The following is a 72,089-nucleotide window of genomic DNA, read 5'->3' on the forward strand; positions in this document are numbered from 1 at the left end:
CCCTCCCCTCCCCCACCCCCATTCAGGTATCGCAGCACCCACAGCTGTTGCGGCCCCGGCGTGGGGCCGCGGGACGTATACACGCGTGGAAACCTCGGCCACAGTTCCCGCCGCCGCCGCCGCCGCGACCATCGGAGCCCGCTCCGCGTTCCGGAACGGATTTATGTTTCGCGCGTGGATAAAAAAACGAAACCGTGGGAGTGGGAACGGCGTCCCGGGATCGCTCGTGGGATCAAAGCACAAAAAGGCGCCGCCGCCCGCGCTGCACTTCACAATAAAACGGGAAAACCGCCGCCGAGGCTCCAAAACGCGCCCCGAAAACGGGGGGGGGAGGGGGGGAGGAGTGGGGGAGGGGGGGGTGGGGGGAGGTGGGGGGTTTGGGGGGGATGGGGGGGGAGATAGGGGGGGGATGTGGGGTGGGATGGGGGGGCGGTGGGGCTGTGGGGGATAATGGGAGGTGTGGGGGGGATAATGGGAGGTGTGGGGGGGATGGGGGAGTGGGGGGGTGGGGGGGTGGGAGGGGGCAGATATGGGGGGGTGTGGGGGGAGATATGGGGGGGATGTGGAGTGTGGGGGGATGGGGGTGTGGGGGGGGATGGGGGTGTGTGGGGGGGATGAGGGGGGTGTGGGGGGATGTGGGGGGGGCAGATATGGAGGGGTGTGGGGTGGGATGGGGGGGTGAGGGGGGGGATGGGGGGAGATATGGGGGGGATGTGGGTTGTGGGGGGGTATGGGGGGTTGTGGGGGGGATGTGGGGGGGGATGGGGGGCAGTATGGGGGGGATGGGGAGATGTGGGGGGGTGTGGGGTCAGATATAGGGGGGATGTGGGGGTGTGGGAGGGGATGGAAGCAGATATGGGGGGGATGTGGGGGTGTGGGGGGAGATATGGGGGGGTGTGGGGGTGTGGGGGGGGAGAGGGGGAGGGGGAGTAGGGGGGTATAGGTGGGGAAGGAGGGGGGGATGGGAGGGTGTGGGGGGGGATATGGGGGGGATGTGGAGTGTGGGGGGGGATATGGGGTCAGATATGGGGGGATGGGGGGAGATATGGGGGGGATGTGGGGTGTGGGGGGGGGGGGATGGGGGTGTGTGGGGCGGATGAGGGGGGTGTGGGGGGATGTGGGGGGCAGATATGGAGGGGTGTGGGGTGGGATGGGGGGGTGAGGGGGGGGATGGGGGGAGATATGGGGGGGATGTGGGGTGGGATAGGGGGGGTGGAGCTGTGGGGGAGGATGGGGGGTGTGGGGGGGATGTGGGGGTGTGGGGTGAGATATGGGGAGGGGATATCCCGTCGTCCCGCGCCAGCTCCCGCAGGCACCGCAGCAGCACCATGGCGTCGGGCCTGAGCGCCGGGGGCACCACGGCCGTGATGGCGCGGCTCAGCAGCTCCGGGGTGGGGGGGGGCCCGGGGGGGTCGGCCGATTCCCGCAGGATCCCGTACACGTTGATCAAGGACTCGGCCAACGCGGGGTGCACCACGGGGCTGTACCCCAACGCCTCCAGCCGCCTCATCAGCGCCACGTAGCGGCGGCGCTGGGTACTCTGGGGTGGGAGGGGTGAGAGGGGTAGAGGGGTGGGGGAGGGGTGAGAGGAAGGGGAGGAGGGGTTGGGGTCCCACGTTGGGTTTCGTTGCCCGGCCCCATGGCGACGCCCATCCCACAGCGGAGCGCTAATCCCAATCCCAATCCCAACTCCAACCCCATCCCAGTCCCAGTCCCACCCCAATCCCAATCCAACCCCAACCCCACCCCAATCCCAATCCCAATCCAACCCCACCCCCAACCCCAACTCCACCCCAACCCCAACTCCACCCCAACCCCAATCCCACCCCAATCCCAATCCAACCCCACCCCACCCCCAACCCCATTCCCACCCCAACCCCAATCCAACCCTAATCCCAATCCCAATTAAACCCCAACCTCAACCCCACCCCAATCCCAATCCCAATCCCAATCCAACCCCAACTCCACCCCAATCCCAATCCAACCCCACCCCAACCCCACCCCCAATCCCAACCCACCCCAATCCTAATCCACCCCCCCCCTCCGGTCTCCTTGCTCACCCCGAAGATCTTCTGGGGGATGTTGGTGACGGTGAAGCCGTAGAGGCGCTGCTGCTCCGGGAACACGCGGTGCAGGATGCGCTGCTCCAACTGGAACGCCACCTCCCCCACCAGGCGCTCCCAGCGCCGCCACTCTGTGGGGACGGCCCCATCACCACCGCCCCATAACCACTGCCCCATAACCACCGCCCCATAACCACCGCCCCATAATCACGAACCCATCACCCCAACCCCAAAACTATGTCCCTATCACCCCGACCCCATAACTCCGTCCCCATTACCTCAACCCTGACCCCATAACTGTGTCCCCATCAACTCAACTCCGACCCCGACCCCATCCCTCTGTCCCCCTGACCCCAACCCCATCCCTCTGTCCCTGTGACCCTGACCCCATCCCTCTGCCCCCCAACCCCAACCCCATCCCTCTGTCCCCCCGACCCCATCCCTCTGTCCCCTGACCCTGACCCCATCCCTCTGTGCCCATTCCATCCCTGTCCCTCTGGGACTGCCCCAAACCCACGGGGACACCGGGACCCGAACCCACGTACTGCTCTGCGTGAGTCCCGGCGCTGCCTCCGAGGTGAGGTCAAGGTTCGGATCCCGGTTCAGGTCCCAGGTCAGGTCCCAGGTCGGATCCCGGTTCGGGTCCCGGTTCGGATCCCGGTTCAGATCCCAGTTCGGGTCCCAGGTTGGCTCCCGGTTTGGGAACCAGTTCGGGTCCCGGTTCGGATCCTGTTTCGGGTCCCGGTGCCGCACCTCCGGCAGCCTCAGGTCCAACGGGCGCTGCTGCTCCGCGGGCGGTGTGGGATCGGCGGTGCGGGAGTCAGGGGGGTCCACGCGGAGCCACTCGGGGGGGCACGAGGACGGCCAGGGGGGGGTATCCGGGGGAGGGGGCACGGGGAGCGCGGCGGGGGCGGCTGTGGGGGGAGGGGGAGCACTGAGAGAGGGGGAAGGGGGGATTGGGATTGGGATTGGATAGGATTGGGATGAGATTGGGATAAAGATTGAGATTGGGATTGGGATGCAGATTGGGATGGGATTGAGAATGGGATGGGTCGGTATTGGGATTGGGATTGGGATGAGATGGAGTGGGATTGGGATTGAGATAGGATTGTGATTGGATTGGGATTGAAATTGGGATGGGATGGGATTGAGATTGGGATTGGGATGGGATAGAATGGGGATGGGATTGGGATTGGGATTGGGATAGAGATTGAGACTGAGATTGAGATTGAGATTGGGATGGGATGGAGTGGGATTGGGATGGGATGGAGTGGATTGGAATGGGATTGAGATTGGGATGGGATTGAGAATGGGATGGGATAGGATTGTGATTGGGATTTACATTGGGATGGGATGGGATTGAGATTAGAATTAAAATGGGATGGGGAATGGGATTGAGGGTTGGGATTGGGAATGGGATTAAGGATGGGTTGGGGATGAGATTGGGAGAGGATGTGATGTGATGTGGATGGGGATGAGGATGGATTGGGAATTGAGGATGAGGGATTGGGAATGGGATTGGGATTTTGATTGGGATTGGGTTTGGTATGGGGATGGGGATGAGATGGGATGGAATGGGATCAGTGGGATGGGATGGGATTGGGATGGGATTGGGATGGGATTGGGATGGGATCAGTGTGATGGGATGGGATTGGGATGGGATTGGGACGGGATGGGATGGGATCAGTGGGATGGGATTGGGATGGGATGGGATTGGGACGGGAAGGGATTGGGATGGGATGAGTGGGATGGGACGGGATGGGGACGGGACAGGAAGCGGCTCTCCGCCCCTCCCCCCGCCGGGAGCGCGGCGGGGGCGGCTGTGGGGGAGGAGGAGCAGTGAAAGAGGAGGAAGAGGGGGAATTGGGATTGGGACTGGGATTGGGACTGGATGGGATTGGGAGTGGGATTGGGATTGGGACTGGATGGGATTGGAACTGGGACTGGATGGGATTGGGAGTGGGATTGGATGGGATTGGGATTGGATGGGATTGGGATTGGGAATGGATGGGATTGGGATTGGGATTGAGATTGGATGGGATTGGGATTGGGACTGGATGGGATTGGGATGGGACTGGGATTGGGTTGGGATTGGGATTGAGATTGGATGGGATTGGGATTGGGATTGGATTTGGATTTGGATTGGGATTGGGATTGGAATTGAGATTGGATGGGATTGGGATGGGACTGGGATTGGGGTTGGGATTGGGATTGGGATTGGATAGAATTGGGATGAGATTGGGATAAAGATTGAGATTGGGATTGAGAATGGGATGGGTCGGTATTGGGATTGGGATTGGGATGAGATGGAGTGGGATTGGGATTGAGATTGGGATGGGATGGAGTGGGATTGGGGTGGGATGGGATTGAGATTGGGATTGGAATGGGATGGAGTGGGATTGGAATGGGATTGAGATTGGGATGGGATTGAGAATGGGATGGGATAGGATTGTGATTGGGATTTACATTGGGATGGGATGGGATTGAGATTAGGATTAAGATGGGATTGGGAATGGGATTGAGGGTTGGGATTGGGAATGGGATTGAGGGTTGGGATTGGGAATGGGATTAAGGATGGGTTGGGGATGAGATTGGGAGAGGATGGGATGTGATGTGGATGGGGATGAGGGGCGGCTCGTGGATCCCGTGCCGGTGCCGGTAGTCCCGCGCCGCGGCCACGGCTCGGGACAGCTGCTCGTTCTCGCTCAGCAGCGCCTGCATCTCCTCCCGCAGGAGGTCGAGGCAACGGAGCACCGGGTGGGGAACCGGGGACGCCCCCCCAGCCGCCTCCCCCCGGACCTCCCCGGTAGGGGTCGCCGTCTCCCAACCGCTGCTCCCCAACCCGCTCATCGCCGTCGGGTACCGGGACCGAAGTGGGGAGGGACGAGTTTGGAGAGGGGGTGTCATAGTGAGGGGTGGGGGAGGGGGGGGAATGGAATTTGGGGGGGGAAGGAAGAGAGGGGGGGAATGGAAGTGGGGGGAGGGGGGGTAATCGGGGTGAGGGGATGGGGAGGGGGATGGGGAGGGGGGTCGTGGATGAGGGGATTGGAGGGTAATGGGGTGGGGGGGTTCGGGGGGTGGGGATTGGGGCGGTTTGTGGGAGAGGTAAAGAGGGTAATGGGGGGGTAATGGTGGTGAGGGGATGGGGGGGGATAGGGCTGAGGGGATATGAGGGGTTGGGGGGGCTGAGGGGGAGGGGATTGGGGGGTAATGGGGTGGGGTATGGAGGGGTTTGTGGGGGTGGGGGGAGTAAGAGGATAGAATGGGGGGAGGGGCAATGGGGGTAATATGATGGGGAGAGTGGGGGTGAGGGGACTCGGGGTGTCCCCAGTGGGGTGTCCCCAACACAGTGTCCCCAGTGGGGTGTCCCCACTCCAGTGTCCCCAGTGGGATGTCCCCAATCTTGTGACCCCAATGCAATGTCCCCAGTGGGATGTCCCCAGTGGGATGTCCCCAGTGGGATGTACCCAGCCCTGTGACGCCAGTGGGACGACCCCAGTGGGATGTCCCCAATGCAATGTCCTGAGTGGGGTGCCCCCAGCACTGTGACCCCAGTGCAATGTCCCTAGTGGGATGTCCCCAATGCAGTGTGCCCAGTGGGATGTCCCCAGCCCTGTGACCCCACTGGGATGTCCACAGTGGCATGTCCCCAGTGGGATGTCCCCAGTAAGGTGTCCCAAGCCCTGTGACCCCACGGGGATGTCCCCAGTGGGATGTCCCCAGCCCTGTGACCCCAGTGCAGTGCTGTGCTGTGCAGTGCTGTTCTGTGCAGTGCTGTGCAGTGCTGTGCAGTGCTGTGCTGTGCTGTGCAGTGCTGAGCAGTGCTGTGCTGTGCTGTGCTGTGCAGTGCTGTGCTGTGCTGTGCAGTGCTGTGCTGTGCTGTGCAGTGTTGTGCAGTGCAGTGCTGTGCTGTGCTGTGCTGTGCTGTGCTGTGCAGTGCTGTGCTGTGCTGTGCAGTGCTGTGCTGTGCTGTGCAGTGTTGTGCAGTGCAGTGCTGTGCTGTGCTGTGCTGTGCTGTGCTGTGCTGTGCAGTGCTGTGCTGTGCTGTGCTGTGCAGTGCTGTGCTGTGCTGTGCAGTGCTGAGCAGTGCTGTGCTGTGCTGTGCTGTGCAGTGCTGTGCTGTGCTGTGCAGTGCAGTGCTGTGCAGTGCTGTGCAGTGCTGTGCTGTGCTGTGCAGTGCTGTGCTGTGCAGTGCTGTGCTGTGCTGTGTTGTGTTGTGCAGTGCTGTGCAGTGCTGTGCAGTGCTGTGCTGTGTTGTGTTGTGCAGTGCTGTGCTGTGCAGTGCTGTGCAGTGCTGTGCAGTGCAGTGTTGTGCAGTGCAGTGCTGTGCTGTGCTTTGCTGTGCAGTGCTGTGCTGTGCAGTGCTGTGCAGTGCTGTGCTGTGTTGTGCAGTGCTGTGCAGTGCAATGCTGTGCAGTGCTGTGCTGTGCTGTGCTGTGCTGTGCAGTGCTGTGCAGTGCTTTGCTGTGCAGTGCTGGGATGGGGGGGGTGGAGGGGTGTGGAGGGGGATGAGGGTGTGTGGGGGCAGATATGGGGGAAATGTTGGGGGTGAGGGGGGGAACGGAGGATGGCGAGGGTGGGGGGCTGTGGGGGAGATATGGGGTGTGATGTGGTGGTGTGGGGGGCGATGGCTGGGTGTGGGGGTGTGGTGAGAGATATGGGGGGGATGTGGGGGTGTGGGGTGAGATATGGGGAGGGGATATCCCGTCCTCCCGCGCCAGCTCCCGCAGGCACCGCAGCAGCACCATGGCGTCGGGCCTGAGCGCCGGGGGCACCACGGCCGTGATGGCGTGGCTCAGCAGCTCCGGGCCGGGGGGGGTCGGGGGGGCCGGGGGAGGCCCGGGGGTTCGGAGGATCCAGCGCAGCCCCCATGCCATCGCAACCTCAATCGCACTGCGGTCTCGTTCCTGCCGTCCCCGCCCCCCGCCCCCCATACCCCATCGCAGCTTCGTTTTATCACAGCTCCAGTGTCACTCCTGTCCCAATCCCAATCCCACCCCATCCCAATCCCGACCCCAATCCCACCCCGAACCTAACCCCACCCCAACCCCAATCCCACCCCGATCCCAATCCCACCCCGACCCCAATCCCACCCCGACCCCAATCCCTCCCCAATCCCAATCCCACCCTGATCCCAATCCCACCCCGATCCCAATCCCTACCTGACCCCAATCCCTACCTGACCCCAATCCCACCCAAACCCCAATCACTCCCCAATCCAAATCCCACCCCAATCCCAATCCCAATCCCACTTCAGCCCAACTCCCACCGCAATTCACTTCCAGTTCCAACCCCGACCTCAATCCCACTGTAATCCCAATCCCACCCCAACCCCATCCCACTCCCAATCCCGTTTCAGTCCCAATCCCATTCCCACCCCGACCCCAATCCAACCCGAATCCCAATCAGTGCCAATCCCACCCCATTCCCATCCCAATCCCAGCCAAATCCCAATCCCAATCTCACTCCAACCACGTCCCAATCCCAGTGCCACTCCAATCCTAATCCCAATCCACCTAGATCCCGACACCATTCCAATCCCAATCCCATCCCAATCCCAATGTCACACCTACCCCACCCGAATCCCAATCCCAAACCGCATACGTGGCAGCCCCGCACCCTTATAGAGCCCCGCACCCCTATAGAGCCCCACACCCCTACACAGCCCTGCACCCCATAGAGCCCCGCACCCCTACACAGCCCCACACCCCTACACAGCCCTGCACCCCATAGAGCCCCGCACCCCGTAGAGCCCCGAACGCCTATAGAGCCCCACACCCCTACACAGCCCTGCACTCCTACACAGCCCCGCACCCCATACAGCCCCTCACCCCATAGAGCCCCGCACCCCTACACAGCCCCACACCCCATAGAGCCCAACACCCCTATAGAGCCCCGCACCCCTTAGAGCCCCGAACTTCTATAGAACACCGCACCCCACAGAGCCCCAAACCCCTATAGAGCCCCGCACCCCATAGAGCCCCGCACCCCATAGAGACCCAAACGCCTATAGAGCCCCACACTCCTACACAGCCCCGCACCCCATACAGCCCCTCACACGATAGAGCCCCGCACCCCATAGAGCCCCAAACCCCTATAGAGCCCCGCACCCCATAGAGCCCCGCCCCCCTACACAGCCCCACAACCCTATAGAGCCCCGAACCCTTATAGAGGCCCGCACCCCATAGAACCCCGCAGCCCCCAGTCCCCGTTCCAATGCACGGCAGCCCCGCACTGCAGCTGCGCCCTTTAATGTCTCATGCCCAGAAGAGCGGTTTCCGTCCTCCCGCGCCAGCTCCCGCAGGCACCGCAGCATCACCATGGCGTCGGGCCTGAGCGCCGGGGGCACCACGGCCGTGATGGCGCGGCTCAGCAGCTCCAGGCCGGGGGGGGGGGGGGGGGTCGGCCAATTCCCGCAGGATCCCGTACACGTTGATCAAGGACTCGGCCAACGGGTGCTGTGCTGTGCAGTGCTGTGCTGTGCAGTTCTGTGCTGTGCAGTTCTGTGCTGTGCAGTGCTGTGCAGTGCTGTGCAGTGCTGTGCTGTGCTGTGCTGTGCTGTGCAGTGCTGTGCTGTGCTGTGCTGTGCTGTGCAGTGCTGTGCAGTGCTGTGCTGTGCAGTGCTGTGCTGTACTGTGCTGTGCAGTGCTGAGCTGTGCAGTGCTGTGCAGTGCTGTGCTGTGCAGTGCTGTGCTGTGCTGTGCAGTGCTGTGCTGTGCAGTGCTGTGCAGTGCTGTGCTGTGCAGTGCAGTGCTGTGCAGTGCTGTGCTGTGCTGTGCAGTGCTGTGCTGTGCTGTGTTGTGCTGTGCTGTGCAGTGCTGTGCAGTGCTGTGCTGTGCTGTGCTGTGCTGAGCAGTGCTGTGCTGTGCTGTGCTGTGCTGTGCTGTGCTGTGCAGTGCTGTGCTGTGCAGTGCTGTGCAGTGCTGTGCTGTGCTGTGCAGTGCTGTGCAGTGCTGTGCTGTACTGTGCTGTGCAGTGCTGAGCTGTGCAGTGCTGTGCAGTGCTGTGCTGTACTGTGCTGTGCAGTGCTGAGCTGTGCAGTGCTGTGCAGTGCTGTGCAGTGCTGTGCTGTGCTGTGCTGTGCAGTGCTGTGCAGTGCAGTGCTGTGCAGTGCTGTGCAGTGCTGTGCTGTACTGTGCTGTGCAGTGCTGTGCTGTGCAGTGCTGTGCTGTGCTGTGCTGTGCTGTGCTGTGCAGTGCTGTGCAGTGCTGAGCAGTGCTGTGCTGTGCTGTGCTGTGCTGTGCAGTGCTGTGCTGTGCTGTGCAGTGCTGTGCAGTGCTGAGCAGTGCTGAGCAGTGCTGTGCTGTGCTGTGCAGTGCTGTGCTGTGCTGTGCTGTGCAGTGCTGTGCTGTGTACTGCTGTGCAGTGCTGTGCTGTGCTGTGCAGTGCTGTGCTGTGCTGTGCTGTGCTGTGCTCTGCAGTGCTGTGCTGTGCTGTGCAGTGCTGTGCTGTGCTGTGCTGTGCAGTGCTGTGCAGTGCAGTGCTGTGCAGTGCTGTGCAGTGCTGTGCTGTACTGTGCTGTGCAGTGCTGTGCTGTGCAGTGCTGTGCAGTGCTGTGCTGTGCAGTGCTGTGCTGTGCAGTGCTGTGCTGTACTGTGCTGTGCTGTGCAGTGCTGTGCTGTGCTGTGCAGTGCTGTGCAGTGCTGTGCAGTGCTGTGCTGTGCTGTGCTGTGCTGTGCTGTGCTGTGCAGTGCTGTGCTGTGCTGTGCAGTGCTGTGCTGTGCTGTGCTGTGCTGTGCTCTGCAGTGCTGTGCTGTGCTGTGCAGTGCTGTGCTGTGCTGTGCAGTGCTGAGCAGTGCTGTGCAGTGCTGTGCTGTGCTGTGCTGTGCAGTGCTGAGCAGTGCTGCGCTGTGCTATGCTGTGCTGTGCTGTCTTGTGCAGTGCTGTGCAGTGCTGAGCAGTGCTGTGCAGTGCTGAGCAGTGCTGTGCTGTGCTGTGCTGTGCTGTGCTGTGCTGTGCAGTGCAGTGCAGTGCTGTGCTGTGCAGTGCTGTGCTGTGCAGTGCTGTGCTGTGCTGTACTGTGCTGTGCAGTGCTGTGCTGTGCAGTGCTGAGCAGTGCAGTGCTGTGCAGTGCTGTGCTGTGCTGTGCAGTGCTGTGCAGTGCTGAGCAGTGCTGTGCTGTGCTGTGCAGTGCTGTGCAGTGCTGTGCTGTGCTGTGCTGTGCTGTGCTGTGCAGTGCTGTGCTGTGTACCGCTGTGCAGTGCTGTGCTGTGCTGTGCAGTGCTGTGCTGTGCAGTGCTGTGCTGTGCTGTGCAGTGCTGAGCAGTGCTGTGCAGTGCTGTGCTGTGCTGTGCTGTGCAGTGCTGTGCAGTGCTGTGCTGTGCAGTGCTGTGCTGTGCAGTGCTGAGCAGTGCTGTGCAGTGCTGTGCAGTGCTGAGCAGTGCTGTGCTGTGCAGTGCTGTGCTGTTCTGTGCTGTGCTGTGCTGTGCAGTGCTGAGCAGTGCTGCGCTGTGCTGTGCTGTGCTGTGCTGTGTTGTGCAGTGCTGTGCTGTTCTGTGCTGTGCTGTGCTGTGCTGTGCTGTGCAGTGCTGTGCTGTGCTGTGCTGTGCTGTGCAGTGCTGTGCAGTGCTGTGTTGTGCTGTGCTGTGCAGTGCTGTTCTGTGCTGTGCTGTGCAGTGCTGTGCTGTGCAGTGCTGTGTTGTGCAGTGCTGTGCTGTGCTGTGCTGTGCTGTGCAGTGCTGTGCTGTGCTGTGCAGTGCTGTGCTGTGCAGTGCTGTGCTGTGCTGTGCTGTGCAGTGCTGTGCTGTGCTGTGCTGTGCTGTGCAGTGCTGTGCAGTGCTGTGCTGTACTGTGCTGTGCAGTGCTGTACTGTGCAGTGCTGTGCTGTGCAGTGCTGTGCTGTGCAGTGCAGTGCTGTGCTGTGCTGTGCAGTGCTGTGCTGTGCAGTGCTGTGCAGTGCTGTGCTGTGCTGTGCTGTGCAGTGCAGTGCTGTGCAGTGCTGTGCAGTGCTGTGCTGTGCAGTGCTGTGCTGTGCAGTGCAGTGCTGTGCTGTGCTGTGCAGTGCTGTGCAGTGCAGTGCTGTGCTGTGCTGTGCTGTGCTGTGCTGAGCTGTGCAGTGCTGTGCTGTTCTGTGCAGTGCTGTGCTGTGCAGTGCAGTGTTGTGCTGTGCTGTTCTGTGCAGTGCTGTGCTGTGCAGTGCTGTGCTGTGCTGTGCTGTGCTGTGCAGTGCTGTGCAGTGCTGTGTTGTGCTGTGCTGTGCAGTGCTGTTCTGTGCTGTGCTGTGCAGTGCTGTGCTGTGCAGCGCTGTGCTGTGCAGTGCTGTTCTGTGCAGTGCAGTGCTGTGCTGTGCTGTGCAGTGCTGAGCTGTGCAGTGCTGTGCAGTGCTGTGCAGTGCTGTGCAGTGCTGTGCTGTGCTGTGCAGTGCTGAGCTGTGCAGTGCTGTGCAGTGCTGTGCTGTGCAGTGCTGTACTGTGCTGTGCAGTGCTGTGCTGAGCAGTGCGGGGGTGGGGGGGGTAAGAGGATGGAATAGGGGGAGGGGCAATGGGGGTAATAGGATGGGGAGAGTGGTGGTGAGGGGACTCGGGTGTCCCCAGTGGTGTGTCCCCACCCCAGTGACCCCAGTGGGGTGTCCCCAATGCAATGTCCTGAGTGGGTTGTCCCCAGCCCTGTGACCCCAGTGGGGTGTCCCCAGTGTGATGTCACCAGAAAGATGTCCTTAGTGGGATGTCCCCAGCTTTGGGCCCCCACTTGGATGTTCCCATTGGGATGTCCCCAGCCCTGTGACCCCAGTGGGATATCCCCAGTGGGGTGTCCCCAGTGGGATGTCCTCAGCACTGTGACCCCAGTGTATGTCCCCAGTAAGAAGTCCCCAGTGGGATGTCCCCAGTGGGAGGTTCCCAGTGGGATGTCCTCAGCCCTGTGACCCCAGTGAGATGTCCCCAGTGGGATGTCCCCACTGGGATGTCCCCAGTGGTGTGTCCCTAGCCCTGTGACCCCACTGGGATGTCCCCAGTGGGATGTCCCCAGTGGAATGTCCCCAGTTCTGTGACGCCAGTGTGATGTCCGCAGTGGTATGTCCCCAGTGGGGTGCCCCCACTGGTATGTCCCCATCCCTGTGACCCCAGTGGGATGTCCCCAGTAGGATGTCCCCAGTGGGGTGTCCCTAGCCCTGTGACCCCACTGGGATGTCCCAGTGGGATGTCCCCAGTGGAATGTCCCCAGCCCCGTGACCCCAGTGGGATGTCCCCAGTGTGATGTCCCCAGTAAGATGTCCCCATTGGGATGTCCCCAGCTTTTGGCCCCCACTTGGATGTTCCCATTGGGATGTCCCCAGCCCCGTGACCCCAGTGGGATGTCCCCAGTGTGATGTCCCCAGTAAGATGTCCCCAGTGGGATGTCCCCAGCTTTGGGCCCCCACTGGGATGTTCCCAGTGGGATGTCCCCAGTGGGATGTCCCCAGCTATGTGACCCCCGTTTGATGTCCCCAGTGGGATGGCCTTTGTGGGATGTCCCCACTGGGATGTCCCCAGCCCTGTGACCCCAGTGGGATGACCCCAGTGGATGTCCTCTTGGGGTGACTACAGAGAACTGGCCAAGATCTGCAGGCAGAAAATTGGAAATGCTAAATCCCAGCTTGAAATTAGACTGGCTACTGCTGTAAAGGAGAACAGGAAACCCTTTTACAAATATATTAACAGCAGGAGAAAAACTAAGGAAAATTTCCCTCCTTTACTCAACAAGGCAGGCAATATAACCACAGATGATAAGGAAAAGGCTGAGGTTCTCAATGCCTTCTTCACATCTGTCTTTAATAGACAGAACAGTTGTCCGCACGGTGCTTGCCCTGACCTGGAAGTCTGGGACGGGGTGCATAATGCACCCCCTGTGATCCAAGCAGAGATGGTCAGAGATCTTCTCCTCCATCTGAACTGCCACAAGTCCATGGGGCCAGATGGGATCCACCCAAGGGTGCTGAGGGAGCTGGCAGAGGTGATTGCCGAGCCACTTTCTGCCATCTATCAGCATTCCTGGTTATCTGGAGAGGTCCCACAAGATTGGAGGCTTGCCGATGTGACTCCCATCTACAAGAAAGGCCGTAAGGAAGACCCGGGAACTACAGGCCTGTCAGCCTGACCTCAGTATCAGGGAAAGTTATGGAACAGATGATCTTGAGGGAAATCACACGACACGTGCATGGCAATAAAGGGATCAGACCCAGCCAGCACGGGTTCACCAGGGGCAGGTCGTGCTTGTCCAACCTCATCTCCTTCTATGACTGGGTAACCAGACAGGTAGATGAGGGAAAGGCTGTTGATGTAGTCTACCTGGACTTCAGCAAGGCCTTTGACACGGTCTCCCACAGTATTCTCCTATGGAAACTGGCAGCCCGTGGTGTGGACAGGTTCACTCTTCTCTGGGTGGAGAACTGGCTGGAGGGCCGTGCCCAGAGGGTAGAGGTTAATGGAGTTAAGTCCAGCTGGCGTCCTGTTACGAGTGGTGTCCCCCAAGGGTCAGTTTTGGGGCCCATCTTGTTTAATATCTTTATTGATGTCCTAGATGAGGGGATTGAGTGTACCCTCAGTAAGTTTGCAGATGACACCAAGTTGGGAGGATGTGTCAAACTGCCTGAGGGTAGGGAGGCCCTTCAGAGGGATCTGGATAGGCTGAACAGCTGGGCTGAGCTCAATGGGATGAGGTTCAATAAGACCAAGTGCCGGGTCCTGCACTTTGGCCACAATAACCCCATGCAATGCTATAGGCTTGGGGCAGAATGGCTTGAAGAATGGAGAGAGGAAAAGGACCTGGGGGTGTTGGTGGATGCTCGGCTCAACATGAGCCGGCAGTGTGCCCAGGTGGCCAAAAAGGCCAACGGCATCCTGGCCTGGATTAGAAATAGTGTAGCCAGCAGGAGCAGGGAGGTGATCATCCCCCTGCACTCAGCTCTCGAGTACTGTGTTCAGTTTTGGGCCCCTCACTACAAGAAGGACATGGAGGCCCTGGAGCGTGTTCAGAGAAGGGCAACAAAACTGGGGAGGGGTCTGGAGCACAATGAGGAGCGGCTGAGGGAGCTGGGATGGTTCAGTCTGGAGAAGAGGAGGCTCAGAGGAGACCTTATTGCACTCTCCCACTTCCTGAAGGGGGGTTGTGGTGAGGATTGGGTGGGCCTCTTCTCCCTGATAAATAACGACAGAACGAGAGGGAATGGCCACAAGTTGCGCGGGGAAGATTTTGATTAGACCTGAGGAGGAATTTTGTCTCTGAAGGAGTGGTCAGGCCCTAGGATGGCCTGCCTGGGGAGGGGGGGGACGCACCGTCCCTAGCGCTGCTCAAGGAGCGTTTGGATGAGGTGCTGAGGGATTGGATTGTGTAGTTGGGTGGGGATGGTGATAGGAGGATGGTTGGACTGGATGGTCTTGTAGGGCCTTTCCAACCTAAGGTATCTATGAATCTATGGCACCCTAAGGATCCCTATGGCACCCTAAGGATCCCTATGGCACCCTAAGGATCCCTATGGCACTCCATGGGTCACTATGGCACCCTAAGGATCCCTATGGCACCCTAAGGATCCCTATGGCACCCTAAGGATCCCTATGGCACCCTAAGGATCCCTATGGCACTCCATGGGTCACTATGGCACCCTAAGGATCCCACGGGCACCCTAAGGATCCCTAAGCGTTTGGATGAGGTGCTGAGGGATTGGATTGAGCAGTTGGGTGGGGATGGTGATAGGAGGATGTTGGACTGGATGGTCTTATAGGGCCTTTCCAACCTTATGAACCTATGAACTTATGAACTTATGCTATTTGGAGGTCCCGCTGTGGGGCCCGGATGTTGGGGTCCCGTTGTGGGGTCCCGTTGTGGGGCCCGGCTGTTGGGGTCCCGTTGTGGGGTCCCATTGTGGGGGTCCCTTTGGTGTTGGGGTCCCGTTGCTGTTTGGGGGTCCCGTTGTGGGGCCTGGCTGTTGGGGTCCCGCTGTGGGGTCCCATTGTTGGGTCCTGTTGTTGGGGTCCCGTTGTGGGGCCCGGCTGTTGGGGTCCTGTTGTGGGGTCCCATTGTGGGATCCCGCTGTTGGGGTCCGGCTGTTGGGGTCCCGTTGTTTCGGGTCCTGGCTGTTTGGGGGTCCCCTTGCTGTGGGGCCCGGCTGTCGGGGTCCTGTTGTGGGGTCCCGTTGTGGGGCCTGGCTGTTGGGGTCCCGTTGTGGGGTCCCGCTGCAGCCGTGCTCGCTCGCGCAGACGCGCTATGACGTGACGTCGTGCCGCGGCGTGCTGCTCGTGTGCCTCGTGGTGCTCATGCTCTTCTCCGTCCTCTGCATTTTCCTCCGCAACCGCATCGTGGAGATCGTGTACGCCTCCGTGGGAGCGCTGCTCTTCACCTGCGTGAGTGGGGGGGGGGAAAGGGGAAGGGAGAGAGTGGGGGTGAAGGAGAGTGGGGGAGGGGGGAGAATGGGGGACGGGGACACACAGGGATATAGGGACATGGGGACACGGGGACATAGGGACACGGGGACATAGGGACACGGGGACATAGCGACACGGGGACACGGGGACATGGGGACACGGGGACATAGGGACACGGGGACATAGGGACACGGGGACATAGCGACATGGGGACACGGGGACACGGGGACATGGGGACACGGGGACATGGGGACACGGGGACACAGGGACACGGGGACACAGGGACACGGGGACATAGGGACACAGGGACACGGGGACACAGGGACACGGGGACTTAGGGACACTGGGACATAGGGACATGGGGACATAGCGACATGGGGACACGGGGACATGGGGACACGGGGACATAGGGACACGGGGACATAGGGACAAGGGGACATAGGGACACGGGGACACAGGTACACGGGGACACAGGGACACGGGGACACAGGGACACGGGGACACGGGTACACGGGGACTTAGGGACACGGGGACTTAGGAACACGGGGACTTAGGGACACCGGGACAAGGGACACGCCGTGACCGTGCCCGCTGTGCCGCGCAGTTCCTGGCCGTGGACACGCAGCTGACGTTGGGCAATAAGCAGTTGGCGCTCAGCCCCGAGGAGTACATCTTCGCCGCCCTCAACCTCTACACCGACATCATCAACATCTTCCTCTACATCCTCGCCATCGTCGGCCGCGCCAAGGAGTAGGGGGACCTCCCCCCCCAAAAAAATATAACGACCCCCAGAAAAAGACCCCCCCCCTAACCACCGCACGCAGCCTGAACACGCGCCCCCCAACCCCCCCTTAGGGAAAAGGCTGAAAATAAGTGGCCCCCCCAAACCACCCCCCCCCCCACAAAAAAAAGAGGCTGCGTGAGAGCCCCCCCCCCAAAATAAAGGATGTGAATGAGCCCCCCCCAAAAAGAGGCTGTGAGTGAGCCCCCTCCCCAAAAAAAGGCTGTGAGTGAGGCCCCCCCCAAAAAGAGGCTGTGAATGAGCCCCCCCAAAAAAAAGAAGCTGTGAATGAGCCCTCCCCCCAAAAAAGAGGCTGTGAGTGACCCCCCCCAAAAAGAAGCTGTGAATGAGCCCCCCCCCAAAAAGAAGCTGTGAATGAGCCCCACCCCCCCCCCGCCCCGGCCCCATTTCACCCCTCCCCCCCCCCCAACGTTGAGTGGTGGAACACTGGGAACACTGGAAGCACTTTGACATGGAGCTCCCGACCCCCGCCCCCAAATCCCCCCCCCCGCACGTAGCCCCGTTCTAATGAGGGGGGGGGGTCCTGCAGTACAGCCCCCCCCCAAAAAAACCTATCTATCTCTTCCCCCCCCCCCCGGCTCCGGTTCTCCTGTTAATAAAACTCCATTCAGTTCCATTCTGACGGCTCTGTTTGCCCTCCCCCCTCCGCCCCCCCCAAATAAAGTTGAACCCCCCCCACCCCCCCCCATAAGCATTGTGGTGGTCCCTATTGACACCAACACTAAGGAAATTGGGGGGCGGGGGGGAAGGGAAAATTGGGGAGGGGGGGGCACCCCCTACTCAGGGACTCCCAGGGCCCCTCCCCCCACCATCCTCATCCCAATGGGGAGCGAGGATGTGACCCCCCCCCCCCATCTTCATCTCTCAGTGGGGAGGAAGGAGACCCCCAACCCCCCAACCCCCCCTCATCTTCATCCCTCATCCTAATGAGGACGAAGGAGGACCCCCCCCTCACCCCCCCCACAAAACCTCATCTCCCATCAGAGGAGGGAGATCCCCCCCCCCATCCTCAACCTCATCCTCAGTCCCAATGGGGAGGAAGGAGACCCCGACCCCCCCCCATCCGCATCCTCAGTCCCAATGGGGAGGAAGGAGGAGCCCCCCCGTCCCCGTCCCCCCCATCCTCATCTCTCAGTGGAGAGGAGGAAGGAGACTGCCCCCCCCCCATCCTCACCCTCACCCTCATCCCAATTGGGCAGAACGAGGAGGACCCCCCTCCATCCCCAGCAGAACAGCACCTCTACAACCCCCCCCCCAAGAGAACATCCATAGAGAATAGAGCAGAAGTGGGGGGGGGACATCACCCCCATCCCTTTATTCAGCGCCATTCCCCCCCCCCTCCTCTTTGTGCCCCCCACCCCAACAACAGCAGCAGCAGAACGTGGCCGCCCCCACGGGGGGGGGAGGGGGTCACGGTGGTGCTGCGTGGGGGGGGGGGTGGTACCGATCCGGGGGGGTCCATCCTCCTCCCCCCCCACCCCCCCCACGATGCCTTCATTGAGGCCATGGGACGCTGTGCTGGTGCTGCTCGGGGTCGGTGCGGCACAGCGGGATGGCGGGGGCAGGGGGAGGGGGGAGGGAGGGGGGGGGAGGAGCACGTGACCCATTGCTGTGGGTCAAGGGCCACGTGATGTGAGCCACGTGCTATGATCCACGTGCACGTGCCGTGATCCACGCGCCACATGCAGATCACCAGCGCACCACGGCCCTCCTTTCAGTGCCACGTGCAGATCACCACTGCCCCTCTCCCCTCCTCCCCATTGCCACGTGCCACGCACACCCCCCCCCCCCGCAGACCCCCACGCGGTGCCCACCTGCTGTCCCACACCGTGCCACGCTGCCCCACTTCCACGCCCCGGCAGCGCTCAGCACGGCGCCGTGCCGCCGCTGGAGCCGGCTCCTCCCCCCACTCCACTCCCCCGGGTCCCGGCTGCCGCCGCTGTGCCACGCGTGGACCTCTCCCGGTTCGGTGCCGGCACAGCACGCGGCCCCACGGCCCCGCAGCCCCATGCAGCGTGGGCCGTCCGTGTCGTGGTGGGGGTGGGTCGCGTCCGGGGCGATTCAGAAACTCCTCCAACGTCCGCGTGGACAGAGAGGTGGTGACAAAGGCACGTTGTGTGGGGGACATCCCAGTGGGGTCATAGGGCTGGGGACATCCCACTGGGGACATCCCACTGGGGTCACGGGGCTGGGGACATCCCACTGGGAACATCCCACTGGGGTCACGGGGCTGGGGACATACCACTCAGGACATTGCATTGGGGACACCCCACTGGGGTCACAGGATTGGGGACACCCCACTGGGGACACCCCGAGTCCCCTCACCCCCACTCTCCCCATCCTATTACCCCCATTGCCCCTCCCCCCATTCCATCCTCTTACCCCCCCCATCCCCTCAACCCCCTCCATACCCCACCCCATTACCCCCCAATCCCGTCCCCCTCAGCCCTCCCAAACCCCATATCCCCTCAGCCCTATCCCCCCCAATCCCCTCCCCCTCAGTCTCCCCAAACCCCCAATCCCCTCACCCCCATTACCCCCCCATTACCCTCTTTACCTCTCCCACAAACCGGCCCAATCCCCACCTCCCAATCCCCCCCATCCCCATTACCCCGCAATCCCCTCATCCACGACTCCCCCCCATCCCCTCCCATCCCCCCACTTCCATTCCCCCCCTCCTCCCCCCTCCCCCCCCAAGTTCCATTACCTCCCCCTCCCCCCCCCAAATTCCATTCCCCCCTCCCCCCTCCCCCTCCCCTCACTATGACACCCCCTCTCCGAACTCGTCCCTCCCCATACCCGACGGCGATGAGCGGGTTGGGGAGCAGCGGTGGGGAGACGGCGACCCCTACCGGGGGGGTCCGGGGGGAGACGGCTGGGGGGGCGTCCCCGGTTCCCCACCCGGTGCTCGGTTGCCTCGACCGCCTGCGGGAGGAGATCCAGGCGCTGCTGAGCAAGAACGAGCAGCTGTCCCGAGCCGTGTCCGCGGCGCGGGACTACCGGCACCGCCACGGGATCCACGAGCCACCCCACTTCGCCTCCACCCCCCGGGACCGGGACCCCTCCGGCAGCGCCGCGTGGGGCGGGGGGGGCGGCACGTGGGTGGTGCTGCGGCCGCAGAGCGCCAGTGACATCGTGAGTGGGAGGATCGACGGCCATGAGAGTGAGGAGCGGCGGGGGGAGGGGCGGAGAGCCGCTTCCTGTCCCGTCCCCATCCCGTCCCATCCCACTCATCCCAATCCCATCCCAATCCCATCCCATCCCATCCCACTGATCCCATCCCAATCCCATCCCGTCCCAATCCCATCCCATCCCAATGATCCCATCCCACTGACCTGTCAACGGTTTACGGGCAGGTTCGGCCCGGTTCCGTGACGATTGGTGCGGGGTACCCACGGACCCACGCCCCAGGAAAGGGGAAGGGGGAAAGGGAAAAGGGAGATGGGCCTAGGAACAAAACAGCAGCAACGATCTGAGGAGGAAAGCTAATTTACTAAATAGATATCGGAAAGCAAAATAACACAATATAATACAATATAATTGGAATTAAAGCTAATAAATCAAGTAAAATGAGCAAGAGAGAGTGTCCGATAAACCGAAGGCCTTACGCTAACGCTGAAGGCGGACGGCAGCGAGCACCCACTGCTGAGTCGATCCCAAAGGAAAGAGAGAGTCCCGTGACCGCAGACAGTTTTTATCTTTCCCTCTGAGCGTAAACACGTAAGAACGCAAAGCATCGCAAAGTCCTCTGGGGAATGGAGTTCTTCTTCTCTTCTGAGACAGATATACCTGGAACTATCGATGGTCCACGGAGCTGGAGCATTAACTCTTTAACTCTAAATGCACTACATGATGTTATGATGTGGAATACCAGTACCAAAAATCATAAAACCATGACATGACCCCATCCCAATCCCATCCTGTCCCAATTCCATCCCAATCCCATCCCATCCCACTGATCCCATCCCAATCCCATCCCACTGATCCCATCCCATCCCAATCCCATCCCATCCCACTGATCCCATCCCATCCCATCCCAATCCCATCCCACTGATCCCATCCCAATCCCATCCCATCCCAGTCATCCCATCCCAATCCCATCCCATCCCAATCCCATCCCACTGATCCCATCCCACCCCATCCCATCCCAGTCCCATCCCATCCCACTTATCTCATCCCACTCATCCCATCCCGTTCCATCCCATCCCACCACACTGATCCCATCCCATCCCAATCCCATCCCACCCCACTCATGCCATCCCATCCCGATCCCAATCTACTGATCCCATCCCAATCCCATCCCAATCCCATCCCATCCCACTGATCCCATTCCATCCCATCCCATCTCATCCCCATCCCCATCCCAAACCCAATCCCAATCCCAATCCCAATCCCAATCCCAATCCCAATCCCAATCCCAATCCCAATCCCAATCCCATCCCACTGATCAAATTCCATCCCATCCCAATCCCATCCCATCCCAGTCATCCCATCCCAATCCCATCCCACTGATCCCATCCCACCCCATCCCATCCCATCCCACTGATCCCATCCCACCCCATCCCATCCCAATCCCATCCCATCCCATTTATCTCATCCCACTCATCCCATCCCATTCCATCCCATCCCACCCCACTGATCCCATCCCATCCCAATCCCATCCCACCCTACTGATCCCATCCCATCCCAATCCCATCCCATCCCACTGATCCCATTCCATCCCATCCCATCTCATCCCCATCGCCATCCCCACCCCCATCTCAATCCCAATCCCATTCCAATCCCAATCCCGTCTCCATCCTCATCCCCATCCTCATCACATCCCATCCTCTCCCAATCTCATCCCCAACCCATCCTTAATCCCATTCCCAATCCCAACCCTCAATCCCATTCCCAATCCCAACCCTCAATCCCATTCCCAATCCTATCTTAATCCTAATCTCAATCCCATCCCATCCCAATGTAAATCCCAATCCCAATCCTATCCCATCCCATTCTCAATCCCATCCCAATCTCAATCCCATTCCAATCCCACTCCATCCCATCTCAATCCCAATCTCAATCCCATCCCACCCCAATCCCACTCCATCCCATCCCAATCTCAATCTCAATCTCAATCTCAGTCTCAATCTCTATCTCAATCTCTATCTCTATCTCTATCCCAATCCCAATCCCATTCTATCCCATCCCAATCCCAATCTCAATCCCATCCCATCCCAATCTCAATCCCAATCCAATCACAATCCTATCTCAATCCCAATCCCACTCCATCTCATCCCAATCCCAATACCGACCCATCCCATTCTCAATCCCATCCCAATCTCAATCTCAATCTTTATCCCAATCTCATCCCAATTCTATCCAATCCCAATCCCAATCCCAATCCAAATCCAATCCCATCCCAATCCCAGTCCCATCCCAATCCCATCCAATCTAAATCCCAATCCCATCCAATCTGAATCCCAATCCCAATCACAATCCCATCCAGTCCCACTCCCAATCCCATCCAGTCCCAAACCCAACCCCAATCCCAGTCCCATCCCAATCCCATTCAATCTCAATCCCAATCCCAATCCCATCCCAATCCCATCCAATCCCAATACCAATCCCAATCCCAATCCCAATCCCATCCAATCTCAATCCCAATCCCAATCCCAATCCCAACCCCAATCCCAGTCCCATCCCAATCCCAATCCCATCCAATCTCAATCTCAATCTCAATCCCAATCCCAATCCCAATCCCAATCCCATCCAGTCCCAATCCCATCCAATCCCAATCCGATCCAATCTCACCCAATCCCATCCAATCCCAATCCCATTCTATCCCATCCCAATCCCAATCTCAATCTCATCCAGTCCCAATCTCAATCCCAATCCAGTCACAATCCTATCTCAATCCCAATCCCAATCCCATCCAATCCCAATCCCATCCAGTCCCATACCAATCCCATCCTATCCCATGCAGTCCCAATCCCAATCCCAATCCCATCCAGTCCCAATCCCACTCCCAATCCCATCCAGTCCCATACCAATCCCAATCCCAATCCCATCCAGTCCGAATCCCAATCCCAATCCCAATCCCCCCCTTCCCCCTCTCTCACTGCTCCCCCTCCCCCCACAGCCGCCTCCGCCGCGCTCCCCGTGCCCCCTCCCCCGAATACCCCCCCCTGGCCGTCCTCGTGCCCCCCCGAGTGGCTCCGCGTGGACCCCCCTGACTCCCGCACCGCCGATCCCGCACCTCCTGCGGAGCAGCAGCGCCCGTTGGACCTGAGGCTGCCGGAGGTGCGGCACCGGGACACGAACTGGGATCCGAACCGGGATCCGAACCGTAGCGGTACGTGGGTTCGGGTCCTGGTGTACCCGTGGTTTCTTATCCCAGTGTCCCCGTGGGTTTGGGGTAGTCCCAGAGGGACAGGGATGGGATGGGGACAGAGGGATGGGGTTGGGGTCGGGGGACAGAGGGATGGGGTCGGGGGACAGAGGGAAAGAGGGATGGGGTTGGGGTCGGAGTTGAGTTGATGGGGACACAGTTATGGGGTCAGGGTTGAGGTAATGGGGACGGAGTTATGGGGTTGGGGTCAGGGTGATGGGGACATAGTTCTGGGGTTGGGGTGATGGGTTCATGGTTATGGGGTGGTGGTTATGGGGCGGTGGTTATTGGGTGGTGGCTATGGGGCAGTGGTTATGGGGCAGTGGTTATGGGGTGGTGGTTATGAGGCGGCAGTGATGGGCAGCAGTTATGGGGCGGTGGTTATGGGGCGGCGGTGATGGGTTCATGGCTATGGGGCAGCGGTTATGGGGTGGTGGTTATGGGGCGGTGGTTATGGGGCGGTGGTGATGGGGCGGCAGTGATGGGTTCATGGTTATGGGGCAGTGGTTATGGGGCGGTGGTTATGGGGCGGTGGTTATGGGGCCGTCCCCGCAGAGTGGCGGCGCTGGGAGCGCCTGGTGGGGGAGGTGGCGTTCCAGTTGGACCAGCGCATCCTGCACCGCGTGTTCCCGGAGCAGCAGTACCTCTACGGATACACCGTCACCAACATCCCCCAGAAGATCTTCGGGGTGAGCGGGGCGACCGGAAGGGGGGGGGATGGATTGGGATTGGGAAGGGTTGGGATTGGGGGTGGGGGTGGGGTGGGATTGGGGTGGGATTGGGATGGTGGTGGGATTGGGATTGGGGTGGAATTGGGATTGGGGTGGAATTGAGGTTGGGGGTGGGATTGGGATTGGGATTGGGGTGGGACTAGGACTGGGATGGGGTTGGAGTTGGGATTGGGATTGAGATTAGCGCTCCGCTGTGGGATGGGCGACGCCATGTGGCCGGGCAACAAAACGCAATGTGGGACCCGAACCCCTCCTCCCCCATCCCTCTCACCCCTCCCCCACCACTTCCCCAACCCCTTGCCCCCCTCCCAACGCCCTCTCAACCCTCCCCCCCTCTCACCCCTCTCACCTTTCTCAACCCTCCCCCACAACTCTTCTCCCCCTCCCCTCCTCCCCCCCCGGCAGTCTGCTCTCAGCCCCACGGCGCAGCCCTTCGATGAGCAGCGCTGCAGTACCCAGAGCCGCCGCTATGTGGCGCTGATGAGGCGGCTGGAGGAGTTTGGGTACAGCCGCACGGTGCACCCCGCGTTGGCCGAGTCCTTGATCAACGTGTACGGGGTCCTGGGGGAATCGGCCGACCCCCCCGGCCCGGAGCTGCTGAGCCGCGCCATCAAGGCCGTGGTGCCCCCGGCGCTCAGGCCCGACGCCATGGTGCTGCTGCGGTGCCTGCGGGAGCTGGCGCGGGAGGACGGGAAACCGCTCTTCTGGGCATGAGACATTAAAGGGCGCAGCTGCAGTGCGGGGCTGCCGTGCATTGGGACGGGGGTGGGGGGGTGCGGGGCTCTATGGGGTGCGGGGCTGTGTAGGGGTTTGGCGCTCTATAGGAGTGTGGGGCTCTATAGAGGTTCGCGGCTCTATGGGGTGCGGTGCTGTGTAGGGGTGCGGTGCTGTGTAGGGGTGCGGGGCTCTATGGGGTGTGGGGCTGTGTAGGGGTGCGGGGCTGTGTAGGGGTGCGGGGCTGTGTAGGGGTGTGGGGCTCTATGGGGTGTGGGGCTGCCAAGTATGCGGTTTGGGATTGGGGTAGGGTAGGGGTGTCATTGGGATCTAAGTGGGATTGGGATTGGAATGGTGTCAGGATCTAGGTGGGATTGGGATTGGAATGGGGTCGCTATCTAGGTGGGATTGAGATTAGGATTGGAGTTGCACTGGGATTGGGACGTGGTTGGAGTGAGATTGGGATTGGGATTTGGCTGGGATTGGGATGGGAATGGGGTGGGATTGGCACTGATTGGGATCTGGGTTGGATTGGGGTCGGGGTGGGAATGGGATTGGGACTGAAACGGGATTGGGAGTGGGATGGGGTCGGGGTGGGATTGGGGTTCGGGGAGGGATTGGGATCTGGGTGGGATTGGGGTTGGGGTGGGATTGGGATCGGGGTGAGATTGGGATCGGGGTGGGATTTGGATTGGGACAGGAGTGACATCGGAGCTGCGATAGGACGAAGCTGCGATGGGGTATGGGTTGGGGGGGGACGACGACAGGAACGGGACCGCAGTGCGATTGAGGTCCCGATGGGATGGGGGCTGCGTTGGATCCTCCGAACCCCCGGGCCCCCCCCGGCCCCCCCCGGCCCCCCCCCGGCCCAGAGCTGCTGAGCCGCGCCATCACGGCCGTGGTGCCCCCGCGCTCAGGCCCGACGCCATGGTGCTGCTGCGGTACCTGCGGGAGCTGGCGCGGGAGGACGGGATATCCCCTCCCCATATCTCACCCCACACCCCCACATCCCCCCCATATCTCCCACCACACCCTCACACCCTCCACCACCCTCCCTTCTCCCCCTCACCCTCAAAATTTCCCCCATATCTGCCCCCAAACACCCCCATCACCCTCCACACCCCCCAACCCCCCCATCCCAGAACAGCACTGCACTGCACTGCACAGCACAGCACAGCACTGCAGAGCACTGCACAGCACAGAACAGCACTGCACAGCACAGCACTGCACCGCACAGCACAGCACAGCACAGCACAGCACAGCACAGCACTGCAGAGCACTGCACAGCACAGCACTGCACAGCACTGCACAGCACAGCACTGCACTGCACAGCACTGCACAGCACTGCACAGCACTGCACAGCACTGCACAGCACAGCACTGCACAGCACTGCACTGCACAGCACAGCACTGCACAGCACTGCACAGCACAGCACTGCACAGCACTGCACTGCACAGCACTGCACAGCACAGCACAGCACAGCACTGCTCAGCACTGCACAGCACTGCACAGCACTGCACTGCACAGCACAGCACAGCACTGCACAGCACTGCACAGCACAGCACAGCACAGCACAGCACTGCACAGCACAGCACTGCACAGCACTGCACAGCACAGCACAGCACAGCACAGCACTGCACAGCACTGCACAGCACTGAACAGCACTGCACAGCACAGCACAGCACTGCACAGCACTGCACAGCACAGCACTGCACAGCACAGCACAGCACTGCACTGCACTGCACAGCACTGCACAGCACTGCACAGCATTGCACTGCACAACACTGCATAGCAGTGCACAAAACAGCACAGCACTGCACAGAACTGCACAGCACAGCACTGCACAGCACAGCACAGCACTGCACAGCACAGCATTGCACAGCACTGCACAGCACTGCACTGCACTGCACTGCACAGCACTGCACAGCACAGCACAGCACAGCACAGCACTGCACTGCACAGCACAGAACAGCACTGCACAGCACAGAACAGCACTGCACTGCACAGCACTGCACAGCACAGCACAGCACTGCACTGCACAGCACAGAACAGCACAGCACTGCACAGCACTGCACAGCACAGCACTGCACAGCACAGAACAGCACAGCACTGCACAGCACAGCACTGCACAGCAGTGCACTGCACTGCGCAGCACTGCACTGCACAGCACAGCACAGCACAGCACAGCACTGCACAGAACAGCACAGCACTGCACAGCACAGCACTGCACAGCACAGCACAGCACAGCACTGCACAGCACTGCACAGCACAGCACTGCACAGCACAGAACAGCACAGCACTGCACAGCACAGCACTGCACAGCAGTGCACTGCACTGCGCAGCACTGCACTGCACAGCACAGCACTGCACAGCACAGCATAGCACTGCACAGCACTGCACTGCACAGCACAGCACAGCACAGCACTGCACAGCACAGCACTGCACAGCACTGCACTGCACAGCACTGCACAGCACTGCACAGCACTGCACTGCACAGCACAGCACTGCACAGCACAGCACTGCACAGCACTGCACTGCACAGCACTGCACAGCACTGCACTGCACAGCACAGCACAGCACAGCACTGCACAGCACTGCACTGCACAGCACAGCACTGCACAGCACAGCACAGCACAGCACTGCACAGCACTGCACTGCACAGCACAGCACTGCACAGCACTGCACAGCACAGCACTGCACAGCACTGCACAGCACTGCACTGCACAGCACTGCACAGCACTGCACAGCACTGCACTGCACAGCACAGCACTGCACAGCACAGCACAGCACAGCACTGCACAGCACTGCACTGCACAGCACAGCACTGCACAGCACAGCACAGCACAGCACTGCACAGCACAGCACAGCACAGCACAGCACAGCACAGCACAGCACAGCACTGCACAGCACAGCACAGCACTGCACTGCACTGCACAGCACTGCACAGCACTGCACAGCATTGCACTGCACAACACTGCATAGCAGTGCACAAAACAGCACAGCACTGCACAGAACTGCACAGCACAGCACTGCACAGCACAGCATTGCACAGCACTGCACAGCACTGCACTGCACTGCACAGCACTGCACTGCACTGCACAGCACTGCACAGCACAGCACAGCACAGCACAGCACTGCACTGCACAGCACAGAACAGCACAGCACAGCACTGCACAGCACTGCACTGCACAGCACTGCACAGCACTGCACAGCACTGCGCAGCACAGCACAGCACAGCACTGCACTGCACAGCACAGAACAGCACAGCACTGCACAGCACTGCACAGCACTGCGCAGCACTGCACAGCACTGCACTGCACAGCACAGCACTGCACAGCACAGCACAGCACAGCACTGCACAGCACTGCACAGCACAGCACAGCACAGCACTGCACAGCACTGCACAGCACAGCACTGCACAGCACAGAACAGCACAGCACTGCACAGCACAGCACAGCACTGCACAGCACAGCATAGCACTGCACAGCACTGCACTGCACTGCACAGCACAGCACAGCACAGCACAGCACAGCACAGCACTGCACAGCACTGCACTGCACAGCACAGCACTGCACAGCACAGCACTGCACAGCACTGCACTGCACAGCACAGCACTGCACAGCACAGCACAGCACTGCACAGCACTGCACTGCACAGCACAGAACAGCACTGCACAGCACAGAACAGCACTGCACTGCACAGCACTGCACAGCACTGCACTGCACAGCACTGCACTGCACAGCACAGAACAGCACAGCACTGCACAGCACTGCACAGCACTGCACAGCACTTCGCAGCACTGCACAGCACTGCACTGCACAGCACAGCACTGCACAGCACAGCACAGCACTGCACAGCACTGCACAGCACTGCACAGCACAGCACTGCACAGCACAGAACAGCACAGCACTGCACAGCACAGCACTGCACAGCACAGCATAGCACTGCACAGCACTGCACTGCACAGCACAGCACAGCACAGCACAGCACAGCACAGCACTGCACAGCACTGCACTGCACAGCACTGCACTGCACAGCACAGCACTGCACAGCACTGCACTGCACAGCACTGCACAGCACTGCACAGCACTGCACTGCACAGCACAGCACTGCACAGCACAGCACAGCACAGCACTGCACAGCACTGCACTGCACAGCACTGCACAGCACAGCACAGCACAGCACTGCACTGCACAGCACAGAACAGCACTGCACAGCACAGAACAGCACTGCACTGCACAGCACTGCACAGCACTGCACTGCACAGCACTGCACTGCACAGCACAGAACAGCACAGCACTGCACAGCACTGCACAGCACTGCACAGCACTGCGCAGCACTGCACAGCACTGCACTGCACAGCACAGCACTGCACAGCACAGCACAGCACAGCACTGCACAGCACTGCACAGCACAGCACAGCACAGCACTGCACAGCACTGCACTGCACAGCACTGCACAGCACTGCACTGCACAGCACAGCACTGCACAGCACAGCACAGCACAGCACTGCACAGCACTGCACTGCACAGCACTGCACTGCACAGCACAGCACTGCACAGCACAGCACAGCACAGCACAGCACAGCACAGCACAGCACTGCACTGCACAGCACAGAACAGCACAGAACAGCACAGCACTGCACAGCACAGCACTGCACAGCAGTGCACTGCACTGCGCAGCACTGCACTGCACAGCACAGCACAGCACAGCACAGCACTGCACAGAACAGCACAGCACTGCACAGCACAGCACTGCACAGCACAGCACAGCACAGCACTGCACAGCACTGCACAGCACAGCACTGCACAGCACAGAACAGCACAGCACTGCACAGCACAGCACTGCACAGCAGTGCACTGCACTGCGCAGCACTGCACTGCACAGCACAGCACTGCACAGCACAGCATAGCACTGCACAGCACTGCACTGCACAGCACAGCACAGCACAGCACAGCACAGCACTGCACAGCACAGCACTGCACAGCACTGCACTGCACAGCACTGCACAGCACTGCACAGCACTGCACTGCACAGCACAGCACTGCACAGCACAGCACTGCACAGCACTGCACTGCACAGCACTGCACAGCACTGCACAGCACTGCACTGCACAGCACAGCACTGCACAGCACAGCACAGCACAGCACTGCACAGCACTGCACAGCACAGCACAGCACTGCACTGCACAGCACTGCACTGCACTGCACAGCACAGCACTGCACAGCACAGCACAGCACAGCACTGCACAGCACAGCACAGCACAGCACAGCACAGAACAGCACAGCACAGCACAGCACAGCACAGCACTGCACAGCACAGCACAGCACTGCACTGCACTGCACAGCACTGCACAGCACTGCACAGCATTGCACTGCACAACACTGCATAGCAGTGCACAAAACAGCACAGCACTGCACAGAACTGCACAGCACAGCACTGCACAGCACAGCATTGCACAGCACTGCACAGCACTGCACTGCACTGCACAGCACTGCACTGCACTGCACAGCACTGCACAGCACAGCACAGCACAGCACAGCACAGCACTGCACTGCACAGCACAGAACAGCACAGCACAGCACTGCACAGCACTGCACTGCACAGCACTGCACAGCACTGCACAGCACTGCGCAGCACAGCACAGCACAGCACTGCACTGCACAGCACAGAACAGCACAGCACTGCACAGCACTGCACAGCACTGCGCAGCACTGCACAGCACTGCACTGCACAGCACAGCACTGCACAGCACAGCACAGCACAGCACTGCACAGCACTGCACAGCACAGCACAGCACAGCACTGCACAGCACTGCACAGCACAGCACTGCACAGCACAGAACAGCACAGCACTGCACAGCACTGCACAGCACAGCACTGCACAGCACAGAACAGCACAGCACTGCACAGCACAGCACAGCACTGCACAGCACAGCATAGCACTGCACAGCACTGCACTGCACTGCACAGCACAGCACAGCACAGCACAGCACAGCACAGCACTGCACAGCACTGCACTGCACAGCACAGCACTGCACAGCACAGCACTGCACAGCACTGCACTGCACAGCACAGCACTGCACAGCACAGCACAGCACTGCACAGCACAGCAGAGCACAGCACAGCACTGCACTGCACAGCACAGAACAGCACTGCACAGCACAGAACAGCACTGCACTGCACAGCACTGCACAGCACTGCACTGCACAGCACTGCACTGCACAGCACAGAACAGCACAGCACTGCACAGCACTGCACAGCACTGCACAGCACTTCGCAGCACTGCACAGCACTGCACTGCACAGCACAGCACTGCACAGCACAGCACAGCACAGCACTGCACAGCACTGCACAGCACAGCACAGCACAGCACTGCACAGCACTGCACAGCACTGCACAGCACAGCACTGCACAGCACAGAACAGCACAGCACTGCACAGCACAGCACTGCACAGCAGTGCACTGCACTGCGCAGCACTGCACTGCACAGCACAGCACTGCACAGCACAGCATAGCACTGCACAGCACTGCACTGCACAGCACAGCACAGCACAGCACAGCACAGCACAGCACTGCACAGCACTGCACTGCACAGCACTGCACTGCACAGCACAGCACTGCACAGCACTGCACTGCACAGCACTGCACAGCACTGCACAGCACTGCACTGCACAGCACAGCACTGCACAGCACAGCACAGCACAGCACTGCACAGCACTGCACTGCACAGCACTGCACAGCACAGCACAGCACAGCACTGCACTGCACAGCACAGAACAGCACTGCACAGCACAGAACAGCACTGCACTGCACAGCACTGCACAGCACTGCACTGCACAGCACTGCACTGCACAGCACAGAACAGCACAGCACTGCACAGCACTGCACAGCACTGCACAGCACTGCGCAGCACTGCACAGCACTGCACTGCACAGCACAGCACTGCACAGCACAGCACAGCACAGCACTGCACAGCACTGCACAGCACAGCACAGCACAGCACTGCACAGCACTGCACTGCACAGCACTGCACAGCACTGCACTGCACAGCACAGCACTGCACAGCACAGCACAGCACAGCACTGCACAGCACTGCACTGCACAGCACTGCACAGCACTGCACAGCACTGCACTGCACAGCACAGCACTGCACAGCACAGCACAGCACAGCACTGCACAGCACAGCACAGCACAGCACTGCACAGCACTGCACTGCACAGCACAGCACTGCACAGCACAGCACAGCACAGCACTGCACAGCACTGCACTGCACAGCACAGCACAGCACAGCACAGCACTGCACAGCACAGCACTGCACCGCAATGCACAGCACTGCACAGCACTGCACTGCACTGCACAGCACTGCACTGCACTGCACAGCACAGCACTGCACAGCACAGCACAGCACAGCACAGCACTGCACAGCACAGCACAGCACTGCACAGCACAGAACAGCACAGCACTGCACAGCACAGCACTGCACAGCAGTGCACTGCACTGCGCAGCACTGCACTGCACAGCACAGCACTGCACAGCACAGCACAGCACAGCACTGCACAGCACTGCACTGCACAGCACAGCACTGCACAGCACAGCACAGCACAGCACAGCACAGCACAGCACTGCACAGCACAGCACTGCACCGCAATGCACAGCACTGCACAGCACTGCACTGCACTGCACATCACAGCACAGCACTGCACAGCACAGAACAGCACAGCACTGCACAGCACAGCACTGCACAGCAGTGCACTGCACTGCGCAGCACTGCACTGCACAGCACAGCACAGCACTGCACAGCACTGCACAGCACTGCACTGCACAGCACTGCACAGCACTGCACAGCACTGCACTGCACAGCACAGCACTGCACCGCAATGCACAGCACTGCACAGCACTGCACTGTACTGCACATCACAGCACAGCACTGCACAGCACTGCACAGCACAGCACTGCACAGCAAAGAACAGCACAGCTGTCATGGTTTTATGATTTTTGGTACTGGTATTCCACATCATAACATCATGTAGTGCATTTAGAGTTAAAGAGTTAATGCTCCAGCTCTGTGGACCATCGATAGTTCCAGGTATATCTGTCTCAGAAGAGAAGAAGAACTCCATTCCCCAGAGGACTTTGCGATGCTTTGCGTTCTTTCGTGTTTACGCTCAGAGGGAAAGATAAAATCTGTCTGCGGTCACGGGACACTCTCTCTTTCCTTTGGGATCGACTCAGCAGTGGGTGCTCGCTGCCGTCCGCCTTCAGCGTTAGCGTAAGGCCTTTGGTTTATCGGACACTCTCTCTTGCTCATTTTATTTGATTTATTAGCTTTAATTCCATTTTTATTGTATTATATTGTGTTATTTTGGTTTCCGATATCTTATTTAGGAAATTAGTTTCCTCCTCAGATCGTTGCCGCTGTTTTGTTCCTAGGCCCTTCTCCCTTTTCCCTTCTACCTTTCCTTCTTCCCCTTTCCTGGCGCGTGGGTCCGTGGGTCCCCCGCACCAATCGTCACGGAACCGGGCCGAACCTGCCCGTAAACCGTTGACATTTTTTGGCGCCCAACGTGGGGCAAAAACCAGCTGCCTTAGCCGGGCAGAGACATACTTTTAGAGTGAATCTCTGTCTCTCGTTAGCAGGCTTATCTGTACTGTAGGTGCTGTACGGCAAAACACGACCTTGAAGTCTGGGCGTACTGCCAGTTGTCCTGGGATATTTGTAAACTTTTTGGGTACTGCCAGCTAGTTTTAGAAAAGAAAAAAAAATGCTTTCTCTTTTTAAACTGGTCTTAAAGGGACTGCATTTCATCGTTTTTTCCCTTGTAATGCTCAGAACGTACTGGGACTTAATTAAGTTTGCCAGTCTGATCCACGCAGCTTGGTCTCTATATGATAAACTAAAAACACTGATGGTCATACCTACCTGGCTTTTGTATATGATGTGGCATTCAGTTCCAGAGGGAGTAACTCCAGATGAAGTTGCTAACTCTATGGAACTTGTGATTTTTAAACAGACTCCTGGCCTCTCCTTTGAATTCATTATGCGTTTTCTGAACGCCCATCCAATGCTTGTTATGACTGTGGTATCAGTCTCCCTGAATGTACTTTTACTCAGTATTTGTATTTATAATATTTTGAGAAAACCCTCTCCAGAGCCAGAGAATACTGACTGGCAGGGAGTTTGGAGGGACTTAGGAGAGACTTTAGAGAAATGGGCATCACCGGTGTCATGGAACTTTTCTCCTGAACACCTGCAAGATCCTGAGAACTTAAGCAGATATTTGAGACAGGGATGTTGTGGCTCAAACAGATCTGAGGAGGCCCAAATTATTTGGGGTCTGGCTTATGCTTACCGGGCCTTATTCAATACTATCCCAGAGAGGCATAGAGTTTCTGAAATAGAGCGAGAGAGTCTCCGAGCCGAAAGGGACAGTCTCCTGATCCAGAAAGAGAGTCTTTTAACTGACAATCAGACTCTCCAGTCCAATCTAGACGCCCTCCAATCCGAGCGAGACGCCCTCCAGACCGAGAAAGACACCCTCCAGTCTCAACAAGAAGTCCTCCAATCCGAGAGAGACACCCTCCAGTCTCAACAAGACGCCCTCCAATCCGAGAGAGACGCCCTCCAATCCGAGAGAAATGCCCTCCAGACTGAGAAAGACACCCTCCAGACTGAGAGAGACACCCTTCAATCTGAGAGAGATGCCCTCCAGTCTCAACAACAAGCTCTTCAATCCAACATGGACACCCTCCAGACCGAGCGAGACAACCTCCGTTTTCAACGAGATGCTTTCCAATCCAATATGGATGCTTTTTGGTCCCAGCGAGATGCCCTCCAATCTGAATTAGACACCCTCCAATCTGACCAAAAACACCTCAAAGCTGAGTATCTTTCCTGCCAAGGTACATTATTCCATTACGAAAATGAACTGACCCATGTTCGGGCTCAACAAGACAAGCTCCAAGGTGAACTAAATTCCCTTATAGCTCAGCGAGATGAACTTCGAGCCGAGCTAGAGAGAATGATCATTAATACTAACAAATATGATCAACCACAGGTGACACCAGAATCGATGTCAGTTGCCCCTGTAAGAGGACGGAAAATGAAAAAAGTCTCAACTCCCTTAGAAGAGAAGAAAGAGGAGGAGCTGAGAGTGGAAGAAGCAGACTCTGAAAGAGAAGAAGAGAAAGTAGAGGAATCAGACGCTGCAAGAGAAGAGGAGAAAGGAGGTCCAGAGGAGTGGTTCAGAACTCTAGATTTTCCAGTAGGAGGGCAGAGTCACCCAACAAGATCACGGTCACCAACGCCTAGAAGGGCAATGAGTCCTGATAGAGTAGGAGATGGAGATGAAAGAGAAATTGTTACCGATGTTATTCGACCTCTGAAAATGAATGAAATTCGAAGTTTGAGAAAAGACTTTACACGCCACGCAAGTGAACCTATTGTCACCTGGTTACTACGCTGTTGGGACAGTGGGGCCAACAATGTGTGGCTAGATGGTAACGAAGCTCGCCAATTGGGTAGCATTGCCAGGGACTCTGCCATTGATAGAGGCATTAGTACATGCCACAATAGACCCTTCACTCTCTGGAAGCGGATGCTGATAGCCGTGAAAGAAAAATATCCCTTCAGAGATGATCTGTTGCCCGAGAAGAAGAAATGGTCTGATATGGAAAAGGGCATACATTATTTGAGAGAATATGCTGTGGTGGAAATATTACATGACCCTGCATTCATTCATGATGAACCAAACCAAGACCATGACCCTGAGAGAATCAGATGTACACCAATTATGTGGCGTATATTCACGAGGACTGCACCAGACAGGTACGCCAGTACATTAGCAGCAATGTATGGCAGAAGACAAAGAAGACCCCTTATAAATGACCTGATTAACAAACTTCAAGACATTGAGTTACATTTAACCCCTCTACGAGCTTATGTTTCAGCCTTGGTAAAGGTAACTGAAAGACTAGACAGACTAGAGAGCAATCAAGAAGATATAATGGACGAACTGACTACTGTGCTTGATTCTGACGAAACTGATAGATCTGATGGGAACCAGGATTCCCAAAACAGTAACGTCTCAGCTATCAAAAGAGGACGTTCTCCTGCTCGAGGAAGTGACAAGAGTAAGACTATGTCACGTATTGCCTTGTGGCGCTACCTACGTGACCAGGGGGAAGATACGAAGAAGTGGCATAAAGAACCCACATCTGCACTTCAGGCACGGGTAAAAGAGTTACGAAACAGATCAACCATCAGGGTGAACTTCTCCAAGAAGGTGACAGCTCCAGTGACTGCCAGACACGGCAGTAGCTGTAAAAATAACAGAGGTAACAAATAGAGGGGCCCTGCCCCCAGCCAGTGGGGGGAAAGGGATAATAGAGTGTATTGGACTGTGTGGATTCGATGGCCTGGCACATCAGAACCACAGAAATATAAGGTCCTGGTGGACACTGGTGCACAGTGCACTCTAATGCCCTCGAGTCACCAAGGGACAGACTTAATCTATATTTCTGGGGTGACTGGGGATTCCCAAGAGTTAACCATGTTGGAGGCTGAAATAAGCCTCACTGGTAAAGACTGGCAAAAACATCCTATTGTGACTGGCCCAGGGGCTCCATGTATACTTGGTATTGATTACCTCAAAAGGGGATATTTTAAGGATCCCAAAGGGTATCGATGGGCCTTTGGAATAGCTGCTGTGGACGCAGACAATGTTAAGCAGCTGTCTGCTTTGCCTGGCCTATCAGAAGATCCGTCTGTTGTGGGGTTGCTCCAAGTGGAGGAGGAACAAGTACCGATTGCTACAAAAACAGTGCACAGACGGCAGTACCGCACCAACAGGGATTCCTTGCTCCCCATTCATAACCTGATTCGTCAGCTAGAGAGCCAGGGAGTGCTCAGCAAAACTCACTCACCGTTTAACAGCCCCATATGGCCGGTGCGTAAAGCCAGTGGAGAATGGAGGCTGACGGTAGATTACCGTGGCCTGAATGAAGTCACACCCCCATTGAGTGCTGCTGTGCCGGACATGCTATAACTCCAGTACGAACTGGAGTCAAAAGCAGCCAAGTGGTATGCCACCACTGACATTGCTAATGCCTTCTTCTCAATTCCATTGGCCACAGAATGCAGGCCACAGTTTGCCTTCACCTGGAGGGGCGTTCAACACACCTGGAACCGTTTGCCCCAGGGGTGGAAGCACAGCCCAACCATTTGCCATGGGCTGATCCAAACTGCATTGGAGCAGGGTGGTGCTCCTGAGCATCTGCAATACATTGATGACATTGTTGTATGGGGCAATACAGCAGAGGAAGTCTTTGAGAAAGGAGAGCAGATTATCCAAATTCTCCTACGAGCTGGCTTTGCTATCAAGCGAAGCAAAGTGAAAGGGCCTGCACAGGAAATTCAGTTCCTAGGTATGAAGTGGCAAGATGGACGTCGTCACATCCCTACAGATGTGATTAACAAAATCACTGCCATGTCTCCACCCACAAGTAAGACAGAGACCCAAGCTTTTTTGGGTGTAGTGGGCTTTTGGAGAATGCATGTTCCAAACTACAGTCTCATTGTGAACCCTCTCTATCGGGTGGCGCGGAAGAAGAATGATTTTGTGTGGGGCCCTGAGCAGCAGCAGGCTTTTGAGCAAATTAAGCAGGAGATAGCCCGTGCCGTGGCCCTGGGGCCAGTGCGGACGGGACAGGATGTAAAGAACATCCTCTACACTGCTGCTGGAAAGGAAGGTCCCACTTGGAGTCTGTGGCAAAGAGCCTCTGGAGAGACCCGAGGCCGACCCCTTGGATTCTGGAGTCGGGCGTACAGGGGGTCTGAGGAGCGCTACACTCCAACTGAGAAGGAGATCTTAGCCGCGTACGAGGGGGTTCGAGCTGCTTCCGAAGTAATCGGTACTGAAACGCAGCTCCTCCTGGCACCTCGACTGCCAGTGCTGAGCTGGATGTTCAAAGGGACAGCTCCCTCTACCCATCATGCTACCGATGCCACTTGGAGTAAGTGGACTGCGCTGATTACACAGCGAGCTCGGATGGGGAACCTCAACCGTCCAGGAATCCTGGAGGTGATCATGGACTGGCCTGAAGGTAAAACGTTTGGAACAACGCCAGCTGAGGAGGTGTCACGTGCTACAGAAGCCCCACCATATAATGAACTACCAGACAACGAAAAGAGATACGCCCTGTTCACAGATGGATCGTGTCGCATTGTGGGTAAGCACCGCAGATGGAAATCTGCTGTGTGGAGCCCCACACGACGAGTTGCAGAGGCCACTGAAGGAGAAGGAGAATCAAGTCAATTTGCAGAGGTAAAGGCTGTCCAGCTGGCCTTAGATATTGCTGAACGAGAGAGGTGGCCAGTGCTTTATCTTTACACTGACTCATGGATGGTGGCAAATGCTTTATGGGGGTGGTTACAGCAGTGGGAACAAAATGGTTGGCAACGGAGAGGTAAACCTATTTGGGCTGCTGAACTGTGGAAAAACATTGCTGCCCGAATAAAGAATATGGTTGTAAAGGTGCGCCATGTAGATGCTCATGTTCCTAAGAGCCGGGCAACTGAAGAGCAGCAAAATAACCATCAGGTAGATCGAGCTGCCAAAGTTAAGGTGGCTCAAGTAGACTTGGACTGGCAACACAAAAGTGAACTATTTCTAGCTCGGTGGGCCCATGAGACCTCGGGCCATCAAGGAAGAGATGCAACATATAAGTGGGCTAGAGACCGAGGGGTGGACTTAACTATGGATGCTATTGCACAGGTTATCCATGACTGTGACACATGCGCCACAATTAAACAGGCCAAGAGGATGAAACCTCTTTGGGAGGAAGGGCGATGGCAAAAGTATAAATATGGGGAGGCGTGGCAGGTTGATTATATCACCTTGCCACGAACTCGCGATGGTAAGCGTTACGTGCTCACCATGGTGGAGGCGACCACTGGGTGGCTTGAGACATACGCAGTACCCCATGCTACCGCCCGGAACACCATCTTAGGGCTCGAGAGACAAGTCCTATGGCGACACGGCACTCCAGAGAGAATTGAGTCCGATAATGGGACTCATTTCAAAAATTCTCTTGTAAATACTTGGGCCAAAGATCATGGCATCGAGTGGATTTATCATATCCCCTATCACGCACCAGCTGCTGGTAAAACTGAAAGGTACAATGGGTTGTTAAAAACCATGTTGAAAGCAATGGGTGGCGGAACATTTAAGCACTGGGAGAAGCATTTGTCAGAAGCCACCTGGTTGGTCAACACCAGAGGATCCATCAATCGCGATGGTCCTGCCCAATCCAGCTCTCTACCTACTGTAGAGGGAGATAAGGTTCCTGTAGTACACGTGAAGAACATGTTGGGAAAGGCGGTTTGGGTTCTTGCAGCTTCTGGAGAGGGCAAACCTCTCCGTGGAACTGTTTTTGCTCAGGGACCTGGGTCTACCTGGTGGGCGATGCAGAAGAATGGGGATGTTCAGTGTGTACCACCAGGGAATTTGATGTGGGGAGAGCGCCCTCAGTAATTCTATTACTATGTATATATGCATATATGTATATATGTATATATGTATATATGTATATATGTATATATGTATAAATGTATAAATGTATATATGTCTATATGTCTATATGTATAAGTTCATAAGTTCATAAGTTCATAAGTTCATAAGGTTGGAAAGGACCTATAAGATCATCTAGTCCAACCATCCTCCTATCACTATCTCTACCCAACTACTAAATTAAGTCCTTTAGCACCTCATCTAAACGCTTCTTGAACAGCGCTAGGGATGGTGCCTCAACCACCTCCCTAGGCAGGCCATTCCAGTGCCTGTATATTTGTATATATGTATATTTGTATATATGTATGTATGTATATTTGTATATATGTATATATGTATATATGTATGTGTTTGTCTTTAATGCTTGTTAATCATTGTTTCTTTATGTATATATATATATTAAGTATGATGTAATGATATTGAATAAGGGGTGGAATGTCATGGTTTTATGATTTTTGGTACTGGTATTCCACATCATAACATCATGTAGTGCATTTAGAGTTAAAGAGTTAATGTTCCAGCTCCGTGGACCATCGATAGTTCCAGGTATGCCTGTCTCAGAAGAGAAGAACTCCATTCCCCAGAGGACTTTGCGATGCTTTGCGTTCTTACGTGTTTACGCTCAGAGGGAAAGATAAAAACTGTCTGCGGTCACGGGACTCTCTCTTCCCTTCGGGACCGAGCTCGGCAGTGGGTGTTTGTTGCAGCCGTCCGCCTTCAGCGTTAGCGTAAGGCCTTCGGTTTATGGGACACTCTCTCTTGCTCATTTTGTTTGATTCATTTGCCTCAATTCCAATTATATTGTATTATATTGTGTTATTTTCCTTTCCGTTATCTTATTTAGTAAATCAGCTTTCCTCCTCAGACCGTTGCCGCTGTTTTGTTCCTGGGCCCATCTCCCTTCTCCTTTTTCCCTTTTCCCCCTTCCCCTTGCCCGGGGTGTGGGCCCGTGGGTCCCCTGCCTCAATTGTCACGGTACCGGGTCGAACTGTCCCGCAAACCGCTGACACCTACACAGCCCCACACCCCTATAGAGCCCTGAACCCCATAGAGCCCCACACCCCTACACAGCCCCACACCTCATAGAGCCCTGCACCCCATAGAGCCCCGCACCCCTACACAGCCCCGCACCCCTATAGAGCCCCGAACCCCTATATAGCACCGCACCCTTAGAGCCCCATACCCCTACACAGCCTCACACCCCTATAGAGGCCTGAACCCCTATATAGCCCCGCACTCCATAGAGACCTGCACCCCCCCCCCTCCCGTCCCAATGCACGGCAGCCCCGCACTGCAGCTGCGCCCTTTAATGTCTCATGCCCAGAAGAGCGGTTTCCCGTCCTCCTGCGCCAGCTCCCGCAGGCACCGCAGCAGCACCATGGCGTCGGGCCTGAGCGCCGGGGGCACCACGGCTGTGATGGCGCGGCTCAGCAGCTCCGGGCCGGGGGGGTCGGCCGATTCCCGCAGGACCCCGTACACGTTGATCAAGGACTCGGCCAACGCGGGGTGCACCGCCCGGCTGTACCCCAACGCCTTCAGCCGCCACATCAGCGCCACGTAGCGGCGGCGCTGGATACTGCAGCGCTGCTCGTGGAAGGGCTGCGCCGTGGGGCTGAGAGCAGACTGCGGGGGGGGGAAGGGGGGGAGGGGGAGAAGAGTGGTGGGGGAGGGGTGAGAGGGGGTTGGGAGGGGGGCGAGGGGGTTGTGAAGGGGTGGGGGAGGGGTGAGAGGGATGGGAGGGGGGGTTCGGGTCTCACATTGGGTTTCGTTGCCCGGCCCCATGGCGACGCCCATCCCACAGTGGAGCGCAAATCCCAATCCCAATCCCAACTCCAAACCCATCCCAGTCCCAGTCCCACCTCAATCCTAATCCCAATCCCACTCCACCCCAATCCCAACCCCAATCCCACCCCAACCCCACCCCAACCCCAATTTCACTCCAATCCCAATCCAACCCCACCCCACCCCCAACCTCAATCCCACCCCAATCCCAATCCCAATCCAACCCCACCCCAATCCCACCCCAATCCCAACCCACCCCAATCCCAATCTCACCCCAATCCCAACCCCAACCCCACCCCAATCCCAATCAACCCAACCCCAACGCCAATCCCACCCTAATCCCAATCCCAATCCCACCCCAATCCCAATCCAAACCCACCCCACCCCCAACCTCAATCCCACCCCAATCCCATCCCAATCCCACCCCAATCCCACCCAAATCCCAATCTCACCCCAATCCCAACCCCAACCCCACCCCAATCCCAATCCAACCCAACCCCACCCCCAACCCCAATCCCTCCCCAACCCCAATCCAACCCTAATCCCAATCCCAATCCAACCCCACCCCAATCTCAATCTCACCCCAATCCCAACCCCAACCCAACCCCAATCCCACCCCAACCCCAACCCACCCCCACACCCAATCCCAACCCACCCCAATCCCAATCCACCCCCCCCCTCCGGTCGCCCCGCTCACCCCGAAGATCTTCTGGGGGATGTTGGTGACGGTGTATCCGTAGAGGTACTGCTGCTCCGGGAACACACGGTGCAGGATGCGCTGGTCCAACTGGAACGCCACCTCCCCCACCAGGCGCTCCCAGCGCCGCCACTCTGCGGGGACGGCCCCATCACCACCGCCCCATAACCACCGCCCCATAACCACTGCCCCATAACCACCGCCCCATAACCACCGCCCCATAACCACCACCCCATAACCACTGCCCCATAACCATGAACCCATCACCGCCACCCCATAACCACCGCCCCATCACCACTGCCCCATAACCGCTGCCCCATCACCGCTGCCCCATAGCCACACCCAATAACCACCGCCCCATAACCATGAACCCATCACCCCAACCCCAGAACTATGTCCCCATCACCCTGACCCCAACCCCATAACTCCGTCCCCATTACCTCAACCCTGACCCCATATCTGTGTCCCCATCAAATCAATTCCGACCCCGACCCCATCCCTCTGTCCCTGTGACCCAAACCCCATCCCTCTGTCCCCCGACCCCAACCCCATCCCTCTGTTCCCATCCCATCCCTGTCCCTCTGGGACTGCCCCGAACCCACGTACCGCTCTGCGTGAGTCCCGGCGCTGCCTCCGAGGTGAGGTCGAGGTTCGGGTCCAGGTTCAGGTCCCGGTTCGGGTCCTCGGTCAGGTACCAGGTCAGGTCCCAGGTCGGGTCCCGGTTCGGGTCCCGGGTCAGGTCCCAGGTCGGGTCCCGGTTCGGATCCCGGTTCGGATACCGGTTAGGGTCCCGGGTCGGGTTCCGGTTCGGGTCCCGGTTCGGGTCCCGGTTCGGATCCCGGTTCGGATCCCAGTTCGGGTCCCGGTTCGGATCCCGGTTCGGGTCCCGGTTTGGGTACCGGTTCGGATCCCGGTTCGGCAACCGGTTAGGGTCCCGGTTCGGATCCCGGTTCGGGAACTGGTTAGGGTCCCGGTTCGGATCCCGGTTCGGATCCCAGTTCGGGTCCCGGTTCGGATCCCGGTTCGGGTCCCGGTTCGGGTACCGGTTCGGATCCCGGTTCGGCAACCGGTTAGGGTCCCGGTTCGGATCCCGGTTCAGGAACTGGTTCGGGTCCCGGTTCGGATCCCGGTTCGGATCTCGGTTCGGGTCCCGGTGCCGCACCTCTGGCAGTCTCAGGTCCAACGGGCGCTGCTGCTCCGCAGGCAGTGCGGGATCGGCGGTGCGGGAGTCGGGGGGGTCCACGCAGAGCGACTCGGGGGGGCACGAGGACGGCCAGGGGGGAGTATCCGGGGGGGGGGGCACGGGGAGCGCGGAGGGGGCGGCTGTGGGGGGAGGGGGAGCAGTGAGAGAGGGCGAAGGGGGGGATTGGGATTGGGATTGGGACTGGATGGGATTGGGAGTGGGATTGGGATTGGATGGGATTGGGATTGGGACTGGATGGTATTGGGAGTGGGATTGGATGGGATTGGGATTGGGACTGGATGGGATTGGGATTGGGACTGGATGGGATTGGGATTGGGATTAGGATTGGATGGGATTGAGATTGGATCAAATTGGGATTGGGATTGGATGGGATTGGGACTGGATGGGATTGGGATTGGGATGGGGATTGAGAATGAATGGGATTGGGATTTAGATTTGATGGGATTGGGATGGGACTGGGATTGGGCTGGGATTGGGATTGAGATTGGATCGGATAGGGATTGGGATTGGATTGGAATTTTGATTGGGATTGGGATTGGGATTGAGATTGAGATTGGATGGGATTGGGATTGAGATAGGATTGTGATTGGATTGGGATTGAGATTGGGATGGGATAAAGATTGAGATTGGGATTGGGATAGGATTGAGATTGGGATTGGGATGGGATAGAATGGGGATGGGATTGGGATAAAGATTGAGATTGGGATTGGGATGCAGATTGGGATGGGATTGAGAATGGGATGGGTCGGTATTGGGATTGGGATTGGGATGAGATGGAGTGGGATTGGGATTGAGAGAGGATTGTGATTGGATTGGGATTGAGATTGGGATGGGATGGGATTGAGATTGGGATTGGGATGGGATAGAATGGGGATGGGATTGGGATTGGGATAGAGATAGAGACTGAGACTGAGATTGAGATTGAGATTGGGATGGGATGGAGTGGGATTGGGGTGAGATGGGATTGAGATTGGGATTGGGATGGAATGGAGTGGGATTGGAATGGGATTGAGATTGGGATGGGATTGAGAATGGGATGGGATAGGATTGGGATTGGGATTTACATTGGGATGGGATGGGATTGAGATTAGGATTAAGATGGGATTGGGAATGGGATTGAGGGTTGGAATTGGGAATGGGATTGAGGGTTGGGATTGGGAATGGGATTAAGGATGGGTTGGGGATGAGATTGGGAGAGGATGGGATGTGATGTGGATGGGGATGAGGATGGAGACGGGATTGGGATTGGGATGGGGGTGGGGATGGCGATGGGGATGAGATGGGATGGGATGGAATGGGATCAGTGGGGTGGGATGGGATTGGGATGGGATGGGATCAGTGGGGTGGGATGGGATGGGATGGGATGGGATGAGTGGGATGAGATAAGTGGGATGGGATGGCATTGGGATGGGATGGGGTGGGATGGGATCAGTGGGATGGGATTGGGATGGGATGGGGTGGGATGGGATCAGTGGGATGGGATGGGATTGGGATGGGATTGGGACGGGATTTGATTGGGATGGGATCAGTGGGATGGGATTGGGATGGGATGGGATTGGGACGGGATGGGATTGGGATGGGATGAGTGGGATGGGACGGGATGGGGACGGGACAGGAAGCGGCTCTCCGCCCCTCCCCCCGCCGCTCCTCACTCTCATGGCCGTCAATCCTCCCACTCACGATGTCACTGGCGCTCTGCGGCCGCAGCACCACCCACGTGCCGCCCCCCCCGCCCCACGCGGCGCTGCCGGAGGGGTCCCGGTCCCGGGGGGTGGAGGCGAAGAGGGGCGGCTCGTGGATCCCGTGGCGGTGCCGGTACTCCCGCGCCGCGGCCACGGCTCGGGACAGCTGCTCGTTCTCGCTCAGCAGCGCCTGAAACTCCTCCCTCAGGCGGTCGAGGCAACGGAGCACTGGGTGGGGAACCGGGGACGCCCCCCCAGCCGCCTCCCCCCGGACCTCCCCGGTAGGGGTCGCCGTCTCCCGACCGCTGCTCCCCAACCCGCTCATCGCCGTCGGGTACCGGGACCGAAGTGGGGAGGGACGAGTTCGGAGAGGGGGTGTCATAGTGAGGGGAGGGGGAGGGGGGGTAATGGAATTTGGGGGGGGGGAGGGGGGATGGAGGGTAATGGAAGTGGGTGGATGAGGGTGGATGGGGGGGGAGTCGTGGATGAGGGGATTGGGTGGTAATGGGGTGGGGTATGGAGGGATTTGGGGGGGTGGGGGGGTAAGAGGATGGAATGGGGGGAGGGGCAATGGCGGTAATAGGATGGAGAGAGTGGGAGTGAGGGGACTCGGGGTGTCCCCAGTGGGGTGTCCCCAACACAGTGACCCCAGTGGGATGTCCCCAGCCCTGTGACCCCACTGGGATGTCCCCAACACAGTGACCCCAGTGGGATGTCCCCAGTGGGATGTCCCCCACGCAACATGCCTTTGTCACCACCTCTCTGTCCACGCGGATGTTGGAGGAGTTTCTGAATCGCCCCGGACGTGACCCATCCCCACCACGACACGGACGGCCCACACTGCGTGGGGCTGCAGGGCCGTGGGGCCGCGTGCTGTGCCGGCACCGAACCGGGAGAGGTCCACGCGTGGCACAGCGGCGGCAGCCGGGACCCGGGGGAGTGGAGTGGGGGGAGGAGCCGGCTCCAGCGGCGGCACTGGGCCGTGCTGAGCGCTGCCGGGGCGTGGAAGTGGGGCAGCGTGGCACGGCGTGGGACAGCAGGTGGGCACCGCGTGGGGGTCTGCGGGGGGGGGGGGGGTGCGTGGCACGTGGCAATGGGGAGGAGGGGAGAGGGGCAGTGGTGATCTGCACGTGGCACTGAAAGGAGGGCCGTGGTGCGCTGGTGATCTGCACGTGGCACGTGGATCACGGCACGTGGATCACAGCACGTGGATCACAGCACATGGCACGTGGATCACGGCACGTGGATCACAGCACGTGGCACGTGGATCACTGCACATGGATCACAGCACATGGCACGTGGATCACGGCACGTGGATCACGGCACATGGATCACGGCACGTGGATCACGGCTCGTGGATCACAGAACGTTGCACGTGAATCACGGCACGTGGATCATGGCACGTGGATCACAGCACGTGGCACGTGGATCACGACACGTGGATCACGGCTCGTGGATCACAGCACGTGGCACGTGGATCACGGCACGTGGATCACAGCACGTGGATCACAGCACATGGATCACAGCACGTGGCACGTGGATCACGGCACGTGGATCTTGGCACGTGGATCACGGCACGTGGATCACGGTACGTGGATCATGGCACGTGGATCATGGCACGTGGCACGTGGATCACGGCACGTGGATCACAGCACGTGGCACGTGGATCACGGCATGTGGCACGTGGATCACGGCACAGGAATCACGGCACGTGGCACGTGGATCATAGCACGTGGCTCACATCACGTGGCCCTTGACCCACAGCAATGGGTCACGTGCTCCTGCCCCCCTCCCCCACTCCTCTCCCTCCCTCCCCCCACATCCTGCTGTGCCGTACCTACCCCGAGCAGCACCAGCACGACATCCCACAGCCTCAATGAAGGCATCGTGGGGGGCTGGGGGGGGAGGAGGATGGACCCCCCCCAGATCGGTACCACCCCCCCTCCCCACGCAGCTCCACCGTGGCCCCCTCCCCCCCCCCCGTGGGGGCGGCCACGTTCTGCTGCTGCTGTTGTTGGGGTGGAGTCACAAAGAGGAGGGGGGGGGGGAATGGCGCTGAATAAAGGGATGGGGGTGATGTCCCCCCCCCACTTCTGCTCTATTCTCTATGGATGTTCTCTTGGGGGGGGGGGGGTTGTAGAGGTGCTGTTCTGCTGGGGATGGGGGGGGGTCCTCCTCGTTCTGCCCAATTGGGATGAGGGTGAGGATGAGGATGGGGGGAGGGCAGTCTCCTTCCTCCTCTCCACTGAGAGATGAGGATGGGGGGTACGGGGACGGGGGGGCTCCTCCTTCCTCCCCATTGGGACTGAGGATGAGGATGGGGGGGGTCGGGGTCTCCTTCCTCCCCATTGGGACTGAGGATGAGGATGAGGATGGGGGTGGGGAATCTCCCTCCTCTGATGGGAGATGAGGATGGTGGGAGGAGGGGCCCTGGGAGTCCCTGAGTAGGGGGTGTCCCCCCATCCCCAATTTTCCCTTCCCCCGCCCCCCACTTTCCTTAGTGTTTGGGTCAACAGGGACCACCACAGTGCTTATGGGGAGGGGCGGGGGGGGGGAGGGCAAACAGAGCCGTCAGAATGGAACTGAATGGAGTTTTATTAACAGGAGAACCGGGAGCCGGGGGGGGGGGGTTGGGGTGAAGAGATAGATAGGTTATTTGGGGGGGGGGCTGTACTGCAGGACCCCCCCCCTCATTAGAACGGGGCTACGTGCGGGGGGGGGGGATTTGGGGGCGGGGGGGGGCGGGCTCCGTCTCAAAGTCAAAGTGCTTCCAGTGTTCCCGGTGATCCACCACTCAACGCTGGGGGGGGGGATGGGGGAAATGGGGCCGGGGCGGGGGGGGGTGGGGATCATTCACAGCTTCTTTTTTTGGGGGGGTTCTCATTCACAGCTTCTTTTTGTGGGGGGGGGGGCTCATTCACAGCTTCTTTTAGGGGGGGGGCTCACTCAGCCTCTTTTTTTGGGGGGCCTCACTCACAGCCTCTTTTTTGGGGGGGCCTCACTCACAGCCTCTTTTTTTGGGGGGCCTCACTCACAGCCTCTTTTATGAGGGGGCCTCACTCACAGCCTCTTTTTGGGGGGGGATCTCATTCACAGCCTTTATTTCGGGGGGGGGTGTGGTTTGGGGGGGCCACTTATTTTCAGCCCTTTCCTTAGGGGGGGGTTGGGGGGCGCGTGTTCAGGCTGCGTGTGGTGGTTGTGGGGGGGGTCTTTTTTGGGGGGTCGTTATATTTTTCTTTGGGGGGGGGGGGGGGTCTCCCTACTCCTTGGCGCGGCCGACGATGGCGAGGATGTAGAGGAAGATGTTGATGATGTCGGTGTAGAGGTTGAGGGTGGCGAAGATGTGCTCCTCGGGGATGAGCGCCAACTGCTTATTGCCCAACGTCAGCTGCGTGTCCACGGCCAGGAACTGCGCGGCACAGCGGGCACGGTCACGGACACGGCGTGTTCCTATGTCCCGGTCCCCGTGTCCCTATGTCCCGGTGTCCCTAAGTCCCAGTGTCCCTAAGTCCCCGTGTCCCTATGTCCTTGTGTCCCTATGTCCCTGTGTCCCCGTGTCCCTGTGTCCCCGTGTCCCTATGTCCCCGTGTCCCTATGTCCCCGTGTCCCCATGTCCCCGTGTCCCATGTTCCCGTGTCCCTAAGTCCCCGTGTCCCTAAGTCCCCGTGTCCCTATGTCCTTGTGTCCCTATGTCCCCGTGTCCCTGTGTCCCCGTGTCCCTATGTCCCCGTGTCCCTATGTCCCCGTGTCCCCATGTCCCCGTGTCCCATGTTCCCGTGTCCCTAAGTCCCCGTGTCCCTAAGTCCCCGTGTCCCTATGTCCTTGTGTCCCTATGTCCCCGTGTCCCTGTGTCCCCGTGTCCCTATGTCCCCGTGTCCCTCTGTCCCCGTGTTCCTATGTCCCCATGTCCCCGTGTCCCATGTCCCCGTGTCCCCATGTCCCCGTGTCCCCATGTCCCCGTGTCCCTATGTCCCTGTGTCTCTGTGTCCCTATGTCCCCATGTCCCTGTGTCCCCGTGTCCCTATGTCCCCGTGTCCCGTGTCCCTATGTCCCTGTGTCCCCGTGTCCCCATGTCCCCGTGTCCCATGTCCCCGTGTCCCTAAGTCCCCGTGTCCCTAAGTCCCCATGTCCCTATGTCCTTGTGTCCCTATGTCCCTGTGTCCCCGTGTCCCTAAGTCCCCGTGTCCCTAAGTCCCCATGTCCCTATGTCCTTGTGTCCCTATGTCCCTGTGTCCCCGTGTCCCTGTGTCCCCGTGTCCCTATGTCCCCATGTCCCCGTGTCCCTCTGTCCCCGTGTCCCCATGTCCCCGTGTCCCTATGTCCCTGTGTCTCTGTGTCCCTATGTCCCCATGTCCCTGTGTCCCCGTGTCCCTATGTCCCCGTGTCCCGTGTCCCTGTGTCCCCGTGTCCCCATGTCCCCGTGTCCCATGTCCCCGTGTCCCTAAGTCCCCGTGTCCCTAAGTCCCCATGTCCCTATGTCCTTGTGTCCCTATGTCCCTGTGTCCCCGTGTCCCTGTGTCCCCGTGTCCCTATGTCCCCATGTCCCCGTGTCCCTCTGTCCCCGTGTCCCCATGTCCCCGTGTCCCCATGTCCCCGTGTCCCATGTCCCTGTGTCTCTGTGTCCCTATGTCCCCATGTCCCTGTGTCCCCGTGTCCCTATGTCCCCGTGTCCCATGTCCCTATGTCCCTGTGTCCCCGTGTCCCCATGTCCCCGTGTCCCTATGTCCCCGTGTCCCTATGTCCCCGTGTCCCCGTGTCCCCGTGTCCCTATGTCCCCGTGTCCCTATGTCCCCGTGTCCCCATGTCCCCGTGTCCCATGTTCCCGTGTCCCTAAGTCCCCGTGTCCCTAAGTCCCCGTGTCCCTATGTCCTTGTGTCCCTATGTCCCCGTGTCCCTGTGTCCCCGTGTCCCTATGTCCCCGTGTCCCTCTGTCCCCGTGTTCCTATGTCCCCATGTCCCCGTGTCCCATGTCCCCGTGTCCCCATGTCCCCGTGTCCCCATGTCCCCGTGTCCCTATGTCCCTGTGTCTCTGTGTCCCTATGTCCCCATGTCCCTGTGTCCCCGTGTCCCTATGTCCCCGTGTCCCGTGTCCCTATGTCCCTGTGTCCCCGTGTCCCCATGTCCCCGTGTCCCATGTCCCCGTGTCCCTAAGTCCCCGTGTCCCTAAGTCCCCATGTCCCTATGTCCTTGTGTCCCTATGTCCCTGTGTCCCCGTGTCCCTAAGTCCCCGTGTCCCTAAGTCCCCATGTCCCTATGTCCTTGTGTCCCTATGTCCCTGTGTCCCCGTGTCCCTGTGTCCCCGTGTCCCTATGTCCCCATGTCCCCGTGTCCCTCTGTCCCCGTGTCCCCATGTCCCCGTGTCCCTATGTCCCTGTGTCTCTGTGTCCCTATGTCCCCATGTCCCTGTGTCCCCGTGTCCCTATGTCCCCGTGTCCCGTGTCCCTGTGTCCCCGTGTCCCCATGTCCCCGTGTCCCATGTCCCCGTGTCCCTAAGTCCCCGTGTCCCTAAGTCCCCATGTCCCTATGTCCTTGTGTCCCTATGTCCCTGTGTCCCCGTGTCCCTGTGTCCCCGTGTCCCTATGTCCCCATGTCCCCGTGTCCCTCTGTCCCCGTGTCCCCGTGTCCCCATGTCCCCGTGTCCCATGTCCCTGTGTCTCTGTGTCCCTATGTCCCCATGTCCCTGTGTCCCCGTGTCCCTATGTCCCCGTGTCCCGTGTCCCTGTGTCCCCGTGTCCCCATGTCCCCGTGTCCCATGTCCCCGTGTCCCTAAGTCCCCGTGTCCCTAAGTCCCCATGTCCCTATGTCCTTGTGTCCCTATGTCCCTGTGTCCCCGTGTCCCTGTGTCCCCGTGTCCCTATGTCCCCATGTCCCCGTGTCCCTCTGTCCCCGTGTCCCCGTGTCCCCATGTCCCCGTGTCCCATGTCCCTGTGTCTCTGTGTCCCTATGTCCCCATGTCCCTGTGTCCCCGTGTCCCTATGTCCCCGTGTCCCATGTCCCTATGTCCCTGTGTCCCCGTGTCCCCATGTCCCCGTGTCCCATGTCCCCGTGTCCCTAAGTCCCCGTGTCCCTAAGTCCCCATGTCCCTATGTCCTTGTGTCCCTATGTCCCCATGTCCCTATGTCCCCGTGTCCCTATGTCCCCGTGTCCCTGTGTCCTTATGTCCCTATGTCCCTGTGTCCCTGTGTCCCTATGTCCCTATGTCCCTGTGAAACATGTAAAGGTGATTCGTGTCAAAGATAAAAAGTCAAAGCTGCTGACACAATACCTTCGGACTGGCATTAATTCCAATTGGTCTACAAAGTTACTTAAAGGAGTAAAATGTCCTTGTGAGACATGGAAGGATAGAACTTTATCTGCATTTCAAACACCAGTCTTGTGTAACAAAAAGCGTATTCCTCACACCAAGGGGTGAAACTAACACAGACCTTGGAAGATGAGCCTGGAATGCACCAAGAGATGGGGCCAGTGGCCCTTTTTCGAGGTACTTAGCTTGGGGAAGCTAATCCCTGGAAAAGGACAACACAGCGCCAAAGGTGCTCCTCCCTTACTGATTTATCTGTTGGGCCAGCTGTGTTAAGCTTATCGCTACCCCTCCTAACAAAATACCAGTGAGGGGCTCTTCCCCTTCAAGGTTTGAAGATTTACATCAAAATCAACCCTGAAGTGTAATCCTCTCTATAAGTCAGAGTTTGGAATGTGATGAATATGTATGAACTATACTTTTAAATAGGTATTCTTTCTTTCTTTGCGGTGTGTCCTTGGTGGAGCGAGACTCCCCGGCACACCCAGCGCTGCTTGCTTATTGCTTTTCACCTTTTGATTATAATAAAATATTCTAAAAACTCAGATTGGACTCTGAGCGTTTATGACAGGGCCACTGCTCAAACAGTGGCCAAACATCTCTTGGAAGATATTATCCCCAGGTATGGTTTAATAGGGGTTATTGACTCCGATCAAGGAACTCATTTTACCTCCCGAATTTTGAAAGGCCGAGCAGAAGCCCTGGGGGTAAGGTGGGAATATCACACCCCGTGGCATCCACAAAGTTCGGGGCGGGTAGAAAGGATGAATGGTACCTTGAAGGCCCAGTTAACTAAGTTAATGTTAGAAACTAAGATGTCTTGGATAAAATGCTTACCTTTAGCCTTACTTAATATTAGGAGTATGCCCAATTCAGAACATGGGATATCCCCCTATGAGATGCTGTATGGAATGCCTTATATTCAGGGAATACCCATCGATCATCCCAGATTGGGAGAGAGCACTGTACAGCAATATATAACAACTCTGACTAAGAACTTGGAAGAACTAAGGGAAAAGGGGCTGTTAGCTCAAAGTACCCCCTGAGAATTTACAACACACAAGATAAAGCCAGGAGATAAAGCGTTAATAAAAACCTGGAAAGAAACTTGGTTAACCCCATGTGGGGAGGGACCTTTTCTCGTTCTCTTAACTACAGAAACAGCCGTGCGCACGGCAGAGAAGGGCTGGACTCACGCCTCCGTGTAAAAGGCCCCATGGACACTAAGGACTGGAAGGTTACATCGTCTCCAGAACTGAAAATACGAATTCAACGATAACGTTCACGCAAGGGACTGAATCGCCCCCTTTCAGGATAAGTGTGGATGTTACCTTGCTGCATGACTTGTATGTGTTATTATTGTAAGGAGAAGTGGTGATACCACTGCAGGGGGGGTGTCTGCTAAAGGGAAAATTTTGCGATGAGTAGTTGAAGGTAGGACGATTATATATATATATATAGGGAGGGAGGTAACCGCTCAGGGAACTCAGGCTCCTGACAGAGAGGGTGAGAGTTCTTCATTCACAGGACCAAGGAACAGGGAGCAGAAAATATAAAGAATAGAGGACTACCAACAAAACTGGGTGCCCTGTAGTGTTCGACTTGTGAGAATACAAATTGGGAAATTTTGGGCAGGGGTGCGCAGGATATGACTGCTCGTATGGAGCCCCTGAAGACTGTCCTCGCTGCCGAGAAGATGGTTTACCCCGCTGCCGGATGCGACCCGGTAGGCGGAGGAGGCAGAGGGATGAGAGGACGGTGGGGTATAGTGATGCTCTTAACCATACTGAGCTATCCTGGCAGTGGGACTGCAAACCCATGCTCAAAGTGCCACCAATACGTTAAATGCGGTCGAACCACGGAATGGGCATTATCATTCCATACCCACATAAACGCGGCCTGTTATGATAGGAACGCATTATAATTGCTGGGCATGACCTCTGGGTGGCAGCTAACAAAGGAAAAAGTGGATTTATAAATGGCCGTGCTTGTCCAAAGGGAGAGGAGAACATCTGTTTCACTAAATCAGGGATGTGGGGATATTCTGATGGCGGGGGGGTCCAAGATCAATACAAGGAAGAGCTAGTGAGAAATGTTACCAAGCAACTGCAGGTCAAGCAAAAATGCAGGAAAACAAAATACAGAAGAACAAAATGCAGGAAAACAAACAGTCACCCCTCTATGATGAGGTGAGAAAAATCCTAGGGGAATCTGGACCTACCAAGGAGGTTAACCTGTTCATTAACCTTATGCAAGAAATTGCCACTGAATTAAATATATCCTCATGTTGGATATGCGGGGGGTCTCAGATGACAGAACAATGGCCCTGGAGAGGGGAGGGACTAGAACCATGGCAATTACTAAACTGGAATCGTACTCACAGCTCAGCTGAAATGAGACCAGAGGGATGGATACTTAGTCATGAAGTTATTGGACAAATCTGTATATCAAGGGAAGGAAGGCAATTTAAACGACATTTGGGAGTTACCCCCTGCAAAATGGTATTAACCACAAACTCCACGGAGGGACCGGGATATTGGTGGCCCAGCCCTCCCCAGGGATATTGGACAAATAATTGTACATCTCTTACTAAACACTCCCTATGTTGGAAGAATGAGAGCAATGAAAATCCCTTCAGGGAAATAGAAGCCTTAAAGGAATTTTGGGAAGAGCCGGGAAGGAACGTCTCAAATTGGAGATCTCCTGACGGACTATTTTGGATCTGTGGAAGACGGGCATTTAATAAATTGCCAAAAGACTGGAAAGGCACTTGTACTATTGGGATAATACAACCAGCCTTTTTCCTATCAACGGGGGAAAACTCTGGGAGTGCCACTATACGAAACTCTGGCTAGACAAAAACGAGAATTAAAAATAGGAGGGACTCAAACCTGGAAGGATGATGAATGGCCTCCACAGAGAATAACAGAATACTACGACCCAGCTCCGTGGGCCCAAGATGGTAGCTGGGATATAGGACTCCCATCTATATGCTGAATCGAATTATTAGGTTACAGGCCGTGGTAGAAGTAGTAACAAACCAAACAGCAGAGGCCTTAAAATTAATAGCCCGACAGCTCTCACAAACCAGGGCAGCAGTATATCAAAATCGGTTAGCTCTAGATTACTTACTGGCGGAGGAAGGAGGGGTCTGTGGAAGGTTTAACACCTCCGGATGCTGCCTTGAAATAGACGATAACGGACAAGCCATAACAAATATTGCAGAAGAGATAAAAAGAATTGCCCATGTTCCGGTCCAGAGGTGGAATTCAATTCGAATCGATGATCGGTGGAATCAATTATTTGGGGGCGCGTGGTGGAAACGACTGGGTTTCATGATATTGTGTGGGATGATCGGACTAATATTTATACCTTGTATAATTCCACGCCTCATTCGGATAATACCTTCCGTGATGCAAGGAATGCAGATTCCTGCAATGCCAATAGATCCAGAAGAAGCAAAGTTTGGAAGGAGCCACAAATTGATGATAGTAAAAACTGAAGCGGCTCCATTCTTGCAAGCTGCTAGGAAAGCAGGATTGAATTTAGAATACCGGACACGAATCACTGATGGGGATCAAAAAGGAAATGGGGGATTGTGAAACATGTAAAGGTGATTCGTGTCAAAGATAAAAGGTCAAAGCTGCTGACACAATACCTTCAGACTGGCATTCATTCCAGTTGGTCTACAAAGTTACTTCAAGGAGTAAAATGACCTTGTGAGACATGGAAGGACAGAACGTTATCTGCATTTCAAACACCAGTCTTGTGTAAGAAAAAGCGTATTCCTCACACCAAGGGGTGAAACTAACACAGACCTTGGAAGATGAGCCTGGAATGCACCGAGAGATGGGGCCAGTGGCCCTTTTCGGGGTACTTAGCTTGGGGAAGCTAATCCCTGGAAAAGGACAACACGGCGCCAAAGGTGCTCCTCCCTTACTGATTTATCTGTTGGGCCAGCTGTGTTAAGCTTATCGCTACCCCTCCTAACAAAATACCAGTGAGGGGCTCTTCCCCTTCAAGGTTTGAAGATTTACATCAAAATCAACCCTGAAGTGTAATCCTCTCTATAAGTCAGAGTTTGGAATGTGATGAATATGTATGAACTATACTTTTAAATAGGTATTCTTTCTTTCTTTGCGGTGTGTGTCGTTGGTGGAGCGAGACTCCCCAGCACACCCAGCGCTCCTTGTTTATTGCTTTTCACCTTTTGATTATAATAAAATATTCTAAAAACTCAGATTGGACTCTGAGCGTTTATGACATGCCATGATCCACGTGCCACGTGCTATGATCCACGTGCCACATGCTGTGATCCACGTGCCGTGATCCACGTGCCACGTGCAGATCACAAGCGCACCACGGCCCTCCTTTCAGTGCCACGTGCAGATCACCACTGCCCCTCTCCCCTCCTCCCCATTGCCACTTGCCACGCACACCCCCCCCCCCCCGGAAAATCCGCCACGCGGTGCCCACCTGCTGTCCCACGCCGTGCCACGCTGTCCCACTTCCACGCCCCGGCAGCGCTCAGCATGACGCCGTGCCGCCGCTGGAGCCAGCACCTCCCCCCACTCCACTCCCCCGGGTCCTGGCTGCCGCGGCTGTGCCACGCGAAGACCTCTCCCGGTTCGATGCCGGCACAGGACGCGGCCCCACGGCCCCGCAGCCCCACGCGGCGTAGGCCGTCCGTGTCGTGGTGGCGATGGGTCGCGTCCGGGGCGATTCAGAAACTCCTCCAACATCCGCGTGGACAGAGAGGTGGTGACAAAGGCATGTTGTGTGGGGGACATCCCAGTGGGGTCACAGGGCTGGGGACATCCCACTGGGGACAACCTACTGGGGTCACAGGGCTGGGGACATCCCACTGGGGACATCCCAAAGGGGTCACGGGGCTGGGGACATCCCACTGGGGACATCCCATTGGAGACATACCACTGGGGTCCTAGGGCTGGGGACATCCCACCAAGAACATCCCACGGGGACATCCCAGTGGGGTCACGGGGCTGGGGACATCCCACTGGGGACATCCCACTGGAAACATCCCAGTGGGGTCACAGGGCTGGGGACATCCCAGTGGGGACATCCCACTGGGAACATCCCAGTGGGGTCCCAGGGCTAGGGACAACCCACTGGGGACATCCCAGTGTGGTAACAGGGCTAGGGACACCCCACTGGGGACATCCCACTGGGGACATCCCACGGGGAAATCCCACTGGGGACACAGGACTGGGGACATCCCACTGGAGACATCCCACTGGAGGCATACCACTGGGGTCCCAGGGCTGGGGACATCCCACAGGGGACATCCCACTGGGGACATCCCACTGGAAACATCCCACTAGGGACATCCCACTGGGGTCCCAGGGCTGGGGACATCCCACTGGGAACGTCCCACTGGGGTCATGGGGCTGGGGACACCCCACTGGGGACATCCCACTGGGGACATCCCACTGGGGTCACATAGCTGGGGACATCCCACTGGGGACATCCCACTGGGGTCAAAGGGCTGGGGACACCCCACTGGGGACATCCCACTGGGGTCCCAGGGCTGGGGACATCTCATTGGGGTCACGGTGCTGGGGACATCCCACTGGGGACATTCCACTGGGGTCCCAGGGCTGGGGACATCCCACTGGGGACATCCCAGTGGGGTCAGAGAGCTAGGGACACCACACGGGGGACATCCCACTGGGGACATCCAAGAGGGAACATCCCAGTGGGGACATCCCAGTGGGGTCACAGGGCTGAGGACATCCCACTGGGGACATCCCACTGGGGATATCCCAGTGGGGTCACGGGGCTGGGGACATCCCACTGGGGACACCCCACTGGGATCACAGGGCTGGGGACACCCCACTCAGGACATTGCATTGGGGACACCCCACTGGGGTCACTGGGGTGGGGAAACCCCACTGGGGACACCCCGAGTCCCCTCAGCCCCACTCTCCCCATCCTATAACCCCCATTGCCCCTCCCCCAATTCCATCCTCTTACCCCCCCCACCCCCGCAACCCCCTCCATACTCCACCCCATTACCCCCCAATCCCGTCCCCCTCGGCCCCCCCAAACCCCATATCCCCTCACCCCATTACCCCCCCATTACCCTCTTTACCTCTCCCACAAACCGACCCAATCCCCACCCCCCGATCCCCCCCACCCCATTACCCCGCAATCCCCTCATCCACGACTCCCCCCCATCACCTCCCATCCCCCCACTTCCATTATCCCACCCCCCCCGAATCCTCTCACTTCCATTACCCCCCATCCACCCCCATCCCCCCAATTCCATAATCCCCCACCCCCCCAATCCCCCCACTTCCATTCCCCCCCCTCTGCCCTCTTTCCCCCAAGTTCCATTACCCTCCCCTCCCCCCCCCCAAATTCCATTACCCCCCCTCCCCCTCCCCTCACTATGACACCCCCTCTCCGAACTCGTCCCTCCCCACTTCGGTCCCGGTACCCGACGGCGATGAGTGGGTTGGGGAGCAGCGGTGGGGAGACGGCGACCCCTACCGGGGAGGTCCGGGGGGAGGCGGCTGGGGGGGCGTCCCCGGTTCCCCACCCGGTGCTCCGTTGCCTCGACCTCCTGCGGGAGGAGATCCAGGCGCTGCTGAGCGAGGACGAGCAGCTGTCCCGAGCCGTGGCCGCGGCGCGGGACTACCGGCACCGCCACGGGATCCACGAGCCGCCCCTCTTCGCCTCCACCCCCCGGGACCGGTACCCCTCCGGCAGCGCCGCGTGGGGCGGGGGGGGCGGCACGTGGGTGGTGCTGCGGCCGCAGAGCGCCAGTGACATCGTGAGTGGGAGGATCGACGGCCATGAGAGTGAGGAGCGGCGGGGGGAGGGGCGGAGAGCCGCTTCCTGTCTAGTCCCAATCCCATCCCAACCCACTCATCCCATCCCAATCCCATCCCATCCAATCCCCATCCCATCCAAATCCCATCCCGTCCCAATCCCATCCCAATCCCATCCCATCCCACTGATCCCATCCCAATCCCATCCCATCTCATCCCCATCCCACTCATCCCATCCCATCCCATCCCATCCCATCCCATCCCATCCCATCCCATCCCATCCCATCCCATCCCATCCCATCCCATCCCATCCCATCCCATCCCATCCCATCCCATCCCCATCCCCATCCCCATCCAGTCCCAATCCCAATCCCAATCCCATCCAGTCCCAATCCCACTCCCAATCCCATCCAGTCCCATACCAATCCCATCCTATCCCATGCAGTCCCAGTCCCAATCCCAATCCCATCCAGTCCCAATCCCAATCCCAATCCCCCCCTTCCCCCTCTCTCACTGCTCCTCCTCCCCCCACAGCCGCCCCCGCCGCGCTCCCCGTGCCCCCTCCCCCGGATACCCCCCCCTGGCCGTCCTCGTGCCCCCCCGAGTGGCTCCGCGTGGTCCCCCCCGACTCCCGCACCGCCGATCCCGCACTGCCCACGGAGCAGCAGCGCCCGTTGGACCTGAGGCTGCCGGAGGTGCGGCACCGGGACCCGAACCGGGATCCAAACCGGGAGCCGAACCAGGAGCTGAACCGGGATCCGAACCGGGAGCCGAACCGGGAGCCGACCCGGGATTCGAACCCGGATCCTCAACAAGACCACAAGAGCGGTACGTGGGTTCGGGGCGGCCCCTGTGGGTTCGGGTCCCGGTGTCCCCGTGGGTTCAGGTCCCGATGTCCCCGTGGGTTCGGGTCCTGGTGTCTCCGTGGGTTTGGGTATGTCCCTGTGGGTTCAGGGCCCTAAGTCCCCGTGGGTTTGGGACAGTCCCGTTGTCCCCGTGGGTTCAGGTCCCGGTGTCCCCGTGGGTGCAGGTTCCTATGTCCCTGTGGGTGCAGGTTCCGATGTCCCCGTGGGTTCAGGTCCCCATGTCCCCGTGGGTTCGGGTCCCCATGTCCCCATGGGTTCGGGTCCTCATGTCCCCGTGGGTCCGGATCTCAGTGTCCCTGTGGGTTTGCGGCAGTCCCAGAGGGACAGGGATGGGATGGGGACAGAGGGATGGGGTCGGGGGGACAGAGGGATGGGGTTCGGGACACGGGGACAGAGGTATGGGGTCAGGGGGACAGAGGGATTGGGTTGGGGTCACAGGGACAGAGGGATGGGGTCGGGGGGACAGAGGGATGGGGTCGGGGTTGGAGTTGAGTTGATGGGGACACAGTTATGGGGTCAGGGTTGAGGTAATGGAGACGGAGTTATGGGGTTGGGGTCAGGGTGATGGGGACATAGTTCTGGGGTTGGGGTGATGGGTTCGTGGTTATGGGGCGGTGGTTATGGGGCGGTGGTTATGGGGTGGTGGTTATGGGGCGGCGGTTATGGGGCGGCGCTGATGTGGCGGCAGTTATGGGGTGGCGGTTATGGGCCGGTGGTGATGGGGCGGTGGTGATGGGTTCATGGTTATGGGGCGGTGGTTATGGGGCGGTGGTGATGGGGCGGTGGTGATGGGGCGGTGGTGATGGGGCCGTCCCCGCAGAGTGGCGGCGCTGGGAGCGCCTGGTGGGGGAGGTGGCGTTCCAGTTGGAGCAGCGCATCCTGCACCGTGTGTTCCCGGAGCAGCAGCGCCTCTACGGATACACCGTCACCAACATCCCCCAGATGATCTTCAGGGTGAGCGGGATGACCGGAGGGGGGGGGGATGGATTGGGATTGGGAAGGGTTGGGATTGGGGGTGGGGGTGGGGTGGGATTGGGGTGGGATTGGGATGGGGGTGGGATTGGGATTGGGATTAGCGCTCCATTGTGGGATGGTCGTCGCCATGGGGCCGGGCAACAAAACCCAATATGGGACCCGAACCCCCCCTCCCCTTCTATTCACCCCTCCCCCACCCCTCTACCCCTCTCACCCCTCCCCCCCTCCCCCCCTCACTTCTCCACACCCACTCTCCCCCCCCCCACCCCTCTCACCCCTCCCCCTCCCTATCTCCCCACCTCTCTTCCCCCTCCCCCCCTTTACCCCTCCCCCACCCCTCTCCCCCCTCTCCCACCCCTCTCACTCCTCCCTCACCCACTCACCCCCCCCAACACCCCCTCACCGCTCCCCCACCCCTCTCACCCCTCTCACCCCTCCCCCACCACTCCCCTCCCCCCGCCGCAGTCTGCTCTCAGCCCCACGGCGCAGCCCTTCGATGAGCAGCGCTGCAGTACCCAGCGCCGCCGCTACGTGGCGCTGATGTGGCGGCTGAACGAGTTTGGGTACAGCCCCGCGGTGCACCCCGCATTGGCCGAGTCCTTGATCAACGCGTACGGGGTCCTGCGGGAATCGGCCGACCCCCCGGGCCCCCCCCCGGCCCGGAGCTGCTGAGCCGCGCCATCACGGCCGTGGTGCCCCCAGCGCTCAGGCCCGACGCCATGGTGCTGCTGCGGTGCCTGCGGGAGCTGGCGCGGGAGGACGGGATATCCCCTCCCCATATCTCACCCCACACCCCCACATCCCACCCCGTATTGGACCCCATGCCCCCCCATCCCACCCCACACCCCCCCATGCCCCCCATATAAGTTCAACCCCCTTCAGGAAGTGGGAGAGTGCAATAAGGTCTCCTCTGAGCCTGCTCTTCTCCAGACTGAACCATCCCAGCTCCCTCAGCCACTCCTCGTGCTCCAGACCCCTCCCCAGTTTTGTTGCCCTTCTCTGAACACGCTCCAGGGCCTCCATGTCCTTCTTGTAGTGAGGGGCCCAAAACTGAACACAGTACTCGAGAGCTGAGTGCAGGGGGATGATCACCTCCCTGCTCCTGCTGGCTACACTATTTCTAATACAGGCCAGGATGCCCTTGGCCTTCTTGGCCACCTGGGCACACTGCCGGCTCATGTTGAGCCGAGCATCCACCAACACCCCCAGGTCCTTTTCCTCTCTACATTCTTCAAGCCATTCTGCCCCAAGCCTATAGCATTGCATGGGGTTATTGTGGCCAAAGTGCAGGACCCGGCACTTGGTCTTATTGAACCTCATCCCATTGAGCTCAGCCCAGCTGTTCAGCCTATCCAAATCCCTCTGAAGGGCCTCCCTACCCTCAGGCAGTTTGACACATCCTCCCAGCTTTGTGTCATCTGCAAACTTACTGAGGGTACACTCAATTCCCTCGTCTAGGTCATCAATAAAGATATTAAACAAGATGGGCCCCAAAACTGACCCTTGGGGGACACTACTCGTAACAGGACGCCAGCTGGACTTAACTCCATTAACCACCACCCTCTGGGCACGGCCCTCCAGCCAGTTCTCCACCCAGAGAAGAGTGACCCTGTCCACACCACGGGCTGCCAGTTTCCTTAGGAGAATACTGTGGGAGACCGTGTCAAAGGCCTTGCTGAAGTCCAGGTAGACTACATCGACAGCCTTTCCCTCATCTACCTGTCTGGTCACCCAGTCATAGAAGGAGATGAGGTTGGACAAGCACGACCTGCTCTTTGTGAACCCATGCTGGCTGGGTCTGATCCCTTTATTGCCATGCACGTGTCGTGTGATTTCCCTCAAGATCATCTGTTCCATAACTTTCCCTGATACCGAGGTCAGGCTGACAGGCCTGTAGTTCCCCGGGTCTTCCTTACGGCCTTTCTTGTAGATGGGAGTCACATCGGCAAGCCTCCAATCTTGTGGGACCTCTCCAGATAACCAGGAATGCTGATAGATGGCAGAAAGTGGCTCGGCAATCACCTCTGCCAGCTCCCTCAGCACCCTTGGGTGGATCCCATCTGGCCCCATGGACTTGTGGCAGTTCAGATGGAGGAGTAGATCTCTGACCACCTCTGCTTGGATCACAGGGGGTGCATTATGCACCCCGTCCCGGACTTCCAGGTCAGGGCAAGCACCGTGCGGACAACTGTTCTGTCTATTAAAGACAGATGTGAAGAAGGCATTGAAAACCTCAGCCTTTTCCTTATCATCTGTGGTTATATTGCCTGCCTTGTTGAGTAAAGGAGGGAAATTTTCCTTAGTTTTTCTCCTGCTGTTAATATATTTGTAAAAGGGTTTCCTGTTCTCCTTTACAGCAGTAGCCAGTCTAATTTCAAGCTGGGATTTAGCATTTCCAATTTTCTGCCTGCAGATCTTGGCCAGTTCTCTGTAGTCACCCCAAGAGGACATCCACTGGGGACATCCCACTGGGGTCATCCCACTGGGGTCACAGGGCTGGGGACATCCCAGTGGGGACATCCCAGTGGGGACATCCCACTGGGGTCACGGGGCTGGGGACATCACACTGGGGACATCCCACAGGGGCCATCCCACTGGGGACATCCCACTGGGGACATCCCACTGGGGTCACGGGGCTGGGGACATCCCACTGGGGACATCATACGGGGGACATCCAAGTGGGGACATCCCACTGGGGTCACGGGCTGGGCACATCCCACTGGGGACATCCCACTGGGGACATCCCACTGGGGACATCCCACAGGGATCCCAGGGCTGGGGACATCCCACTGGGGACTTCCCACTGGGGACATCCCACTGGGGACATCCCATTGGGGACATCCCATTGGGGTCACAGGGCTAGGGACACCCCACTGTTGACATCCCACTGGGGACATCCCACTGGGGACATCCCACTGGGGTCACGGGGCTGGAAACACCCCACTCAGGACACTGCATTGGGGACACCCCACTGGGGACACTGTTGGGGACACCGCACTGGGGGCACAGGATTGGGGACATCCCACTATGACACCCCACTGGGGTCACAGGGCTGGGGACACCCCACACAGGACATTGCATTGGGGACACCCCACTGGGGTCACTGGGGTGGGGACACCCCACTTGGGACACCCCGAGTCCCCTCAGCCCCACTCTCCCCATGCTATTACCCTCATTGCCCCTCCCCCCATTCCATCCTCTTATCCCCCCCACCCCCGCAACCCACTCCATACCCCACCCCATTACCCCCCAATCCCGTCCCCCTCAGCCCCCCCAAACCCCATATCCCCTCACCCCCATTACCCCCCCCATTACCCTCTTTACCTCTCCCACAAACTGCCCCAATCCCCACCCCCCGAGCCCCCCCACCCCATTAGCCCCCAATCCCTTAATCCACGACTCCCCCCCATCCCCTCCCATCCCCCCACTTCCATTACCCCCACCCCCCCCGAATCCTCACTTCCATTACCCCCCATCCACCCCCATCCCCCCACTTCCATAACCCCCCACCCCCCCATCCCCCCACTTCCACTACCCCCCCCTCCCCAAACTTCCATTCCCCCACTCCCTCCTCCCCCCCCCCAAGTTCCATTACCCGACCCTCCCCCCCCAAATTCCATTACCCCCCCTCCCCCTCCCCTCACTATGACACCCCCTCTCCAAACTCGTCCCTCCCCACTTCGGTCCCGGTACTCGACGGCGATGAGTGGATTGAGGAGCAGCGGTTGGGAGACGGCGACCCCTACCGGGGAGGTCCGGGGGGAGGCGGCTGGGGGGGCGTCCCCGGTTCCCCACCCGGTGCTCCATTGCCTCGACCTCCTGCGGGAGGAGATGCAGGCGCTGCTGAGCGAGAACGAGCAGCTGTCCCGAGCCGTGGCCGCGGCGCGGGACTACCGGCACCGCCAAGGGATCCACGAGCCGCCCCTCTTCGCCTCCCCCCCCCGGGACCGGGACCCCTCCGGCAGCGTCGCGTGGGGCGGGGGGGGAGGCACGTGGGTGGTGCTGCGGCCGCAGAGCGCCAGTGACATCGTGAGTGGGAGGATTGACGGCCATGAGAGTGAGGAGCGGCGGGGGGAGGGGCGGAGAGCCGCTTCCTGTCCCGTCCCCATCCCGTCCCATCCCACTCATCCCATCCCAATCCCATCCCATCCCATTCCCATCCCATCCCACTCATCCCATCCCAATCCCATCCCATCCCAATCCCATCCCACTGATCCCATCCAAATCCCATCCCGTCCCAATCCCATCCCAATCCCATCCCATCCCACTGATCCCATTCCATCCCATCCCATCTCACCCCCATCCCCATCCCCATCCCCATCCCCATCCCCATCCCCATCCCCATCCCCATCCAGTCCCAATCCCAATCCCAATCCCTATCCCATCCAGTCCCAATCTCACTCCCAATCCCATCCAGTTCCAATCCCAATCCCAATCCCAATCCCAATCCCATCCAGTTTCAATCCCACTCCCAATCCCATCCAGTCCCATACCAATCCCATCCAATCCCATGCCGTCCCAATCATAATCCCATTCCCATCCAGTCCCAATCCCAGTCCCAATCCCAATCCCCCCCTTCCCCCTCTCTCACTGCTCCCCCTCCCCCCACAGCCGCCCCCGCCGCGCTCCCCGTGCCCCCTCCCCCGGATACCCCCCCCTGGCCATCCTCGTGCCCCCCCGAGTGGCTCCGCGTGGACCCCCCTGACTCCCGCACCGCCGATCCCGCACCGCCCGCGGAGCAGCAGCGCCCGTTGGACCTGAGGCTGCCGGAGGTGCGGCACCGGGACCCGAACCGAGATCCAAACCGGGAGCTGAACCGGGAGCTGAACCAGGAGCTGAACCGGGATCCGAACCGGGAGCCGACCCGGGATTCGAACCCGGATCCTCAACAAGACCTCACCTCTGAGGCGGCGCGGGGACCCACGCAGAGCGGTACGTGGGTTCGGGGCGGCACACGTGGGTTCGGGTCCCGGTGTCCCCGTGGGTTCGGGTCCCGGTGTCCCCGTGGGTTTGGGTATGTCCCCATGGATTCGGGTCCTGATGTCCCCGTGGGTTTGAGTATGTCCCCGTGGGTGAAGGTCCTGATGTCCCCGTGGGTTTGGGTATGTCCCCGTGGGTTCAGGTCTTGATGTCGCCGCGGGTTCGGGGCAGCTCTCGTGGGTTCAGGTCCCGATGTCCCCATGGGTTTGGGACAGTCCCAGTGTCCCCGTGGGTTCAAGTCCCGGTGTCCCCGTGGGTGCAGGTTCCTATTTCCCTGTGGGTGCAGGTTCCTATGTCCCTGTGGGTGCAGGTTCCGATGTCCCCGTGGGTTCGGGTCCCCATGTCCCCGTGGGTCTGGATCTCAGTGTCCCTGTGGGTTTGAGGCAGTCCCAGAGGGACAGGGATGGGATGGGGACAGAGGGATGGGGTCAGGGTCAGGGGACAGAGGGATGGGGCCGGGGTCACAGGGACAAAGTGATGGGGTCGGGGGGACAGAAGGATGGGGTTGGGGTCACGGGGACAGAGGGATGGGGTCGGGGGGACAGAGGGATGGGGTTGGGGTCACGGGGACAGAGGGATGGGGTCGGGGGGACAGAGGGATTGGGTTGGGGTCACAGGGACAGAGGGATGGGGTCGGGGGGACAGAGGGATGGGGTCGGGGTCGGAGTTGAGTTATGGGGACACAGTTATGGGGTCAGGGTTGAGGTAATGGAGACGGAGTTATGGGGTTGGGGGCAGGGTGATGGGGACATAGTTCTGGGGTTGGAGTGATGGGTTCGTGGTTATGGGGCGGTGGTGATGGGGCGGTGGTTATGGGGTGGTGGTTATAGGGTGGTGGTGATTGGGCGGCTGTGATGGGTTCATGGTTATGGGGCAGTGGTTATGGGATGGTGGTGATGGGGCCGTCCCCGCAGAGTGGCGGCGCTGGGAGCACCTGGTGGGGGAGGTTGCGTTCCAGTTGGACCAGCGCATCCTGCACCGCGTGTTCCCGGAGCAGCAGCGCCTCTACGGCTTCACCGTCACCAACATCCCCCAGAAGATCTTCGGGGTGAGCGGGGCGACCGGAGGGGGGGGTGGATTGGGATTGAGGGGGGGTTGGGATTGGGGGTGGGGGTGGAGTGGGATTGGGGTGGGATTGGGATGGTGGTGGGATTGGGATTGGTGTGGAATTGAGGTTGGGGGTGGGGTGGGGTTGGATTGGGATTGGGATTGAGGGTGGTGTGGGGTTGGGGTGGGATTGGGATTGGGGTGGAGTTGGGGTGGGATTGGGATTGGGATTGGGGTGGGACTGGGACTGGGATGGGTTTGGAGTTGGGATTGGGATTGGGATTAGCGCTCCTCTGTGGGATGGGTGTCGCCATGGGGCCGTGAAATGAAACCCAATGTGGGACACGAACCCCCCCTCCCATCCCTCTCACCTTTCCCCCACCCCTTCCCCACCCCCTCGCTCCCCTCCCAACCCCCTCTCACCCCTCCCTCTCCGTCACCCCTCTCCCCAGCTCTTCGACGAGCAGCGCTGCAGTACCCGGAGCCGCCGCTACGTGGCGCTGATGAGGCGGCTGAAGGAGTTTGGGTACAGCCCCGCGGTGCACCCCGCATTGGCCGAGTCCTTGATCAACGTGTACGGGGTCCTGCGGGAATCGGCCGACCCCCCCGGCCCGGAGCTGCTGAGCCGCGCCATCACGGCCGTGGTGCCCCCGGCGCTCAGGCCCGACGCCATGGTGCTGCTGCGGTGCCTGCGGGAGCTGGCGCGGGAGGACGGGAAACCGCTCTTCTGGGCATGAGACATTAAAGGGCGCAGCTGCAGTGCGGGGCTGCCGTGCATTGGGACGGGAGGGGGGGGTGCGGGGCTCTATGGAGTGCGGGGCTATATAGGGATTCAGGCCTCTATAGGGGTGTGAGGCTGTGTAGGGGTATGGGGCTCTAAGGGTGCGGTGCTATATAGGGGTGTGGGGCTGTGTAGGTGTCAGCGGTTTGCGGGACAGTTCGACCCGGTACCGTGACAATTGAGGCAGGGGACCCACGGGCCCACACCCCGGGCAAGGGGAAGGGAGAAAAGGGAAAAAGGAGAGGGGAGATGGACCCAGGAACAAAACAGCGGCTACGGTCTGAGGAGGAAAGCTGATTTACTAAATAAGATATCGGAAAGCAAAATAACACAATATAATACAATATAATTGGAATTGAGGCAAATGAATCAAACAAAATGAGCAAGAGAGAGTGTCCCATAAACCGAAGGCCTTACGCTAACGCTGAAGGCGGATGGCTGCAACAAACACCCACTGCCGAGCTCGGTCCCGAAGGGAAGAGAGAGTCCCGTGACCGCAGACAGTTTTTATCTTTCCCTCTGAGCGTAAACACGTAAGAACGCAAAGCATCGCAAAGTCCTCTGGGGAATGGAGTTCTTCTTCTCTTCTGAGACAGGCATACCTGGAACTATCGATGGTCCACGGAGCTGGAACATTAACTCTTTAACTCTAAATGCACTACATGATGTTATGATGTGGAATACCAGTACCAAAAATCACAAAACCATGACATTCCACCCCTTATTCAATATCATTACATCATGCTTATATATATATATATACATAAAGAAACAATGATTAACAAGCATTAAAGACAAACACATACATATATACATATATACAAATAAACATATATACATATATACAAATATACATATATACAAATATACATATATACAAATATACATATATACATATACACATATATACATATATACATATATACATATATACATATATACATATATACATATATGCATATATACATAGTAATAGAATTACTGAGGGCGCTCTCCCCACATCAAATTCCCTGGTGGTACACACTGAACATCCCCATTCTTCTGCATCGCCCACCAGGTAGACCCAGGTCCCTGAGCAAAAACAGTTCCACGGAGAGGTTTGCCCTCTCCAGAAGCTGCAAGAACCCAAACCGCTTTTCCCAACATGTTCTTCACGTGTACTACAGGAACCTTATCTCCCTCTACAGTAGGTAGAGAGCTGGATTGGGCAGGACCATCGCGATTGATGGATCCTCTGGTGTTGACCAACCAGGTGGCTTCTGACAAATGCTTCTCCCAGTGCTTAAATGTTCCGCCACCCATTGCTTTCAACATGGTTTTTAACAACCCATTGTACCTTTCAGTTTTACCAGCAGCTGGTGCGTGATAGGGGATATGATAAATCCACTCGATGCCATGATCTTTGGCCCAAGTATTTACAAGAGAATTTTTGAAATGAGTCCCATTATCGGACTCAATTCTCTCTGGAGTGCCGTGTCGCCATAGGACTTGTCTCTCGAGCCCTAAGATGGTGTTCCGGGCGGTAGCATGGGGTACTGCGTATGTCTCAAGCCACCCAGTGGTCGCCTCCACCATGGTGAGCACGTAACGCTTACCATCGCGAGTTCGTGGCAAGGTGATATAATCAACCTGCCACGCCTCCCCATATTTATACTTTTGCCATCGCCCTTCCTCCCAAAGAGGTTTCATCCTCTTGGCCTGTTTAATTGTGGCGCATGTGTCACAGTCATGGATAACCTGTGCAATAGCATCCATAGTTAAGTCCACCCCTCGGTCTCTAGCCCACTTATATGTTGCATCTCTTCTTGATGGCCCGAGGTCTCATGGGCCCACCGAGCTAGAAATAGTTCACTTTTGTGTTGCCAGTCCAAGTCTACTTGAGCCACCTTAACTTTGGCAGCTCGATCTACCTGATGGTTATTTTGCTGCTCTTCAGTTGCCCGGCTCTTAGGAACATGAGCATCTACATGGCGCACCTTTACAACCATATTCTTTATTCGGGCAGCAATGTTTTTCCACAGTTCAGCAGCCCAAATAGGTTTACCTCTCCGTTGCCAACCATTTTGTTCCCACTGCTGTAACCACCCCCATAAAGCATTTGCCACCATCCATGAGTCAGTGTAAAGATAAAGCACTGGCCACCTCTCTCGTTCAGCAATATCTAAGGCCAGCTGGACAGCCTTTACCTCTGCAAATTGACTTGATTCTCCTTCTCCTTCAGTGGCCTCTGCAACTCGTCGTGTGGGGCTCCACACAGCAGATTTCCATCTGCGGTGCTTACCCACAATGCGACACGATCCATCTGTGAACAGGGCGTATCTCTTTTCGTTGTCTGGTAGTTCATTATATGGTGGGGCTTCTGTAGCACGTGACACCTCCTCAGCTGGCGTTGTTCCAAACGTTTTACCTTCAGGCCAGTCCATGATCACCTCCAGGATTCCTGGACGGTTGAGGTTCCCCATCCGAGCTCGCTGTGTAATCAGCGCAGTCCACTTACTCCAAGTGGCATCGGTAGCATGATGGGTAGAGGGAGCTGTCCCTTTGAACATCCAGCTCAGCACTGGCAGTCGAGGTGCCAGGAGGAGCTGCGTTTCAGTACCGATTACTTCGGAAGCAGCTCGAACCCCCTCGTACGCGGCTAAGATCTCCTTCTCAGTTGGAGTGTAGCGCTCCTCAGACCCCCTGTACGCCCGACTCCAGAATCCAAGGGGTCGGCCTCGGGTCTCTCCAGAGGCTCTTTGCCACAGACTCCAAGTGGGACCTTCCTTTCCAGCAGCAGTGTAGAGGATGTTCTTTACATCCTGTCCCGTCCGCACTGGCCCCAGGGCCACGGCACGGGCTATCTCCTGCTTAATTTGCTCAAAAGCCTGCTGCTGCTCAGGGCCCCACACAAAATCATTCTTCTTCTGCGTCACCCGATAGAGAGGGTTCACAATGAGACTGTAGTTTGGAACATGCATTCTCCAAAAGCCCACTACACCCAAAAAAGCTTGGGTCTTTGTCTTACTGGTGGGTGGAGACATGGCAGTGATTTTGTTAATCACATCTGTAGGGATGTGACGACGTCCATCTTGCCACTTTATACGTAGGAACTGAATTTCCTGTGCAGGCCCTTTCACTTTGCTTCGCTTGATAGCAAAGCCAGCTCGCAGAAGGATCTGGATTATTCTCTCTCCTTTCTCAAAAACTTCTCCTGCTGTATTGCCCCACACAATGATATCATCAATGTATTGTAAGTGCTCAGGAGCACTGCCCTGTTCCAATGCAGTTTGGATCAGCCCATGGCAAATGGTTGGGCTGTGCTTCCACCCCTGGGGCAAACGGTTCCAGGTGTACTGAACGCCCCTCCAGGTGAAGGCAAACTGTGGCCTGCATTCTGTGGCCAGAGGAATTGAAAAGAAGGCATTGGCAATGTCAGTGGTGGCATACCACTTGGCTGCTTTTGACTCCAGTTCATACTGCAGCTCCAACATATCTGGCACAGCAGCACTCAGTGGGGGTGTGACTTCATTCAGGCCACGGTAATCTACCGTCAGCCTCCATTCTCCACTGGCTTTACGCACCGGCCATATGGGGCTGTTAAACGGTGAGTGAGTTTTGCTGAGCACTCCCTGGCTCTCTAGCTGACGGATCAAGTGATGAATGGGGAGCAAGGAATCCCTGTTGGTGCGGTACTGCCGTCTGTGCACCGTTTTTGTAGCAATCGGTACCTGCTGCTCCTCCACTTGTAACAACCCCACAACAGACGGATCTTCTGACAGGCCAGGTAAAACAGACAGCTGCTGAATGTTGTCTGTGTCCACAGCAGCTATTCCAAAAGCCCATCGGTACCCCTTGGGATCCTTGAAATGTCCCCTTCTGAGATAGTCAATACCGAGTATGCATGGAGCCCCCTGTCCGGTCACTATGGGATGCTTCTGCCAGGTTTTACCGGTGAGGCTTATTTCTGCCTCCAGCACAGACAGTTCCTGAGAACCCCCAGTCACTCCAGAAATATGAATCAATTCTGTCCCTTTATAACTCGAGGGCATCAGAGTGCACTGTGCACCAGTGTCCACCAGTGCCTTATATCTTTGTGGCTCTAATGTGCCAGGCCATCTAATCCACACAGTCCAATACACTCTATTATCCCTTTCCCTCCCCTGGCTGAGGGCAGGGCCCCTCTATTGGTTACCTGCAGTGACGGGAGCAATTTCATTGGTGGCTGATCTCTGCTGTAGTTCTCTCACCCGTGCTCGCAGTGCGGGAGTGGGTTTTTTATGCCACTTCCTCGTGTCCTCTCCGTTTTCTTGTAAGAAGCTCCACATGGCCACACATGACATGATGTTACTGCCGTCATTTGCTCGTGCAGAGGGGCGGTTGCCTTTGGTGGCCGAGACTTTCTACAGTTTGATCAATTGCTTCATCAGATTCTTTGGGTCATGCTCGTCTTCATCAGGTGTTTCCAATACTGACACAGGTTCATCCCTATTCATCAGTAATGACAGTTCCTCCAGTATAGTTTTCTGTGTCTCCTTAATCTCACCTACTTCTTCTGCTACTACAGCTGCAATGGAAGCACGTGATGGTGGAAACTGTTGTTCAAAGTTTTGGAGTGTAATAGTCAATTCATAAACTGGGAGTCCTCTGTCTTGACCCTCGAATCTATGGAACATTGCTACCAGCGTACTTGCGTACCTCTCTGGTGCTGTTTTTGAGAGCTTGCGATATACATCAGGTGTGCACCTTACTCTATCAGGATCACAGTTGTAGGCAGTGATCACGGAAAGATTCTGCTCACAAGGAATGTAGGGGGTGATCACAGAAAAATTCCGCCCTCAAGGGGTTGCCAATAGTAACCAGATAAGGGAGTAGTGCCAATTGTGACCAAATAAGGTAATAATGCCTGTAGCACCTAGATAAGGAGGTAATTACGCAAGCGCCTGAGGGGCGTAAACGAAACTATGGTAAACTATAAAAGTTGTTGTTACGAACAAATAAACGCCATTTTACCACCCACCACATTGGTGTGCACCGAGGTAAATGGACAGACCGATGAGTCCCTAACGATTGCGAACACCTGAATGAAGCCGACGGCGGGTCCGAAAGGCTTCATCTGGTGACCCCGACGTGATAATTAGGGAATAGTGGTCGGGCCACAGGCGGCGTGGCGTTCCTGCTCTCTTCCGTCTCCCTTGGGGAAGGAGATGATGACCCTCGGCTAGAGGGGGCTGCGGCTTACGAGAGTGGAAGCTGGGTAGCGTCGGAGGGGGCTCTAAGCGCGCTAGAGCCCGTGAACCTGCCGAGGACCCAGGCGGCTATTTGGTGGCGATCCCCGGTAGCTGCGTCATGGACCTGGAAGTCATTCGGCGGCGATCCCCGGTGACTGATTCGTGAGGACGCGACATGGAGGCCGTCATAAAGGTGATTTCGTCCGCGTGTAAGACCTATTGCGGGAAAACTTCTCCTTGTGGGAAAACGTCTCCTTCTAAGAAGGAAATAGGGGCAATGTTGTCCCTTTTACAAAAGGAGGGACTGCTTACATCTCCCTCAGATTTGTATACCCCGGGGTCCTGGGATCTCATCACCGCAACGCTTTCTCAGCGGGCGATGGTGCTTGGGAAGTCAGGAGAGTTGAAAACCTGGGGGTTGGTCTTGGGGGCGCTGAAAACAGCGCGGGATGAACGGATTACATCTGAGCAGGCGAAGTTTTGGCAGGGTTTGGGGGGAGGAAAGGTGTCTCCCACAGATTCCACAATGAGACCACTTGTGGAGCCTCCAGATGGAGAGAAGAAGGACAAGATGCCCACATGGCAAGACGCTAAGATGGCGCGCGGAGAGGCGACCGCGCCCAAGACCGCTGAGCGGATTGCGCCACAGGCTGCTGAAACATCCTGCAATTGTTGCAAGACAGATAACAGCTGCTCTTGCTCAATTTCTGCTCCTCCTTCTGCCCCCGCCGCCCCTCCTCCTTATGTGGGGAGCGGCTTGTATCCTTCTTTGGAGGGGTTGGGAGGGGCGGAGAAGGAGGGTGTGGCTATGTTATCAGCGGGGCGGGATGGTGTGCCCCGATGGGTTGGACAGAGGGCGGAGTCGGGGTGCTCTGGCTCAGCCCCTGGGCCGGCTTTAACTGATTGGGCAAGGATTAGGGAGGAACTTACAACAGAGAGCTCATCCGTAGTGGCAATGCCTGTGGTGATTAAAACAGAGGGACCGGCTTGGACCCCTCTGGAGCCAAAACTGATTACGCGATTGGCCGACACGGTCAGGACCAAGGGTTTACGATCTCCAGTCACTATGGCAGAGGTGGAAGCTCTTATGTCTTCCCCGCTGCTGCCGCATGATGTTACGAATCTTATGAGGGTTCTACTAGCTCCCGCCCAATATGCTTTGTGGATGGATGCGTGGAGTATCC

At 58.1% G+C, this 72,089-nt stretch overlaps 1 protein-coding gene across 1 annotated transcript; it reads left to right on the forward strand.

The window, feature by feature from the left end:
- The first annotated feature begins 6,809 nt into the window (after nt 1-6,809).
- LOC136044559 (protein lifeguard 1-like) lies at nt 6,810-16,170 on the forward strand. The gene is made up of 3 exons (XM_065729893.1): nt 6,810-6,908; nt 15,218-15,379; nt 16,005-16,170. Exons 1-3 carry the CDS (start codon nt 6,810-6,812, stop codon nt 16,152-16,154), a joined length of 411 nt encoding a protein of 136 aa, XP_065585965.1. The 3' UTR covers nt 16,155-16,170.
- The last annotated feature ends 55,919 nt before the right edge of the window (nt 16,171-72,089 follow it).

The sequence above is a fragment of the Cyrtonyx montezumae genome, unplaced genomic scaffold, assembly GCF_038088225.1.
Source record: "Cyrtonyx montezumae isolate F1298 unplaced genomic scaffold, pur_monq_1.0 scaffold_114, whole genome shotgun sequence".
Lineage (NCBI taxonomy): Eukaryota > Metazoa > Chordata > Aves > Galliformes > Odontophoridae > Cyrtonyx > Cyrtonyx montezumae.

Coding starts and splice junctions, on each gene's coding strand:
- LOC136044559 (XM_065729893.1), top strand. CDS start 6,810: ATGGCGTCGGGCCTGAGCGCCGGGGGCACCACGGCCGTGATGGCGTGG. Junction 6,909..15,217: donor GGGCCGGGGGAGGCCCGGGG/GTTCGGAGGATC, acceptor GTCCCGCTGCAG/CCGTGCTCGCTCGCGCAGAC. Junction 15,380..16,004: donor GAGCGCTGCTCTTCACCTGC/GTGAGTGGGGGG, acceptor TGTGCCGCGCAG/TTCCTGGCCGTGGACACGCA.